This window comes from Bombina bombina, chromosome 3 (genome assembly GCF_027579735.1).
Source record: "Bombina bombina isolate aBomBom1 chromosome 3, aBomBom1.pri, whole genome shotgun sequence".
NCBI classification, from domain to species: Eukaryota; Metazoa; Chordata; class Amphibia; order Anura; family Bombinatoridae; genus Bombina; species Bombina bombina.
In genome coordinates, this window is record NC_069501.1 from 242,230,061 (window position 1) to 242,302,149 (window position 72,089).

Consider the following 72,089-nt stretch of genomic DNA (forward strand, 5'->3'; position numbering starts at 1 on the left):
AGTCTGTGAAATCAGCACTTTATTCTCTCTCAAAACTAGAGAATGTTTGATTATCTGGCCATAGAAAATAATGACGCTCTCTGGGAAACTGAAGCTGGCAGCTTTTCAGTTTTAATTTATATAAAAGACAATGCAAAGTTTTAATGTAATAAAATTTTATCTGAAGTATAAAGTGAAATAAAATAGAAAGCACAGGGGGAGAGTCCGCAGCACACATGAATAGTCGCACATTTATACAGCTCCGGCCGTGATACTTCTATATTTGACTTCAGATGTCACTTATAACAGATTTAAGCCTTTAAAACCTTCTATGAACTTCCTGGACTCCTATTCTGAACTTAGGGACTGCAAACCTTAGCAGATGGTATGGCACCTTCAAGACAAGACCGGAGGCTTGTGAGAATATGCTGTAAACAGCAGACATCTTTTCACCCTTGTGGCTGTGAGATCCTACAGATTCTTCTATATTCCAGCTCAGACTGGAAACAGCTCTCTCCAATTTAACCCCTGGTAGGAAACTCTAGTGGACCTGCTGATATCTAGCATACACAAGGCTAATAGTATTTTTGCAGAGCTATGCTACCTACTTGATGGTTATTATGCCGCCCTTGAGGAAATGCTGCACACGACATTCAACCGCAACGGTACAAACTCTACTCCACAGCTTATCCAACCTGCATCTATCCCAGTAGAGTTTAGGGATGGTGATGCTTTGGGGCCCCAGCGCTCACCACCTACCTCTAGTAGTTTGCTGATAGCTCCTGTGGATCATGTGAGATGGGAGAGCAAGGTTATGACAGAGAGATCAGAGAATTATTTAGAGAGCCACGCGGTTTCAATGTGGAGGGGTTTATATGCTTCCGATGTGAGTCAGACAAACATGGTATTATGCCAGGAGTCTGCAAAATCTGAAGGGAGTTTTACTCATGACTCTGGAGAAACACAACCGCAAACACCATGTTCTCTATCAGCCCCGCTGCCTCTCAACATTTTATACTATGTGGTCTGGCCACAATTAAAATGAGATCCTGGAGGCTTTCTTATGCTCAACTCTACCAATTTTCAAGCTAAACTACTCACGCTACAGCGGATGGACACTACATCCAACAGATCAGGGATTGGATAGGAACTTACTAAGGGTACCATCTTTCCCCTTTTAGGACGAATGCTAGATAATATGACAGATTCATACTGGAAATTTAGTTTAGCTTGAGACGCTCATACTTTCCTACAGAAGACCTTCACTTTACTATTTACTTGTGCCTCTTGGTCAACTTAACATGCAAGTGTGCTTCTACATGTAAAAAAGTCACTGCAGTATAAATACATTATCGTACTGCTCTATATTACTTTAAAGAAGGTTGTGTCTCACCCTTTTGAATTATTTTAGCCTCTATATGGTGTAATATGTTTATTTACTTATTAATGTTCTAGAACATATAGAGGCCTATTTATCATTGTGCGAGCGGACATGATCCGATATTGCGGTTCATGTCTGCTGCACATAAATAAATGCAGACAGCATACGCTCTCAGCATTTATCATTGCACCAGCAGTTCTTGTGAACTGCTGGTGAAATACCGCCCCCTGCAGATTTTCAGCCAATCGGCCCCTTGCAGGGGATGTCAATCAACCCAATCGTATTCGATCGGTTTGATTTCTGGCGATGTCTGTCTGCAGCCTCAGAGCAATAACCAAATAGTGAAGCCAAAGCTTCAAGATAGAGAAAGTGCGCTAACAAGCTGAAAGTATACACACCATATAAGGAATTGAAGTGAAAATTTAATAAACATATAGAATAAGATACACAAATATATACACTAAAAATAGGGACGTCTCCCTGTAATGTAAATAAAACTAGGAAAAAATCCTAATGAAAAAACAGGCTAAAACCTATAAATGATGAATAATGCAGATACTAATTGATAATCTATGACATAAAAAAGATATAGCATAAAAATGATAATTAAAAGATATGGCATAACAGTGATATCATAAAATAAAACTTAAAAGACAAGCACCAAGTTCATATGTATCAACACAGTGCAGGTGGCCGTATGCAAATGAATGCCGATATTGGAACAGTGGAAAGAAAATAACGGCTTGTACCACAAAAAGATACAGTTTACTGTACCGTAAGTCAAGAGAGTGTTCAGAGGGTGTTACCAAGGAGAAGAAATCCTTCGGTCAAGGCTTGGACCGCAGCTGCAGTAACTGCCGTTCCTGGAGATAGAAGTGTGCAAACCTCTGCACATGTGAGTCGGCGTCTGACGTCACAGGCTTCTCATCGGCTCCTCTCAGGGTGTTACTCGCTGCTCCAGCAGCGTAAAGGAAAAGCAGCTGATTGCTGTGTCCTGGTGGGAACTTTCTGTGAAGGCAGACTTGGCTGCTGTAGGTATGTTTAATGATCCAATACAATAGTGGGGCACAAGTTATCCCTCACCTTGGGATATTCAAAGATGCTGGTAACCCGGGTTTAAAGTTGCAGTACAGGCTGTACTGAAATATCCCTTGCTGTTTCAAAGTCACAGTGTCACAGTGTCACAAATGCAAGCGACGTGTTTCGCCCTCCCTTGGGCTTTATCAACAGGACAGGTTATGGAGCAGCTGTCTTTAGACCGCTGCTTCATAGCTGGTGTTTCTGGCGAGCCTGAATAGGCCCCATAGTCTGATCAAGAGTTATTAACTTGCTATCCCATAGGTTCTCTTTTCATTGCACTCAATTCAGGTATATCCTTTAGATATGGTATGGTGTAGAAGAATATTCCTTATTGTAATAGATCATTGTGGTATATGAATATATAGATAACCTGATAGTTATATGCTCACATTAACTGAGGATCTTTAACATCCATAACTTGACTATTACAGTCCTAAGAGTGATTTTGAATGCTGAACCATGCCTCAATACTAGTGGTGTTTTGTCCCACAATGCTTCACCATTCTCCCCTATGCTCAGTACGGATTGCCATATCTAATAGACTTTGGAAGACAGTAAATATGCCAAGAGCTTTAACAATTCTTACCAGATAACCAGAACCATTTGATATTTATTCTGTTTTAAGCGTATTTTATTAATAAGTTTCATTAATAGCTAATGTTTTGGTAGTATTGTCCTGTTCTTGTTGACAGTAGTATATTTTTCTATTTACATATAGTACCTATTACTGAACCTGCTTTAATTTTTAGACTTGCTATAAACGATTTTTTTTTTTATTTCTGGAGTCAATTACTCACTCCAATCATGGTATAGGAAACCATGATTCAAGGAAGCCGGTTTCCTCATTTCTGACGTAAGTAGAGAAGCTGAAGCGGGGGATCAGCGATCTGGCTTTGGAGAAGTAAAAGGTAAGGTTTTTTACAAATACGGTGCAATGTAAACTTTCATCATTGAAAGTGCCCCTGTTTTTAATAGTATTTTTAAAAACCGGGCACTAATTGATGAAACTTTACATTCACTTTAATGTTGTATTTTTTTGAACAACCTCAATAAATAAAAAAAAATAAAAAATTAGAAAGCACAAAGTGTAAATGCAGCAGAACTGTCATATTATGCAGTGCTATACTGCACTGTGCTTGTCTCTCCTTCACATACAGAAATGCAGGGAACGCCCCTTCGAGAAGTTAAGCAAAATCTGGCTTTTGAATATTTCACTATGGACCTAGCAGTGCTGGAGGATCATTTTAGATCATCTCCTGAGCAGAGAGGTTTTAAATATCAGGGCCTAAGAGTTCTCAATTAACTATAGCAAGATGGGAGCCAACATATTACTTTCACTTTGAAATTCCTGTAAAAATAACCTGAGCGCCTCACCTGATTCGGGCTGGGATACAAGGTGTAGTTTGTACGGTAGTGGCTTAAAGATGTAGCAATTTTTTTTGCATATCACTTAAAAATCATATACATATGTGGCACTTAAACTATTTGAACCTTTTAAAATTCCTTAAAGCAGTATAAAAAGCAAGAGTACAATAAAACATGGATCCATGCATAAATTAGCAATAATATGTAATCAAATAGCAAATCATAAGACATAGCAAATAATGATGATAAAAACTTTACACATGATGAATTGAGAAGCTTCTCAAATGTGGAGTAGCACTAGGCCAATTTCGTGGTGCCCACGATAAGTACTTATGCTGCCATATTGAATGTCTTGGTGGTACGTATAGCTGGTCGATTATAGTTGAAACAGAACAGTGTGCTTATGTAAAGATTAAAATTCCAAAGTGGGTGAAACTTCCAAAGTGAACTTCTAATGCTTCCAAATAAATCCAAATAAATTCAAATTATATCCAAATCATTTCCAAGCTAGTGGTGATATACGTGAAATGCTGCTGAAAAGATAGCTGGTGAAAAGATAGCTAGTGAAAAAAATATCTAGTATCAAATGAATGAAATGTGAAAAATGTGAGAAAAAATGAAAAATGAAAAAATGAAATAATATATAATAGATATATAAAAGTGAGAGTCTGCAGAGCTGCTGCTTCAACCTCAAATAGGGCCGCGATCCAATATACGGTGCAGGTTTCGGTGCAAGCGTGGAAACCTGCGCCACCCGTAGTTTCAGTTCGCAACTCAAGCTATCCCATATACGTCGCCGTCAGATGCTAAAGTGCCGTAAGTCTGACAAACCAGCGATGTCCAGAAATCTGCGTAAGTGCAAATTTCTGGAGTCGCCAATGACATACGGCACTTTAGAAACTGCCGCAGCATAAAAAACCTGATTAAGTTATTAAATCACCCGTTACTGTCTAACACGCCTCCTAAACATAGCCTGACACGTATACCCCTCTATCTGCAATCCCCCCTCTCACTATTAAATAATAAATATATTAACTCCTAAACCGCTGCTCCCGGACCCCGCCGCCAGCTACATTATCTATATTACCCCCTAATCTGACCCCCTACACTGCCGCTAGCTATATTAAATGTTTTACCCCCTAATGTGAGCCCCCTACCCCGCCGCCACCTACTTAAACTATATTACCCCTAATGTGAGCCCCCTACCCTGCCGCCACCTATTTAAACTATATTACCCCCTAATGTGAGCCCCCTACCCCGCCACCATCTATTTAAACTATATTACCCCCTAATGTGAGCCCCCTACACCGCCGCCACCTATTTAAACTATATTACCCCCTAATCTAAATCCCCCTACACTGCCGCCATCTATAATAAATGTATTACCCCCTAATCTAATCCCCCTATACCGCCGCTACCTATATTAAATTTATTAACCCCTAATCTAATCCCCCTATACCGCCGCCACCTATATTAAATTAATTAACCCCTAAAATACTAACATTTCCCTACCACTAAACCTAAGTCTAACCCTACAAAAGGTATTTTTGCGTGGCATTACCCCAAAGTAAACAGCTCTATTGCCAGCCCTTAAAAGGGCTTTTGCAGGGCTTTGACCCAAAGTAATCAGCTCTTTTACCAGCCCTTAAAAGGGCTTTTTGCGGGGCATTGTCACAAAGTAATCAGCTATTTTGCCTGTAATCTAAATCTCCCTACACTGCCACCACCTATAATAAATGTATTAACCCCTAATCTAATCTCCCTACACCGCCGCCACCTATATTAAATTTATTAACCCCTAATCTAATCCCCCTATACCGCCGCCACATATATTAACTATATTAACCCTAATTATAGTTATTAATATAGTTAATATAGTTATATTATATATATTAACTATATTAACCCTATCTAACTCTAACACCCCTAACTTAATTATTATTAAAATAAATCTAAATAATATTAATAATATTAACTAAATTATTCCTATTTAAAACTAAATACTTACCTATAAAATAAACCCTAAGATAGCTACAATATAATTAATAATTACATTGTAGCTATTTTAGGGTTTATATTTATTTTACAGGTAACTTGGTATTTATTTTAACTAGGTACAATAGCTATTAAATAGTTAATAACTATTTAATAGCTACCTAGTTAACATAATTACCAATTTACCTGTAAAATAAATCCTAACCTAAGTTACAAATACACTTACACTATCAATAAATTAAATAAACTACAAATATCTAAACTAAAATACAATTAAATAAACTATACTAAATTACTAAAAAAAAACACTAAATTACAAAAAATAAAAAAAGATTACAATAATTTTAAGCTAATTACACCTATTCTAAGCCCCCTAATAAAATAACAAAGCCCCCCAAAATAAAAAAAATTCCCTACCCTAATCTAAATTACAAAAGTAAACAGCTCTATTACCAGCCCTTAAAAGGCTCTTTTGTGGGGCATTTCCCCAAAGTAATCAGCTCTTTTGCCTGTAAAAAAAAACAACAACCCCCCCTTTACAACCCACCACCCACATACCCCTATTCTAACCCACCCAATCCCCCCTTAAAAAAACCTAAGTCTAACCCCCAAGTGCTCCTTACCTGTCCTGAAGACCGGCGGAGAAGGTCCTGTTCCAGGCGGAGACCTCTTCTTCCAGGATCCAGCCGGCGCGGAGCGGAGGAGTTGAAGACCGATGACCGCGGAGCTGAAGATCGTCCATCTGTAACTGAAGACCGGCGATGCTGGAACTGAAGATCGGCGACGCTGGAACTGAAGACCGCTGGAACTGAAGACCGGAGCCGGAACGTGGAGGATCCTCTTCATACGATCGCCGCCGTACACTGAATAGGAATTCAAGGTACGCGATTAAAGATGGCGTCCCTTGAATTCCTGTTGGCTGATTTGAGCCTTCAAATTCAAATCAGCCTATTGGATGCGAGCTACTTTAATTCTATTTGCTGATTTGAATAGCCAATAGAATAAGAGCTACTGTAATTCTATTGGCCGATTGATGCTAAAGTGCCCTGTTTTAAAAATTTGATCAAAAACAGGGGCACTTTAATTCATCAAAATTTACATTTCACTTGTGTTGTGAAAATACTTACCTTTTAATCTTGACAGCCGCTTCAGCTTGCTCCGCCCGTCGCAAAGCCTCTTCCTGGGGGGGAAGCCGTGATTGGAGGATGACCGATCCATCATTTCTGATGTCAGAAATGGCTTTGAGACGACCTGGAGAAGCTGGAGCGGCTGTTAAGTTTAAAAGGTAAGTATTTTTTTACGAGTGAAAAAATGTTGATGAATTAAAGTGCCCCTGTTTTTAATTGAATTTTTAAAACTAGGCACTTTAGCATCAAAATTTACATTCACTTTAACTATAGCAAGATGGGAGCCAACATATTACTTTCACATTGTGTATATGACAGCTAATTTTACTCCTTAGTGAATCTGAAATTCCATATGACAAGTTTATACTATAGATATTGCAACTTGATTCGGACAAATGTAAAAACACAACAAATTTTCCATATTTGTTGCATTCATCTGAGAGCAATAAATCAATGGTTTGTTAAAAAAAAATGTATGAACAAATGCATGTGACAAAAATTGTAGTTGATTCAATCATGTGGTTAAAACCTGTACACTAAAGGCAACAAAATGGTTTTCAGCAGGCAGGAAAGACTTCAAATTTACGGTTTTACACAATTCAATTGAGATCTAGCAATGTCTGTTGATTGATTCTTGTGTCAGTCAATAAGTATATAAACGTTGATGCAGAAAAAGGGCACTATTGTGTTAGCCAGTGTATTCAAAGAAAGTAAAAATCCTTTTGTAAGAAAATAACAAAAGCGATTTACAGGTGATACCTTTAATATCCTGACAAGGGACCTCAGTGTCCTGAAAGCTGACAGTTCTATCCTCTAATAGTTAGCTATTAAAGGTTAGCTATTAAAGGTATCAACAGTACATCACTTTTGTTATTTTTATACAAAATAATTTTTATTTTCATAGTAAATAAATGTGAAATGTTTGGTAAAGTGCGACTGCAATATTAGAAGTAAACCTACACTTAACACATAGGGGGGTAGTTATCAAGCCGTCTACTTTTCTGGCTTCGCCGGCCCAATACGTCCGCCTAAGCTCGCCTACCTTCGCCGCCGCGGACCTTGAACACGTTCGCCTAAGTTATCAAATAAAGCTGTCAAAAAGCCGCGGGGCGATGAGCAGCGGACTGTGACAGTTATCACTCATCCGATCTCGCTGCCCTTCGGCTTTTTCCCAGCTTTATTGCTAGCCTGTCACTAAGCACTCACACTAAACTGCACTGTTCTACCCCCTATACCGGCGCCCCCGGAGCCCCCCGCAACTAAATAAAGTTACTAACCCCTAAACCGCCGCTCCTAGACCCCGCCGCAACTCTTATAAATGTATTAACCCCTAAACCGCCGCTCCCGGACACCGCTGCCACCTACAGTATACCTAGTAACCCCTATCCTGCCCCCCCTACACCGTCGCCCTCTATTATAAAATTATTAACCCCTATCCTGCTGATCCCGCACCTCTCCGCAACTAAATAAATAGTTTAACCCCTAAACCGCCGCTCCATGAACCCGCCGCAACCTATATTAAACCTATTAACCCCTATCCTGCCCCCCCTACACCGTCGCCACCTATAATAAATTTATTAACCCCTATCCTGCCCCCCACTACGCCGCCGCCACTGTAATAAAATTATTAACCCCTAAACCTAAGTCTAACCCTAACCCTAACGCCCCCCTAACTTAAATATTAATTAAATAAATCTAAATAAATTAACTCTTATTAACAAAATGAATCCTATTTAAAACTAAATACTTACCTTTAAAATAAACCCTAATATAGCTACAATATAAATAAGAATTATATTCTAGCTATCTTAGGATTTATATTTATTTGACAGGTAACTTTCAATTTATTTTAACCATGTACAATAACTATTAAATAGTTATTAACTATTTAATAGCTTACCTAGCTAAAATAAAGAGAAATGTACCTGTGAAATAAATCCTAACCTAAGTTACAATTACACCTAACACTACACTATACTTTAATAAATTATTACTATTTAAAACTAAATACTTACCTGTAAAATAAACCCTAAGATAGCTACAATGTAATTAATAATTATATTATAGCTATCTTAGGATTTATATTTATTTTACAGGTAACTTTGTATTTATTTTAGCTAGTTAGAATAGTTATTAAATAGTTATTAACTATTTAATAACTACCTAGCTAAAAGAAATACAAAATTACCTGTAAAATAAATCCTAACCTAAGTTACAATTAAACCTAATACTACACTATCATTAAATTAATTAAATAAACTACCTACAAATAACTAAAATTAAATACAATTACATAAACTAACTAAAGTACAAAAAATAAAAAAAGCTAAGTTACAAAAAATAAAAAATTAAGTTACAAACATGTTAAAAATATTACAACAATTTTAAGCTACTTACACCTAATCTAAGCCCCCTAATAAAATAACAAACCCCCCAAAATAAGAAAAATCCCTACCCTATTCTAAATTAAATAAATTTCAAAGCTCTTTTACCTTACCAGCCCTTAAAAGGGCCATTTGTGGGGGCATGCCCCAAAAAGTTCAGCTCTTTTGCCTGTAAAAGAAAAATACAACCCCCCCCCCAACATTAAAACCCACCACCCACATACCCCTAATCTAACCCAAACCCCCCTTACAAAAACCTAACACTAATCCCCTGAAGATCATCCTACCTTGAGTCGTCTTCACTCAGCCGAGCCACCGATGGAACTGAAGAGGACATCCGGAGCGGAAGAAGTTAATCCTCCAAGCGGCGCTGAAGAAATCTTCCATCCGATGAAGTCATCATCCAGGCGGCGCTGAAGAAGTCTTTGATCCGGCCGATGTCATCTTCCAAGAGGCGCTGAAGAGGTCTTCTATCCGGGTGAAGTCATCTTCCAAGCCGGGTCTTGAATCTTCCTTCCGCCGACGCGGAACCACCTTCTTCACCGACAGACTACGACGAATGACGGCTCCTTTAAGGGACGTCATCCAAGATGGCGTCCCCTCAATTCCGATTGGCTGATAGGATTCTATCAGCCAATCGGAATTAAGGTAGGAAAAATCTGATTGGCTGATGGAATGAAAAACCAGGTACGCTGGGCCGCAAAAGTGCCGGGCGTACCTGCTAGTTTTTTGATAACTAGCAAAAGTAGTGAGAATGTGCGGAACATCTGGAGTGACGTAAGAATCGATCTGTGTCGGACTGAGTCCGGCGGATCGAAGTTTACGTCACAAAATTCTACTTTTGCCGGTCTCGAGCCTTTGATAACTAAGGCGAATCAGCCTCGCCACAAATACGCTGCGGAATTCCAGCGTATTTGAGGTTGACGGCTTGATAACTAGGCCCCTAAGAACTTACAGTTTTGGGCAATGTTAAAAAAAAAACTTCTTTAACCCCTTAATGACCACAGCACTTTTCCATTTTCTGTCCGTTTGGGACCAAGGCTATTTTTACATTTTTGCGGTGTTTGTGTTTAGCTGTAATTTTCCTCTTACTCATTTACTGTACCCACACATATTATATACCGTTTTTCTCGCCATTAAATGGACTTTCTAAAGATACCATTATTTTCATCATATCTTATAATTTACTATAAAAAAATTATAAAATATGAGGAAAAATTGAAAAAAAAAACACTTTTTTTAACTTTGACCCCCAAAATCTGTTACATATCTACAACCACCAAAAAACACCTATGCTAAATAGTTTCTAAATTTTGTCCTGAGTTTAGAAATACCCAATGTTTACATCTTCTTTGCTTTTTTTGTAAGTTATAGGGCCATAAATACAAGTAGCACTTTGCTATTTGCAAACCACTTTTTTTTCAAAATTAGCGCTAGTTACATTGGAACACTGATATCTTTCAGGAATCCCTGAATATCCATTGACATGTATATATTTTTTTTTAGTAGACAACCCAAAGTATTGATCTAGGCCAATTTTGGTATATTTCATGCCACCATTTCACCGCCAAATGCGATCAAATAAAAAAAATCGTTCACTTTTTCACAATTTTTTTCACAAACTTTAGGTTTCTCACTGAAATTATTTACAAATAGTTTGTGCAATTATGGCACAAATGGTTGTAAATTCTTCTCTGTGATCCCCTTTGTTCAGAAATAGCAGACTTATATGGCTTTGGTGTTGCTTTTTGGTAATTAGAATGCCACTAAATGCCACTGCGCACCACACGTGTATTATGCCCAGCAGTGAAGGGGTTAATTAGGGAGCATGTAGGGAGCTTGTAGGGTTAATTTTAGCTTTAGTGTAGTGTAGTAGACAACCCCAAGTATTGATCTAGGCCCATTTTGGTATATTTCATGCCACCATTTCACCGCCAAATGCGATCAAATTAAAAAAAACGTAAAATATTTCACAATTTTAGGTTTCTCACTGAAATCATTTACAAACAGCTTGTGCAGTTATGGCACAAATGGTTGTAAATGCTTCTCTGGGATCCCCTTTGTTCAGAAATAGCAGACATATATGGCTTTGGCGTTGCTTTTTGGTATTTAGAAGGCCGCTAAATGCCGCTGCGCATCACACGTGTATTATGGCTAGCAGTGAAGGGGTTAATTAGGTAGCTTGTAGGGAGCTTGCAGGGTTAATATTAGATTTAGTGTAGAGCTCAGCCTCCCACCTAAAACATCAGACCCCCTGATCCCTCCCAAACAGCTCTCTTCCCTCCCCCACCCCACAATTGTCCCCGCCATCTTAAGTACTGGCAGAAAGTCTGCCAGTACTAAAATAAAAGCTATATATATTTTTTTTTAATGATTTTTTTAAGCATATTTACATATGCTGCTGTGTACTATCCCCCCTTAGCCCCCAACCTCACTGATCCCCCCCCAAACAGCTCTATCCCCTCCCACTCTAACTTAATGGGCGCCATCTTGGGTACTGGCAGCTGTCTGCCAGTACCCAGTTTAGAAGAAAAAAAATGGTTTGTTTTTTTAATTTTTTGAAATTTTCTGTAGTGTAGCTTCCCCACACACAAACCAACCCCCCCACCCCTCCACGATCGTTTTTTGTGCTTTTGCACAAACATGATTAGCCAGGTTTTATTAAACACTTTTCCGTAGTGTAGCGGTTCCCACCCGCTCCCGCCCCGTGCACGCGCCCGCCCGCCACCCTCCGTGCACGCGCGCGCGCCCGTGCGTGCCCCTGGCGGTCACGCCCCCGATCCCGCCCCCCGTGACATCACGCGGCACACCGATGGCCGCCCACCCGCCTCCCAATTCGGCTCCCACCCACCAACGATACCGGCCATCGATGTCCGGTGCAGAGAGGGCCACAGAGTGGCTCTCTCTGCATCGGATGGCCATGTGAGGTTATTGCAGGATGCCTCCATATCGAGGCATCACTGCAATAACCGGAAAGCAGCTGGAAGCGAGCAGGATCGCTTCCAGCTGCTTTCCACACCGAGGACGTGCAGGGTACGTCCTCAGGCGTTAACTGCCTTTTTTTTGAGGACGTACCCTGCACGTCCTCGGTCATTAAGGGGTTAAAAACATGATTTACAAAGTGCAATGTTTAAAAAGCACACTATTGTAAACCCAAAAACTTGCAGTCTTTGGGGTAGATTTATTAAAGGTTGCACTTTCAATGCTGTGGTGAATCATGTACTCTCGACCTCGCTAAATGTCGACAGCATATGCTGTTGGGATTTATCATTGAGAGAACTGAGAGAACACTTCCAAATGACAGATGAAGGGTGAGTGCCAACTTTTGAGCTGGAAACAGAAAGGCAGAAAGTGGGAAAAAAAGAATTATGTTTAAAAGGACCACAAGACTTCCACGTTACCTCCCCAGTTAGGAATTATTCAAAACTACTTATGATCATGGACAGACATTGGAGTCATAAATTAAGTTTATATCAGAAAGCTGTTACAATGGATGTTAGCTAACCACAACTGATGTTACTGGCAATTACTATAATACTGGTGGGACATGGCTGATCTGCTGAATGGCAATTACTGGAATTCAGGTGGAATGGCTTTGTGCGCGGGAAAATTATTAGAATAAAAAATAATTCATATTTAATTAAAAAAAAAGAAGATGGAGGGGAGGAAGACAAACAGTGATGTAAGTCCATCTAAAGGAATTAGGAAAATTACTACAAAGAGACAGGTAAAGGGAAGAAAATAAATGAAATATAAGAGAGAATTTTTTTTTAAGATTTTCTTTTTTATATACTTTAATTCCACTAGTTCAAGCCAAGCCTATACCAACCTCTGATGGCTTTAGAATGGAATCATCTTCCTCTGAGCAGTGTGCCGGGCGGGAGGAGTTAAAAATACAATCTAGCTCCGCAAGCTGCGCAGTACTACGCAACATGCATGGGGAGATTGTAATTTAACTCCTCCTCCGTCGGTTTTCACTGATGTCCAGCCAGGCACTGTAGGGAGTTGCGGCAAGACGTGGGTGACACCATCAGAGGAGATTAATTCCTGCTTGATGGCGTCATGGACCACCAACATCTTCTCGCGGACCACCAATGGTCCACGGACTATTGTGATGTGGATACGATTACAACATAGCGCTACTGTAACAATCCTTTATTCATCTGAAATATCTACCCAGATCATCAAGTTTCAGTGACTGTCTTCTGCCTCTGAAACTTTTGTAGCCTTGGTGGGCTTTTTAATTCTTATTCAAATGCCACATTAATATCCATGTTTTTTATCATCATGGGCCAAAGAGTAGTAAAACTGATATACCATCCATTATTTATAAATCTCTTGCCTCTATACCTTCTTCTCTATAATTTTAAACCATCCTGGAGCTTACAGTTACCTGCTACTCAATTTTATCTAACTAATGGAATGACTTACATTGGTGCTCTCTCTCTCTTTCTCTATAAATATATATATATATATATATATATATTATCATATTAACATCCATCAGTTTACTGCTCAAATGCAATCTATACTATAATCGCGTTTGTAACGCGTCCATCGCCGTCGTCAGTTGCATGGGTAGCCTGCAGCGTGAGACAGCTTCAGAAAGCTCCAGCACTCAGCTGTTATGTTACAGCCAAGAGCTGGAGCTCCTGAAGCTTCAGGCATCTACCGCATATGGAGCAGGAGTGCGATCGGTGCTCTGGCTCCATATGAGGGCAGATACCTGATCATTACAGACGGTGACACTGTGTGTGTCACTGTCTGTAACGATCTTCTGCTGGCGAGAGGTGGGGGCAGGAGATGAGTGGTGGGGCCCTACCCTACAGATATAAAAGGAACAGGTAGGGATGGGGCAGCTACACTACAGAAAAGGGGTTTGGGGGTATGGGGTGGACTAAATAGTAATTGCGGGAGGGGGGGAGGCGGTGGGAACACTACAATACAGAAAAAAGAATTTAAAAAAGGGGGTTATAGGTACTGGCAGACAGCTGCCAGTACCTAAGGTGGCAGCAATAGTTGGGGGGGGGGGGTAGAGAGCTGTTTGAGGGGGGAATCAGGGACAGAGGGATAAGGATAGGGACAGGGATAAAGGGATATGGACAGAGACAGAAGGATAGGGAGAGGGACAGAGAGACTTGTTGACAAGTTCTGTGGACTTCAATCATTCAGATCTTTTGCAGCCTTGTGCTGTTCTCAATAATATCACTATTTAACAAAGTTCTGTCGGACCTGATCCGACAGTGCGGATCAGGTCCGACAGATCTCGCTGAATGCGGAGAGCAATACACTCTCCGCATTCAGCATTGCACCAGCAGTTATTGTGAACTACTGGTGCAACGCCGCCCCCTGCAGATTCGCGGCCAATCGGCCACCAGCAGGGGGGTGTCAATCAACCCGATTGTACTTGATCAGGTTGAATTGCGGTGGTCAGGTTATGGAGCAGTGGTCTTTTGAACCATGGGCTCTCAAGCTCCATCCGGAATCCAAATCTCTGTTTTATTCATTGACCCACACCAGAGGCCCCTGGATTATGTTGTGGCTACAATGTAAAAAAAAAAAAAAAAATGGTACCTGCTTCCCTGAGAACTGCAGATCAGTGGAGTCCTGGGGGGGCACTTGACCCTAGCATATTGGCTGGTCTCCATGTACGTCCCCAACTGTAATTGGCTTTCATTTGCCCACCACCACCTTGCCCAGTTCCCCCACAGCTCTGATTGACCCTGCCCACAGAATGCCTACCCCCATAACATCTCCACGCACAAAAACACTGGTAGCCCTCCAGCAAGTGCAGTGTACCCCTATAAGTAAATCCTGCTCTACTCTGAAAATTATAACTTCATCCATGCATTTCTAAATAAGGTCTGCAACAATAGCTTCTAGAAGATGTTCAGAGCAGACAGACATTTTTATGCAGCAACAATAAACATATAGGGCCAGTTTACAAGCAGAGCGCTATTGAGTGTTTGCGCGCAAGGAGGTCTAACACGGTGTCAGGTTAGCACCCCAAAAAATTAGTTATCTTAATGCACGTTACGTAACTTTTAAACATAAAATATTGAAAAAAATATTAGTAATGATTATTATTAATTATAGTTACTGTAATATACAGTATATATATATTCTATATTTTTTTTAGAATAGTTTAGTACATCTATAATAATTATTTACATTAATTAGTAAAAAAAAAATTAATATGTAATATTTTTATATTTAATAAATACATAACACACATTAATATAATCCCTACAGGAGTTCACTAATTCTTATATTAAATGGACATTCCAGACAAAATTGTAATCTACATGGGTGACTTTCAGTAGTGAATAGAAGCAATGTTTTTCTCGCCATTAAATGGACTTTCAAAGGATCCCATTATTTTCATCATATCTTATAATTTGCTATAAAAAAAATATATAAAATATGAGGAAAAAATGGAAAAAACACACATTTTCTAACTTTGACCCCCAAAATCTGTTACACATCTACAAGCACCAAAAAACACCCATGCTAAATAGTTTCTAAATTTTGTCCGGGGTTTAGAAATACCCAATGTTTACATGTTCTTTGCTTTTTTTTTGCAAGTTATAGGGCAATAAATACAAGTAGCACTTTGCTATTTCCAAACCACTTTTTTTCCAAATTAGCGCTAGTTACATTGGAACACTATCTGTCAGAAATCCCTGAATATCCTTTGACATGTATATAAATATATATATATATATATATATATATATATATATATATATATATATATATATATATATATATATATATATATATATATATATATATTTTAGAATACAACCCAAAGTATTGATCTAGGCCCATTTTGGTATATTTCATGCCACCATTTCACCGCCAATTGCGATCAAATACAAAAATTCACACTGTGTGTATGTATGTATATATATATATGTATGTATGTGTGTATATATATATATATATATATATATATATATATACACACACACAAAAGGTATATCTCAGTAAATGAAAGCACTCTCAGGGCTTCTCAATATTGGGAAAAAAACAGTGTTTATTAACGTTTCGGGGTTCACACAGACCCCTTCTTTTTTAGAAGGGGTCTGTGTGAACCCTGAAACATTAATAAACACTGTTTTTTTTTGACCCACTATTGAGAAGTCCTGAGAGTGCTTTCATTTATTAAGATATAAATTTTCATGCTAGCACCCAGGCTGTTGACCCAGGAGGATGGATTTACTTACAGGAGGAGTATATATATATATATATATATATATATATATATATATATATATATACACACACACACACACATATATAATATATATATATATATATATATATATATATATATATATACTGTAGATATATATATACACATAAACAATATATATATATATATATATATATATACACACAGTGTGTGTATTGTGTGTATGTATGTATGTATGTATGTATGTATGTATATGTGTGTGTATATATATATATATATATATATATATATATATATATATATATATATATATATACAAATAGGAGATGTTTTGAAACATGTAAATAATAAACATAAGGTTATTTCACTCATTGTCCCACAGCTACATTTGAAGTGTGTGTATGTGAGCACCTATAATCTGACACACATTTTACACTGATCACTGCAGATAAAGCAGGCACAATGCACACTTGTTTTGTGTGACCTGCAGTGGGGAAACCAAGGAATTCCCAATTTGCTTATTTATCTGTGGCTGCCAGGATATAAAGCACAATAGGGAAGGGAAACTACTCTCACACACACATTGGTTATACGGCTGTGTTTTCACAAAATTACTTCTGCCTTCCCTCTCACTGACTGTTAGCTTCTCCCAGCACTTCCTGCAGAGGTCTGATGATGTAATCATCTCACTTCAGCTCCGTAGTAAGTGGGCTAGCAGGAGGAGGGGCATTGCAAGCCCTAGGTTAACTGTGAGAGCACCAGCAGGGAAATGCAACTTTATTTGTTATCTGGTTGTAAATAGAGGAGAGTAAAGAGATTAGCTGGGCCCTCCTAAGTGGCGGATCTCCAGAGTCCAGTGGCCACAAATGGTTTATGCGACATTTGGGACCCTGGGGGACCCATCACTATTAAAATGTTAAAAAAAATTAAAAAAAAAAATTTAAATCACTTTTTTTTTGCCCTGGGGGGCACAGCATACCATTTGGGTGGGCATTGCCCCCCAATGCCCCCCCTTGGAGCCAACCCTGCTCTCTCTGCATCAGATGGCTATGCAGGGTTATTGCAGTATGCCTCGATATTGAGGCATCACTGCAATAACTGGAAAGCATCTGGAAGTGAGCAGGATCGCTTCCAGCTGCTTTCCAGACCGAGGACGTGCAGGGTACGTCCTCAGGCATTAACTGTCTTTTTTTAGAGGACGTACCCTGCACGTCCTCGGTCATTAAGGGGTTAAGGTGCAGTATGTATTTATTAAATATATAGGGCAAGATTACAAGTGAGACGCAAATGATTTCACAAGGGTTTTCATGATCGTTTGCGCTCCATTTTAATTGTGCTCATATTACATGATTTACGTTAGAATCCTTATCGCAATCTCTGAGCTCTGGTTAACTGTTTTCTGAAACTAAAAAGTGTCACAAAACACATCAAAAAAACATTACAAAGTACAGTTACGCTCATAATAACACTGTCTAATAAAAAATATTTTAAAAAAATCTTGCTTTAAAAAGTTATAAGGGCTCAAAGATATGAGATCTTTGGTGTTAAGAAAAAGCAGGCAAAGGGCTTTAACATTGAGATACATACATATACATATCCAATGATGTTTATTTATGTATATACTGTATATATATATATATATATATATATATATATATATATATATATATGTGTGTGTGTGTGTGTGTATGAGTACCTATGAATTAATGTATTTATATGTGTATATATGTATTTACACACATATATCCTATATTATAAAAGACAAGAGTTTGTCTGAAGCCGTCATGCGCAGTTCAGACAAACACTTGCAGCTGATCGCACGCGCACCCACCCGACAGCAGCGCGAGGACCGGGCAGCACAGCTGATCGCAGAGAGAGAGAGAGAGAGAGAGAGAGAGAGAGAGAGAGAGAGAGAGAGAATTACATATAAGACAACACGGCCCGTGTGAACGGGCTTTAGGACTAGTACATATATAAAACATTAATACATATGTACACATATATAGACATATACAGTATCTAAGTGCATTGGAGCCTTTTCCCTTAAGTAGATGAAAACATGTAAAAGCATATTTATGCAATATTCATATTTAATAAAGATGTTAAAGTATTTACTGTGAATACTTCCCATTCCAATGTTCTGCACATAGCATAATATGTTCTATGTATTTATAAATAGATATTCCTATATATATATCTGTATATATCTATACATATATAATCATCTATATATATATATATATATAGGTATAAATATATATATACATCAGATATATGTAAAAATATTTATTTATGAAGAAATTAGAACATATTCCGTTACGTAAAGAACATTGGACTATGAATTAAACATATTTTCATGTGGGGTTTGCGCTAATGAGAATATGTCATGGTGTTGGCACGAGAGAGTGGGTGGGTTTTTTTCAACTTTTTTTCCTCCATTGACTCCTATAGGGGAATGCGAAATGCTAAACGTGATTTTCGAATTTAGACTTTAATCGCTGGAGAAAAAACAGTTTGCTTTCAACTTGTAATACGAGCGCAATCCTACTAGCGCAGAAATGAAAATCCTAGCGGAGTTTACCCTATAGCGAAAACATAAATACTGATCCACTTGTAATCTAGCCCCAAATATTGAAAAATATGAATAACTCATATAAATAATTATTTTAGATGTACTAAAATATTCTTAAAAACAAAATCAATAAAATATATATATTTACATATATTTATTTTTATTTTTTTACAGTAACTATAATTATTAATTATTTTTCAATATTTTATATTTAATATTTACACTATTTTAACTAATTCATCATGTGCACTAACACATCACTGCATTAGACCTATAGCACGTTAACGGAAGCGCGTTTCACATATTTTACATTCATTGGTTTGTCACATAGAAAAAAAATATTTTTCTTTTTTAAATATATATTTTTATATATATCTGATGTTAATGTAGAATATATCTCTATACCTATATCTATATGAATAAATACAACTATTAATATACATATATATATATATATAGGAATATCAATTTAAAAATACAAAGAACATGTTTTCCAATATAAAGAACATTGGAATGTTATATATTTACAGTAAATACACAGTAAAACACATAATGAAATCTTATAGAATTATTATTTAGACACACACATATATAGTGTAGCTCTTTGCAGTCAAATATATGGCCTTATATCATATTCCTTTGAATCCTTATAATATTTTTTATTAATATTTTTATGAATAATTTTGACCATATAGTGCATAATTGATTGTAACAATTTATTTAAATGCATTTATGTTGTGTTTGGTGCAACTTTTGTTTTAGCCCTAACCCTTTACGCAAGATCTTGAGTCACATCAACCCGATGCGTGATAAATTCAATTGCACTCGGGCAAAACGCGTTTAATTTCATCTTATAGTACGAGCACAAATTAATGCACCTGCGATATTGCTATATTGCCCACGCAATAAATTTAGCGTGTTACTTGTAATCTAGCCCATAATACATTCTGAAGTGCCTCTGTTTTTATACCTATGCTACCTTTCAAGCTTTTTGTGTTTATTATAATTTTATATTTTTGTAATAACTTATTATTAGTAACCCTCCATATTCTGCACAACTACTTATGTAATAGGTGTATATAATTTATTAAAAAAAAAGCTTTTCCAATTTCATTGTGGAGTACCTGCCAAATGCTCAATAAATTAACGATGCTTTTTTGGAGATGTGTTATTTTACCTTGTTATACTGAAATTATTCAATATCTAATTCTTGGCTGCAGACCAAGCAGGTGAACAGCAGTGAGCTCAGAGGTGCTAAGACCACTTCAATAAAGAACGTTGAGAGGGATATCCAAAGCCATGTGTCTAAGTGCTCTGTTTTGTAGTTTGGCTAAGTATTAGATGAACAAACGTCTATTATCTTCCTCCAGCAGAGCACTTAGTATAAAAAGGAAACATCAAAATAAAAAATGAACAGTATAATAACATTGTATGTCAAGCAGACAGACAGCAGTGGGTAAGGAGTATAATGGTAATATATATTTCTTGATCTCAAATACTTAAGACTTTACCATGTAAGATCGGCTGAGCTGAATGTTCTAAGGCAAAAAATAAACAGGTAGAGCCTTAGACAAGAATTATAATTGTCTAGCCTACCAAAAATATCCAGAGTATTTTTTGTTTTTCTGCACGTTGATTGTAGTAAATCTGGCTTTTTTTTTTCCTCTTGTAGCAGTTGAAGGCTTTTTTGGCTCCCTTTAAAGCCCACAGGAGTCAATAAATGATAATTTGTACATAGTTCACATTGAGCCTATTAATGGCTTTTCAGCTTGTCGCATGCTGCCGTTAATGAACGCAACTTTACATGTCACCTTCTTAAGTGTGAAGTATTAAAATATCATTTACAACTGGTATTTGAAACTGTGAAATACATTTAAAACATTTAAAACACACATATCATCACTATAATTGTATGGATATTTTATTTATTTATTTAAATATAAAAGACCCCTATAAATATGACTATTTAGTACATTAAATAATGAAATAGTATATATTAAAAGTATTAATTCATAATTATATAAATTGACTGTTGAAAACCATAACAAAAAATTCTATACGCAAAGACAAATGTTAACAACACAAAGTTATTAAAAAGCATTCCCTTTCTGTCATGTTTTGCAATGGTGATACTCTACATTATTCTTCAATTCACTATGCAAATATTTTTAAATAGAGGATAGAAAGAGAATGAAAACATTGGCATGCAAAATATATTGAAATGATTTTAAAATGGCATTCAACTTCACACAAAGGATAGCAAGAGAACGAAAACAGTGGCATGCAAAATACATTGAAATGATTTTAAAATGGCATTCGATTCTGTGCAGGTTCACCAGCTATAATAAATGGCGCAAGATTGATCCGGTCTAATAAATGCAGGTGTATTGTTTGTGCAAATCAATAAATTACTTATGCACAACACATGAGTATTTAGAAATCTGAACTCTGAATTAATGTGTAGTGGAGGCTTAAAAGGTCAGTAATTATATTTTTTGAAAAATAACATATTAGCACTGTTTTCATTCTCTTGCTATCCTTTGTTGGAAGTAGAATGCCATTTTAAAGTCATTTCTATGTATTGTGCATGACACTGTTTTCCTTTGTGTATGCTAAATACATTAAAATTACTTTAAAATGACATTATCAATCCCACAAAAGATAGCAAGACATTTTAAACGGTTTCAAAAATTATTTAATTTTGTAATGTTCTACATTGATTCTATTTCTAAGTTATGTTTGGCAATGTTAATACACCACATTGTTCTTTAATATGGTATTTCAAAAACACAGTAATCACTGACGTTTTAAGCCTCCTCAATGCTGCCATCCAAACACAAAAAATCAGACTTATGATTCCAACCAGAGCTAAATACTCATGTGTTGTGCATAAGTAATTTAGTTAATTGCACAAAGAATACACCTGCATTTATTACAGCTGGTGAACTCACCTGGATGATCTAATTCTATACATATTAATTTATACGCAACATTCTGCTTGTCACATGACGCAATAATACAGAAATTCTGTCAATCATGGTGCATAAATTATTCAATCAATCAAATGACGCAATAATACCGAAATTAGTTAATCGTGGTGCATAAATTATTCAATCAATTTGCTCATTTGTTATGTAATGTGTTGCACATCTTTCATTCAATTGCTGAAATCATTCACAGCTGTAGAACTTGGCATTATAAAAAGGGCTATCAATCACTTCATGTCATTATAATTTGATCATGGGCATACTAAATGCCTTACAGTTTGTCCTGTTCTTAAGGAGACGCAGGGAAAGACGGGTGTTGATGGCTGTGGTTGTGCGACAACGAAGACGCCAGCGGGTGCCGAGGGTGTTCCTGCCTAGGGTTGGTCTCTATGCCCTCAGTGACCGAGAGGTGATCCATAGATTTCGACTAAATAGGGCCTCTATTGAGAGGCTCTATGTTGAAATCAAGGACTCTCTCGAGCCACTCACTGCAAGGACTAGGGCAATCCCTGAGGTGGTGAAATTACTATTGGTCCTCTATTTTTTGGCAACTGGATCATTCCAGGCTGTGGAAGGTCTACGCGTAGGTATGAGCCAGGCAACCTTCTCACGTCATCTGAAGGTTGTCCTGAATACCTTGCACCAACGTCTAGTCCATCATGTCCACTTCCCCAATACACCTGAGTGGCATGCTGTGAAGCTCCAGTTCAATCATCTGGCTGGATTGCCAAGAGTATGGGGGCCATAGATTGTACACATGTATTGGTGCAGTCTCCCAGGGGTATAGAGGAGCCATACCGGGACAGGAAGCACAGCTACTCACTGAATATACAGGTCATCTGTGACAACAGGTTGAGGATCATGAGCGTACACTCTGAACTCCCTGGCTGCAACCACGATTCCTTCATCCTCCGGAATTCTGCCATCTACCATCACTTCCAGGAGGGACAAATGCCAGAAGGAATCCTGATATGTATATATCTATTATATACTCAAACATATGTATATTATATGTTATATTAATTCTGATTGCTAATATCAATGCTCTATTTCTTTTACTCAGGTGATTCTGGATATTTGTGTCTTCTGTGGCTGTTCACACCCGTCCACAACCCCAATGGAGGGGAAGAGGTGCACTACAATGAGGCACACATCGCCACCAGATCGGTGATTGAGCACACCTTTGGCCTATTGAAGAGCCGTTTCCGCTGCTTGGACATCTCCAGTGGGGTTCTTTAGTACGCCCCACTCCAAAGTCTCCTTAAGTTTTATGATTTGCTGTATGTTGCACAACATTGCCCTAACAATCCCTGATATATATCTGAAAAGCTTGGATGTCCACGAGTATGGTGAAAATCTGCCTTCATTACAGGAGGATGATGCTGGCGGAGTCCAAGCTTGAGCAGAATATATTCAGGTGGTTTTTGGGCAATAATGTTGACAGTGCAACATACAGTATTTTTATTTATTCATATTTACTTTACAATATACTTTTAATCCAAAATATGCTATATTTTGGATTATGTTTTAGCAAGAATTGTCATTTAAATATCTACAAAATTATATTGTATATCACCATCTTGCCATTGATTGAAAGTGGTTAATTTTGTCGCTCTTGCAATTGTTCAATGTAAAGTTTTTGAAAAACAGATGTTTATTAAAATATCTTCAAATAAAAAAATTGTTGGTGTACACTTGACTCTGTTTTTATTTTTAAAGTTAAAGCAATACCAGTTTTAACTCTGTGTTTACCTTCTAGCTAGGCTTTTGCAAACTGCCCCCTTATTTCAGTTCTTTAGACAGACTTGCATTTTAGCCAATCAATGTTAACTTCAGGGTAACTTAACTTGCATAAGCTCAATGTTATCTATACGAAACACATTAACTAATGACCTCTAGTGGTCTAAATGATTTCAGAATAGAGGCAGTCTTCAAGGTCTAAGAAATTAGCATATGAACCTCCTAGGCTTAGCTTTCAACTAAGAATACAAAAAGAACAAATAACAATTGGTGATAAAAGTACATTTTAATTTTTAATAAAATTCGATTTTCTATTAAAATCTTTAAATATTTGTTTGTTACTTCACTGTCCCTTTAAATAACTTAACAGTTCACCCATAACCAAAAATTGTATTCATTTGATTGCTATCAATTGTTGAAGGAGCAGCAATGCACTACAGGTTTAAAAATGAATACATGTGTAATCTGATTACTCTCTCTCTCTCTCTCTCTCACTATATATATATATATATATATATATATATATATATATATATATATATATATATATATATATAAAATCCAATCAGCCAATAGGATTGAGCTCGCATTCGCATCAGCCAATAGGATTTTTCCTACCTTAATTCCAATTGGCTGATAGACTTCTATCAGCCAATCGGAATTGAAGGGACGCCATCTTGGATGACGTCATTTAAAGGAATATTCATTCAGCAAGAAGACGTCGAAAGAAGAGGATGCTCCGCGTCGGATGTCTTGAAGATGGAGCCGCTCCGCGCCGGATGGATGAAGATAGAAGATGCCGTCTGGATGAAGACTTCTGCCCGTCTGGAGGACCACTTCTGCCCATCTGGAGGACCACTTCTGACAGCTTCGTGGAGGACTTCGGCCCGGTTGGGTGAAGACTTCTCAAGGTAGGGTGATCTTCAAGGGGTTAGTGTTAGGTTTTTTTTAAGGGGGGATTGGGTGGGTTTTAGAGTAGGGTTGGTTGTGTGGGTGGTGGGTTTTAATGTTGGGGGGTTGTATTTCTTTTTTTACAGGTAAAAGAGCTGATTACTTTGGGGCAATGCCCCGCAAAAGGCCCTTTTAAGGGCTATTTGTGATTTAGTGCAGGGTAGGGCTTTTTTTTTATTTTGGGTGGCTTTTTTATTTTGTTAGGGGGATTAGATTAGGTGTAATTAGTTTAAAAATCTTGTAATTATTTTATTATTTTCTGTAATTTAGTGTTTTGTTTTTTTTGTACTTTAGATAATTTTTTGTAATTGTATTTAATTGTATTTAATTTAGTTAATTAATTTAATTATAGTGTAGTGTTAGGTGTAATTGTAACTTAGATTAGGTTTTATTTTACAGGTAAATTTGTCTTTATTTTAACTAGGAAGTTATTAAATAGTTAATAACTATTTAATAACTGTTGTATCTAGTTAAAATAAATACAAACTTGCCTGTAAAATAAATATAAACCCTAAGATAGCTACAATGTAACTATTAGTTATATTGTAGCTATCTTAGGGTTTATTTTACAGGTAAGTATTTAGTTTTAAATAGGAATAATTTATTTAATGATAGTAATTTTATTTAGATTTATTTTAATTATATTTAAGTTAGGGGGTGTTAGGGTTAGGGTTAGACTTAGGTTTAGTGGTTAATAAATGTAATATAGTGGCGGCGATGTTGGGGACGGCAGATTAGGGGTTAATAATTGTAGGTAGGTTGCGGCGGTGTAGGGGGCGGCAGATTAGGGGTTAATAATTGTAGGTAGGTGGCGGTGGTGTAGGGGGGGCAGATTAGGGGTTAATAAATATAATGTAGGGGGCGGCGGTGTAGGGGGCAGAAGATTCGGGGTTAATAAGTATAATGTAGGTGGCGCTGGGCTCCAGGAGCAGCGGTTTAGGGGTTAATAGGTTTATTTAGTTGCGACGGGGTCCGTGAGCGGGGCGGGATAGGGGTTAATAACTTTTATTTAGGTGGCGGCGGTGGCGGGATGGCAGATTAGGGGTTAATAAGTATAAAGTATGTGGCGGTGGTGTAGGGGGGCAGATTAGGGGTGTTTAGACTCGGGGTACATGTTAGGGTGTTAGGTGTAAACATTCCCATAGGAATTAATGGGATATCGGGCAGCAGCGAACATAAGCTTTCGCTGCTTTCCGACTCCCATTGATTCCTATGGCATCCGCCGCCTCCAGAGCGGCGGATTGAAAACCAGGTACGCTGGGCCGGAATTGTGCCGAGCGTACCTGGTAGATATTTGATAACTTCCAAAAGTAGTCAGATTGTGCCGAACTTGCGTTCGGAACATCTGTAGTGATGTAAGCATCGATCTGTGTCAGACTGAGTCCGGCGGATCGTATGTTACATCACCAAATTCTACTTTTGCCAGTTTGTAGGGTTTGATAACTAAGGCAAATCAGGCTCACCACAAATACGCTGCGGAATTCCAGCGTATTTGCGGTTGACGGCTTGATAAATAGATGCCTATGTATTTACTGTAAATATTTCATATTCCAATGTTCTGCACATAGCAGAATATTGTCTATGTATTTATAAATATATATTCCTATATATATATATATATATATATATATATATATATATATATATATATATTTATATATATGTATATACCTATATGTAATCATGTATATATATATATATATATATATATATATGTGTGTGTGTGTGTGTGTGTGTTTGCAAAATACCATCATTTATTTATAAAGATATGTATTTCTGAATAAATAGAACTTATTCTACTATGTGACGAACATTGGAATGTGAAATATTCATATTTTCATGTCGAGTTAGCGCACATGAAAATATGAGATCATCTTTGCGTGCGAGTAGCGTGTCCGTTTTTTTTCAATTTTTTTTGCTATGGGCGAATACATGACTTCTATGGGGGAATACATGAATGCGCATGTGTTATTCTAACTTCAGGTTTTTGCGAACTGGTGAGCGCAAAAAGCTTACTTCTAGCACAGTTAACACCCGAGCGGAAGCGTTAAATAGTGCTCCACTTGCAATCTGGCCCAATAACATTATCCTTATAGCTGAAGGACAGCGGTCCTCACTTCGGTGTGTAGAGGTGTAATGCCAAACACTTGGTGACATCGTGGAAGGCAACCACTGTCTTGTAGGGCTTATATGGGACAGAGGACAATTTCCAATTCAGTTTTCAAAACTTTATTGTATTATACACAGAGATGACTTTGACAACAGCATACAGTTTGTTCACAAAACAGGGTAAAAACAAGTTCATTTCTGTTAGCTTCTTAAACAGAAAATCTCTATCTGCAACAAAAATTCCATTATTTGCATAATAGCTTGTAAAAATTAAGCAAAACTTTCTAGTGATTTAATTTTTGGCACACACACACCTCTACTGCACAAAAATATTGGCTATCCAGCTAATAACCATGGGGGAGGGGAGTGCATGGTAGGTGTATAAAACATTCAAACATATATATAAAACACACCAAAAAAAATCCAGTCCAGAAATGTATGGCCACATTCTGACGTTCTCAGCCAGCCACCTTCAAATGGTGCTCAATAAACAGCATGTGCATAGTGCCCAGCTGACTTCACTGTGAATTTACTGTACACATGGTGCTACTATGGCTCCTGCAGATATCGCTCAGCTTATGCTGGCAGATGCAGATTAGCAAGGGTCAATGCTGCTACACTGATTAACCAGTACCTGTGCCATCGCTGCTGCTGTAGACTGCTGGCAAAATACCTCAGTGTCCCTGTAGGCTGGTCTAGCCCATACAACAGAAGTGAGTATACCCCTGTGCAATATCACTTAAATGTCAAATGATTCAAACAAAATGTTTTATTATTATTTCTAAAATGCAAGAAAAGTCAATACCACTTTCATTACTGTTATTCAAATATTTTATATTTTTTTAATTCTTTGTATGGCCACCTTTAGCAGACACAATCCTCTTCAGCATCAAGTATACCCATTGTTGTACAAATGTCTGGAGAGAGGTTTTGCTCTGCCATTATTAAGAGACATTTTTTTTCAGCTGCAATTTGCTTAAGGGGTGGTGTTGCTCTTCCTTTCTGTTTAAAATACCCCAAAGGTGTTTTATTGGATTCATGATTCACTTCAGGCAACATACTTGGCCAAGTAATAGTTCTATTTTTTTTTCTTCAGAAACTCTTTGGTGATTTTGGCAGTATGCTTTGGATAGTTATCATGCTGGAATATTCCTGCATTCATGATACTATCTATAAATGTTATCTTCCAAACTCTTTTTGCACTCATAGAACCCCTTATCATCACACTCTCACTTCCGTGCTTCACTGTTGCCATTATGGGCTCGATTTATCAAAGCTGAGGCGGACAGGGGCGTATATACAGGCCCTGTCTGTCTCAGCTCGCCTCTGGTGGGCGAATTTCCCCGGAGGAAATTACCATTGCACACAAGCACTATTTTGCAATTGTGTGCAATCCCGCCCCCTGTCACTCACGGGCAGGAGCTGTAAATCTCCTCAGTCGGACTAGACCATGGAGATTGTATCTTGCCATCTTAGAGGTGGCGAAGAGGTTAGGAAAGCAGCGGTCTGATGTCTGATGTCTTGTAAGAACTTGCAGCCGTAGGGGCTTTGATAAATTGAGCCCTATACATTCACTGAGGTAGTCCTGGCCATTTTCACTTAAGATGCTGGACCCATCTGACCTAAACAAATGTAGTATCTTGGTCTTATCTGACTAAGGAATGTGATCCAAATAGAAAATTACACTGTTGGAATTAGCTATTAACAGCTTAAACTACGCATGCGCACATGGACATTGCTGCTTTAAGATTGAATAGGAGACTCATTTTCATCTCTGTCGAGATTAGCTACCAGAGGATGTGCGCATGCTTATAATTACATAATTGCATTCCAAAGATTTTTTTTAAACATCTGTGGTATGCAATTACGTAATTTTGAACATGTACATGTCAAGGTATCTAATATCAACAAGGTAGCTTCAATCAACCACTGTACAGTTAGCTTATATTCTCTTTTCCAAAACACTGCCACTTTCAAATTGAAATTGAAAATTAGAACATTAAATTATTTATTGATATATATATAAAACTATAAAAAAATTACTCTTCCCTTCCATTAGCAGTATTCAAACTCTATGAGCTCTATAAAACCCCTCTCACCTCACTGGCAACTCAATCGTAAGTATAGCCAAGCAAAATAGAGAATATAAAGAAATAAAGATGAGCAAATAAATAGGAGCAAGGAAAAAATATGTGCGCAAAAATAAATTAACACCAAAAATAAACATGGTGAGGTCTTATAGGCTCTCACCACCATGAAAGAAATTAATTTATCAGGTAAGCATAAATTATTTTTTCTTTCAAACAGGTGGTGAGAGTCCGCAATCCATTACTCCTGGGAACTAATCAAAAAAGGATATTCCCCTTAGGGAGGCCCTGTATGCACTGCAGCCCTTTACACTTATGAATTGATAAAGTTCATAACACAACCCTCAATAGGGATACAATAATTACTTCCGTGGAATGCTCAAACAATGTGTAGGTGAATAGTAGTGCAATACATCCGTGCTTGCCCTCACTCATGGCCTGGCCTTCATGACACCTCCCGATACTATGTTAGAGGACTCTGGATTCTCCAATGTGTGAGCTGAACTTGAGGTACACTCTCTTATGGTGGCTAAAGGCTGGAGCCTTATCCGCTCAAAAACTTTTCCTTCACAGTGGCCAAACTTGGAGCCTCTGTTCTCTCTGCTCACATCTAGCGCGTCCCCGCTTGGAATTATGAGGTCAACAACGTCGGCGGCATCAGGGTTTTTGCGTTCCAACAACAGGGCTTGGCAAGCGCACTCACTCACTGCAAAAAATCACCGGAACAACGGGAGCCTCTGTCATTGCATCAACTCTTCCCTTGCTAATGCTCAACTCTCAAAAGGCCAACAGGTCCACGAAAAATGAAAAACGAGAGGAGTAATTTTGGATAATAAAAGTAAAACTTGACTTTTAATGTAGTATTTTAAAAGCTATATCCATAGCAGCATTCAGATAGTGAACCAAAACAACAAAGAACAGCTTACGCTTTTTGGCTACATGCCGTACGTGTAAGCTATGAGCACGGCATGTAGCCGAAAACGCAAAAGCTGTTCTTTGTTGTTTTGGTTCACTATCTGAATGCTGCTATGATTATAGCTTTTAAAATACTACATTAAAAGTCAAGTTTTACTTTTATTATCCTGGGAACTAATGCACAAAATGTGAAGCCTAAAAGTAAAGAGAAATTAGAATGGGGTAAAAAAACATCTTTTTTCACAATAAAACAAAATCCACAACCCAATTAGTACGCAAAGAATAAACTGGGTAATCAGTGGTCAAGGCGAGCGGGAACGCATCGTTCCTGCACTTTTTTTGCAGGAGGAACTCAGTTCCCTCTGGACAGAGAACTGACATGCTACAGTAAACACTGCTGCTGCTGGTGGGAGAAGCTGGAGCACAGTCTGGTTAGAGGGATAGTGAGATCCTCTAGTAATGGGTAGCAACACTTCCTACAATACACTAAATGCAAGCCTGTCAGTGGTCCTGCTGTGTGATCACCCAGCACTGTGTTGAACACATGTTTCTTACATTTCTGTGTGGCTTGCTCTGGGGTTATTTCAGCAGAAATAAGACTATTGCACCTTAAAGGGACAGTAAAGTCAACATTAAACTTTCATGATTCTGATAGAGCATGCAATTTTTTTTTTTTTAGGAAAAATTGTATAAGTGCATAAATGGGAAGAGGAAGGTGGGGATAAGGAGTGAGGGGAAATGTGCCAGGGAGTGAAGGGAGGGTGTGCGTCTCTTATCTTCCCCTCTCTATTCCAAAAAAATCAAAATAGTGTGTTTAAACTCGTTCACCAAGTCATGTATATAGGTTAAATAACAGTAGAGAAAAAGGCTACTAAATTAAACAAGTTACCTGTTCAATAGTGTTACCTAATAACGTTAATTCTGTTAGTTATAATGGTGCCCTCAGGCCCGAGGTACTCTAAGTATAGATTATCAGATAACAAGATCTAACAAATTTTAAATCTAAATTCAGCCAAAAAAGAAAAAAGTCCTTGTTAAGTAGTACTAATATTACACATCCTTAGATAGTTTTCAATATAAAACAGTGTTCAAAACAACATAATAAAAAGGCAAAAGTCAGTTATTACTTTCTGCTAGTATTACCTTCTTATCTCTACACCTTCAGAGCATGCAATTTTAAACAACTTTCCAATTTACTTATCTTATCAAATTTGCTTTGTTATCTTGGTATCTTTTATTGAAGATTAAAACTAGATAGGGTCATAAAAGCTCAGGAGTGTATATGTGTCTATAGTACTTTATAGCAGCAGTGTTTTGCAACATTGTATAACAAAGATACACATAATATTGCAAAACACTGCTGCCATAGAATACTAAAGACACGTGCACACTCCTGAACTGTTATGAGCCTACCTAGTTTTACTCTTCAATAAAAGATACCAAGAGGACAAAGCAAATTTGATAACAGAAGTAAATAGGAAAGTTATTTAAAATGACATGCTCTGTGGTTCCGGAGGAGGAGCACAGGTGTGAGGTCATGTGAGACACCTGCTCTGACTTACCTACCTGCAAGCTTGCTGGCGGGAACTCTGCGCCCCAACCCTTTGACCTTGGGCGGCTTGCATAGCTCACAGTATATCGCTACTGGAACCCGAATTAGTGCCACTACAAAGCACTAAAGCTGCAGACGGCAGCATTACCACAAAGACACAACTCGGAACAAAATATTAATACGGACACTTGTATAATATTATTTAATATGGCTGAAATCTGAACGCAAAGGGAAAAGGAACAGACTCTTTCTCTCCTGGTGTTATCTGTACACACTTAAGCTATCAACCAGCTCCTATACTCCTTTCTGTTATAAGCACTATGAGGAAGCATATATCGCTCTTGGACGTAGAAGAGCTTGGTGCCGATTGAGAGGAGGGGAGGAGAAAGTTTTTACCTGGGTCTCCTATGAATTGTGATCATCCTACGGTCTGAGCTCCGTCAAGTAGCCCTGAGGCTGAGGTGCCTGTCAGTCAGATTCCATCCAGCTGGGCAACACCTGTCATCAGAGGAGTCACAGAATTTTTGGCGGAGAGAGAGAGTGACAGACTTGCGAGCATCGTCTTCCACTGATCCGGTTGTTCCCCTCCCACCGGTGTTGCGAGAGGGGCACGGATCAACTTTGTCTGTTATGCTACTCGTCTAACCAGGAGGGCGGCTCTCCTTACCCCATTACCCGCCGGGTCTGCTTTTCTGGCTGGAGACACTCCGGGACTTTCGACTCTACCTGTCAGTTCTGCGCTCCCCCTCCCACCGGTGCTGCGTGAGGGGGGGCTAACTTCCATAGATGGGATTGTCGGCAATGGGTAAAGTAAAAATTACTCATCTGATATGTAACTGAACTGTGAGCATTCTCTGGTCTGCCTTTAAGGTTACAGTGTCGTTTAATGTGGGCCGTACAGCGTAGAGCTGAACCTTTGACATAACTTTGTCACAGTTTAATTAGTGTTGCAGTCCTCATTATAGAGTATACTTGAACTTTTACTGACGGCTGTTAAATCAAGAAACGGACATTAAGTCTGGACTAAAAGAAAAAATTGGGCAATAAAAGGAGGAGAAAGTAATAATAATTGTGTTATTTGAACTTTGGAAAACAAGCCCTCCTACTCTCATTATAACATTATGACATGGTGGCATGTATATCTGTTTCTTTTAGAAATTGGTCTATAAGGTTAAAAATATAAAACAACAACCCAGAGTTCTTGGTTGCCCTGATAAGCTGGTATTTGGTTACCTCTGTAGTAGCAACTTAATTAATTTCTGTGTTGTTTTCTATGTTTGATTCTACTTCTTTGAAACTCGTATGTAACCAATAGAGATTATTACTAACATCATGTAGAGTTAATTACAGATATTTACTCTGTCTAATCATATCTTGAATTAACTTATATTTTGGGGGGAAACATTATACCTTGTTGTCTTTGCAAATTAATACTTCCCCTTGCTTAAAAGGGGAGAGAGGGAGGAGAGGAGAGGAGAGGGAAGGGAAAGAGAAAATATCTTAGATAAACTTAAGGATACAAAATACCAAACATAGAGGGACACAAATAAGTCACTTTGCGATTTAAATATACAGTGTATAGTTTATTTAGAAGCATACAACTATACAAGAAATATTAAGCACTAGAACCCAAAATTCTCTTTATTAACCTGTGAGGGGAAATCTAAATATAGAAATTATCTGATTTATTGACATAAAGACTAGTAATAAGAGGCAGAACAATCTAAAAGGAACCTGCTATAAATGCAGATAAGTAACCCTCTAAAATCATTCAGAATTCATATAGCAGTTAGAGTCTATTGTTAATCAATAATTCTGTATTGGGGAATTCCACCTACCTGTTACAATCTGATATCTACAACCCAGAAAACTCCTGTACTATCCCGCCTCGTCTAAACTAAGTATAATAAGGTGACTTTTATAATATTGGTACTTAGAAATTAAAGTTAAACTTATCTTTCTTGATAAAAATTAGTTTTTCTTAAGGTGTGAATAATAACTATATAACCTTATCATAAAGGTTCTCCCGCAGGCTTCTTAGTAGATAAATTAAAGTTGAATTAGGTTTCTCCTTCCTCTGCCTACCCCCATAATAATCACCGCCTCTATCTGATTATAGTATTTCACGATACTTGCACTGCCTCACTTTTCACCTCCCCCCATCACGTTTTTTATAGAGCTTAACTCCCATATATCACACCTTTATTAAATCCAGATTTTTTTCCTCTTTTTTTCCCCTTTCACTGCATCAATTCACCTTTTCACTGGTCACAATTCGTATGGTTATAACCATATGGATAAATTTTTACATCTCCACCTCAAAACACCACCTCCCCCTATGGCGGCTAAACAGAGAGATAGGCGAAATAAAAGCACTCTTGATCCTCCTGCTGAAACACAGTCACCTAACATCAACATTCAAACACTAGCAGAAAATATGGACACCCAAGCATTAGTTTCTAAAATATCGGAAGCCCTCACACCTAAATTTGAAACCTTGAAAAACGAGATCAGAGTAGATATTGCGCAACTAGCATTGGAAGTTAAACAATTTGCCACTAGGCTCACAGAAGTAGAGCAAAGGGTTTCAGATCTTGAAGACGCCACAATAGAGAATAACATCAGATCTGAAACATCCTCCAACATCATATCTAAATTACAGAATAAAATTGAGGATCTAGAGAACCGCACACGTAGAAATAATTTAAGAATAATTGGAGTTCCAGAAGATAAACAATATGACGATTTATTTAAATTACTCACACTAACAATTCCCCAGCTCTTAAAGATCACTGAAGGATTCCCCAAAACTTTCAGAGAAAGAGTGCACAGAATAGGTACCATTTCTTCTACTAAAAATAATACAAAACCTAGGCCAATTATTGTTAAATTTCTTAACTATCAGGACAAGGTTACATTTATGCAATCATTTCGTAAGCATCAACCTATATTTTTAGGGGACAATAAAATCCTCCTGTCTCAAGATTACTCACTTGAGACAGCCACAAAGAGAAGGGAAATATCCCCAATATGCACAAAGTTTATTCAAAAGGGAACACGAGCAACCATTTTACACCCAGCTAGGCTTAAAATATACTCAGATAATCAGACATATTTTTTTGATTCCGCCACAGAGGCAGGAAGGTTTTATGCCAAAAAGTTCCCTGCGGACTAAGAAATTGTCTATTTAATATCAGAAATGTAAATGATTTAATGTCTAATAGAATTAAATTTAAGGGGAAGCTTTGCTCATATTGGGTACCAGAGAGCCAGGATGGCACGAGGTTCCTGAATTTTTTTTTTTTTTCTTCTCCATTCCTCTCTCCCCCTCCCTCTCCCTTGCTCTTGTATGCTAAAACAGTAAACCTTGTATAGTCAATAGTTATGTTTAATAAACTTAAATTTACATCGTGGAACATTGGAAGCCTAACATCCCCCATTAAAAGAAAACAATAATAGCATATTTAAAGAAAATTAACACTTCCCTGGCATTTCTGCAAGAAACTCACTTAAAACCTGAAGAAATTCTCAAACTCAAGTCTTCCTGGGTTGGAGAAGTTCTCTTCTCCACAGGTATCAATAGAAAGGGGGGAGTAGCTATTTTAATAGGTAAAAATGTTAAATATGAAATAATCCAGGTAGATCCCGACTCTGAAGGGAGATTCTTAATTGTAAAAATAAAAATTGATAACATTTTATACACACTTTGCAATCTATATGCCCCAAACGTCTTTGATTTGCTGTTTTGGGAAAATTTACAAGCTAAGCTTATGACATGTGTTGAGGGTTATCTCATTATGGGAGGGGATTTCAACATGGCACCTAAATGCCCGCTTGATAGGCTTAGAAAAGATACTGTTCTAAAGAAGACAAAAAGGGACAAACTAGAATCAAAGCTTTTTTCTAGATTATTCACTAACCTGAAAGTTAGGGATGTATGGAGGTTGCAAAATCCTGACACTTGTAATTATACCTGCCTCTCAAAAGCGCATAAATCGCTGTCAAGGATAGACATATTCTTACTTGATGAAAGGTTATGTAAAAAACAAGTTCACCCACAGATATTGTCGATTGCTATATCAGATCATGCCCCCATTTGTTTGGACTTTAGCGCTAGTGACTCAGTGGGAGGTCCCAGGCGATTTTCATTCCCTACTTTTCTTGTGAAAGATCTCAAATTTAAGAACTGGCTGGAATCCAAATTTAAAGATTATACCCAATTTAACCAGGAATTTATTTCTCGCCCAATGTTATTTTGGGAAACGGCCAAGGCAGTATTAAGGGGAGAAATCCTAGCCTACTGCGTCAAAAGATCTAGAAAAATTAAGCAAAGAGAGGGGGAGTTAGTACGAGCAGTCTCAAATGCCTATAATTCACATTTAATTGAAAATTCTTCTCGAAGCTGGGTTAAGTATAATACAGCCCTACAAAACAGAGATTCCTTTTTACTCTATAAAACAACTCAAAAAGACACAAGGGTTCAATCTAAATTGTACCGGTACGGTAATAAGACAGGGAAATTACTAGCAAACCTTCTAAAAATTGAGAAAGGTTCCCAACTGATAGACTCTATAAATATAGAAGGTCAGATTTTTAAAACATCCGAAGAACTTTTACAAGTATTCCATGAGTACTATAGCGATCTCTATTATTCACAAACCTCGGTAGTGTCAAACCGAGAGGAATTTTGGAGTAAAATTACTCCTCCTTCAATAGACTCAGAGACTTTAAAAGACTTATATGCCCCCATAACTGAAATAGAAGTGAAAAAGGCAATTCAAAACCTTCCGCACAATAAAGCACCAGGTCCAGATGCATTACCTAATGAATTCTATCAAATATTGCACCCTTCTATCATACCATATTTAACCAGGCTATTTAATGACATATATATAGAAGGAAAAGAACCCTCAGCTAATTTTACAGCATCTCACACCTCTTTAATATTAAAACCAGGAAAGGATTCAACAAAAAAAGAATCCTACAGACCTATTGCACTGCTCAACACAGATTATAAGATTTTAACATCTATACTAGCACATAGATTACAAACCATCTTGCCGTTTATCATTAATACTGATCAAGTAGGCTTCATAAAGAACAGAAATTCAGCTGCTAAAATACGGGAACTATTTCTTGTTATTGATTATTTTGAATCCTTAAAGACTCAGGGGATGATGGTGGGAGAGGGTATCCCTGACAGGGTAGTAATATCTATTGATGCAGAAAAAGCATTCGATTCAATACACCACGATCATCTTCTGTTCACGTTAGATAAATTTGGTATAAGGGAAAATTTTGCTAGGTTTATAACTAATTTATATCAAAACGCTTCTACGAAATTAGTAGTTAATGGGTATTTATCTCCAGACATAAAGCTACAGCGAGGTACTAGGCAGGGATGCCCTCTCTCACCGTTATTGTTTGATATATCTATTGAGCCCCTTGCCATTTCAATAAGACAACAACTTGAAGGCATAAAGATAGGCAAAAAGGAGTTAAAGATTGCTTTATATGCGGATGATGTCCTTATATATATGTCCAATACAAAAACAAATATACCTAAGTTAGAATCTATAATACAACAGTTTGGATCTTTTTCAGGCTATAAAGTAAATAATACAAAATCGGAATTATTCTGGATTAACCGCGCAATAGATTCTCTGGCAAATATACCGTTTTCCATAGCCCAGACCTCCTTCTGTTACTTAGGTATCAACATCTCGTCTACTCCAGATACTTGGTATACTCTCAATATTACTCATCTATTAAATAAAATTAAGGATACACTTAAAAACTGGCAGAATCTTCCTCTCTTTTTATCTGGACGGATAGCAGCTTACAAAATGATGATCCTCCCTAAACTGCTTTACATTTTACAAAACATCCCTCTATTTCTTAAGAAAAAAGATGTTGATCATCTGAATTCTATCTTGAGATTATTTATATGGCAGAGCAGAAAACTCAGAATATCCCTTATTAAACTTTCACTGCCTGTGAAATTTGGTGGCCTTGCACTGCCAGATATACGGGCTTATAACCAGGCCTTCTTGTCACGAACAGTTATAGATTGGATATTATCGCGGAATTATGTAACAGACAATGACCTTGAGAAAAGTATAACATATCCCTTTCAACCATTGGCACTCATACACTGCGATACCAATACGATATCACCTGAAATAAAGAAACTAAAGTCGATATATAATCCAATTCTTGCCTGGAAGAGAACCTGCAAGATATTGGAAGTAGATCACCATGTTTCCAGGTATATTCCATTTATGGGTAATCCCCAATTCCAAGCAGGACTTCAAACAAGAGTTTATTTAGAATGGGAAGCATTAGGACTTAGTTATGTACATCAGATCTTAGACTTTGAGAGACGATGTATCAAACCATTTGATTCCCTAAGAATAGAATTTAATTTACCTCAGAAGAATTTCTTTGCATATTTACAGGCACGACATTATGCCTTAAAGCTTACTCAGGATCATAAATGGGATTGGTCCCTGAGAAGGGTTGGCGACTGGCTTACCATCGCCAAAACTGGAAATATGTCGATTACCCCAGGATATTCAATCATGGTATCAGTCAAGGGCTTAAATAATTTAGAGGGAATCCACAATAAGTGGGCTATATTGATCAATCAAACACTTGATCCCCGTTTACCTTATAATTCAATACAAGAGGCTGCTCGTGTAACTCTCTCCTCGACATGGAGGGAATCACATCTAAAATTAATATATATGTCATATTTTACTCCAGAGAAGGGATCCAAATATAAGAACTCTAGTTTCGATCGTTGTCCAAAATGCTCTCTCCCAGCAGCAGATCTTCGACATATGTTATGGGCTTGTCCAAAAATTAGGAACTTTTGGTTGAAACTTCAATATTGGTTAAACAAGATATTGAACCCCACTACGGTGATTTTTTCATTTAAAACTGTAATTTTGTTTTATTTCATACAGGGGACAATTTAGGTATCAACAAAAAAATTGTTAACATGACCATATTAGCTGGAAGGTACCTTATTTTCAGAAAATGGAAGTTAAGATCTATTCCTAGCATAACTGAAACTAAAAATTATTTAAAGAAACAGTATATTCTTGAACAAATAGATACTAATCCAGATGAAGAACAAGAAATCAGGAATCTTTTCATAAAATGGTCCCCTTTCATTAAAGATATGACACCCAGTGAAATTGACTATTTGATATATCCCTTTAGAAATACAGAGTTAATTGAGCTCGGTATATGGTAGTGTTGACCGGGCGAGGGTCAGGGGGGGGAGAGAGGGGGATTCCCTCCAACACTCCTTTTTTTTTTTTTTTCCCTCCTCTTTTCTTTCTTTTTTTCTCTCCTAGGTTTTTGTCTATTGTGGTATAGAAGTATGGTCGGGGGCCATACAGGGTACAGACTATAAAATATGGGAAAAAAATCCAATTTAGATACAGCAAAATATGTATTATTGGTACTTGCCTTGTCATTTAATTATTGTATTGCAATGTTTTTTTTTCTTTCTTTTTTTTCTTACAAGAAGTATTGTTAAAAATGTATTATTGTTTTGGAAAAAGCTGTAATCTTGAATTGGAATAAAATAAAATAAAAAAAAATAAAAAATGACATGCTCTATCTAAATCATTAAAGTTAAAATTTTATTTTACTGTCCCTTTAAGCGGCGAGACTCTGTGACAGAGGATAAGTCTCAGGCCCAAAGGCAACCATTCAACCCTTCATTGAAGGGCATGTCATTTTAAACAACTTTCCATTTTACTTTTATCATCAAATTTGCTTTGTTCTCTTGGTATTCTTAGTTGAAAGCTAAACCTAGGTAGGCTCATATGCTAATTTCTAAGCCTTTTAAGGCCGCCTCTTATCTGAATGCATTTGACAGTTTTTCACAGCTAGAGGGTGTTAGTTCACGTGTGCCATATTAGATAACATTGTGCTCAAGATCGTGGAGTTACTTATGAGAGGGCACTGAGTTACTTATGAGAGGGTTACTTATGAGAGGGCGTGCTGGGAAAGTAAGACAATAGGTATCGGGATCCTCCCACGGCTATGCCCTAGTGCTCACTGTGTTGCCACTGTGTGTAGCAGTGTGACTTGCCCGATTATCAGGTACTGGTTTCTCATAGAGTAACGGGCAAGTCACACTGCTACACACAGCGGCAACACAGTGAGCACTACGACATAGCCGTGGGAGGATCCCGTTACCTATTGTCTTACTTTCCCAGCACGCCTCACGATACCAGTGGTGGATCTCGGCACGCAGAACCTTGGCTGGTACCCAGGCTACCTCCAGAGGACTGGTAGTGAGAAAGATGAGGCGCTGGAGAATTGACCCTGCTAGACTAATGTATTCCCCTCTAAGAAAACAGTGGTTGATATGTAGTGAATGTAGTCCAGCGCTAGATTAGCACGGGTAGAGTATTTAGTTAAATTCTATAATTCGAATATATTGTATTTTGTGATTGGATAAATGTTTAATGTATGTACTGCAATGTTGTTATTATATATTTATTGTAGGTAATCCTAAGTATTTATCAAATTCAGTTAATAAAAAGATATAAACAGGTATATACAACTGATATATATAAACTTGTTGTCTAATGTGAACTTCTTATCTATATATATAAAAACTAATAAAACATTTGTATAATTAGACAGAAATTTAATAACTTGTTAAAAGCATACATAAAATAAAAAGGGACGTCTCCCTTATAACATCGATTTCATCAGAGAAAACAATTGAATAACTGTAGTATATATTTCCGCTATTTGATAATCAGGTACCTGTTATATAGTGTAACAAATGATAATGTCCAGAAATTGGATTAAAAAAACTTAAAGATCCAAACGAGATGACCTCCCCGCTATTGTGGCAGGTGTGTGTTACCGGTCCGTTAGTGAGAGACTGGTATTTAAAAATATGTCATGTGACTTTTCCTACATCACACTTGTGATCGTAGCTATTTCAATATAGTTGTAATGTAACCAGTGATCCTTGATATTCTGTCAAGTGCTTATTATGTTGCAATTTTTTTAAACTTTAATCTGTATGTGTATCAGAAGGTGTATTCCCCTATTCCGTGTGTAATTAGGGAGTCTTGGGGGAGATTGCAACTTACGCTGGTCTCTTGGCACACCTGATTTCTCTTTTAGTGTGGTCTTTGCGGTCACATTCAGTGACTTGGATGTTAAACTTTGCGGTCACGTGCAGTGACTATAATGCAATCCTCGCAGTGTGGACTTGGCGGTCACTTGTAGTGGTGGGAATTGAACTCGTGACCTTTAGGGTAAGAAAGGGAGATCTTAACCATTAGGCTATGTGTATCTCACTTTCTGTGTTAGCTTAGTGGACTTGGCGGTCACTTGTAGTGACTGTAATGAGGTCTTTGCGGTCACGGAGGTGACTAGTGGTGGGGTCTTTGCGGTCACAAGTGGTGACTAGGAGTAGAATCTTTAGCGGACATCAGTGATGTTATACAGCAAGGTCTTTGCAGTCACAGATTGTGACTTGCATGTATTAACTTGCGGTTGTATCTTTGCGGTCACAGATTGTGACTTAAAAGTGGTCTTTGCGGTCACTAACAGTGGTGACTTAGAGGAAATCTTTGTGGTCACTAGTAGTGACTAACAGAATGATCTGTATCGTTGGAGATCAAAGTAAAACTTGGCAATCTCTCTGTGCAACTTAGTAGAGCTGATTAGAAACAAATGCAGGTTGTAACAACGTCCAGCTGCAATGTTGCAGGAGGTAATCAGCAAAGGAAGTCTTGTAGTAGTTTTCTTTCCTTTCTTGGCAATTATAACAGCAATCAAAATAAAAACATAAAGTGCAGAGTGACAACAGTGTCAAGGTCAACGCGTTTCGCCCTTAGGCTTTATCAAGACAAAGGGCGAAACGCGTTGACCTTGACACTGTTGTCACTCTGCACTTTATGTTTTTATTTTGATTGCTGTTATAATTGCCAAGAAAGGAAAGAAAACTACTACAAGACTTCCTTTGCTGATTACCTCCTGCAACATTGCAGCTGGACGTTGTTACAACCTGCATTTGTTTCTAATCAGCTCTACTAAGTTGCACAGAGAGATTGCCAAGTTTTACTTTGATCTCCAACGATACAGATCATTCTGTTAGTCACTACTAGTGACCACAAAGATTTCCTCTAAGTCACCACTGTTAGTGACCGCAAAGACCACTTTTAAGTCACAATCTGTGACCGCAAAGATACAACCGCAAGTTAATACATGCAAGTCACAATCTGTGACTGCAAAGACCTTGCTGTATAACATCACTGATGTCCGCTAAAGATTCTACTCCTAGTCACCACTTGTGACCGCAAAGACCCCACCACTAGTCACCTCCGTGACCGCAAAGACCTCATTACAGTCACTACAAGTGACCGCCAAGTCCACTAAGCTAACACAGAAAGTGATATACACATAGCCTAATGGTTAAGATCTCCCTTTCTTACCCTAAAGGTCACGAGTTCAATTCCCACCACTACAAGTGACCGCCAAGTCCACACTGCGAGGATTGCATTATAGTCACTGCACGTGACCGCAAAGTTTAACATCCAAGTCACTGAATGTGACCGCAAAGACCACACTAAAAGAGAAATCAGGTGTGCCAAGAGACCAGCGTAAGTTGCAATCTCCCCCAAGACTCCCTAATTACACACGGAATAGGGGAATACACCTTCTGATACACATACAGATTAAAGTTTAAAAAAATTGCAACATAATAAGCACTTGACAGAATATCAAGGATCACTGGTTACATTACAACTATATTGAAATAGCTACGATCACAAGTGTGATGTAGGAAAAGTCACATGACATATTTTTAAATACCAGTCTCTCACTAACGGACCGGTAACACACACCTGCCACAATAGCGGGGAGGTCATCTCGTTTGGATCTTTAAGTTTTTTTAATCCAATTTCTGGACATTATCATTTGTTACACTATATAACAGGTACCTGATTATCAAATAGCGGAAATATATACTACAGTTATTCAATTGTTTTCTCTGATGAAATCGATGTTATAAGGGAGACGTCCCTTTTTATTTTATGTATGCTTTTAACAAGTTATTAAATTTCTGTCTAATTATACAAATGTTTTATTAGTTTTTATATATATAGATAAGAAGTTCACATTAGACAACAAGTTTATATATATCAGTTGTATATACCTGTTTATATCTTTTTATTAACTGAATTTGATAAATACTTAGGATTACCTACAATAAATATATAATAACAACATTGCAGTACATACATTAAACATTTATCCAATCACAAAATACAATATATTCGAATTATAGAATTTAACTAAATACTCTACCCGTGCTAATCTAGCGCTGGACTACATTCACTACATACCTCCAGAGGACAACACGCCAGTACATGCTGTACAGACCTCCCGTATACAGACATACAGGTACTTTGTTTCAATTTGCTTACTTGTTACATACAGCAGAGAAGACAGTGAGCACTACGATACACCCGTGGGAGGATCAGGTTACCCATTGCCTTACCTTCCGAGCACGTCTGATGACATCAGGGGTGGATCCCAGCACACAGTACTTTGGTTGGCACCTAGGCTACCTCCAGCGCACAATACACCAATACACGCTGCATAGACCACCCGTACTCAGACATACAGGTACTTTGTTTCAACTTGTTTACTTACTAATTGACTGCTAGTATTCGAAATAAACAGGCATAGCTCATACTCTATAAAATAGTGAGAAGGTGTGCCATAACTTTACTACAATTCAGTGACACTACCTTTCTCTGTAGAGTCCGCATATACCCCTGATATCACGCCAAAGCAGTACACTCGTTACTTTGCACTTACACTTTGCAGGAACATAAAAGTAACAGGAGGGACTGATTTTTTCCTTGTTTTCCCTCATAACATTGTTAGCTCTATTATCAGCCCTCCTCTGCACATTCACATTAACATTCAAACGCCATGGCTGACTTGCTAGAACCTGCAGTCACTAATCCCACAGGGGTAATAAACAATGACAAATGCAGGCTCATTTTAGCCACCGCACTGCAAGGTGGTAATCCCTCTTCAACTGTACCTAAGGAAGACAATTTGCCTATATTGTTCTCAGGTTTGGAAAAACTCCGGTGCAAAGAGACAAACCTTTGGTGGGATATTGAGTTCTTGGACTTATACATAAAAGAGGGGAAAGTACCTCGAAGCCTAAGGATGAAAAAATTCTCCTCTTTTGCCCAACATATACCTGAGTTTATGGAGCAGTGGAACAACACCCTTACTAGATGTTCCACGACTCTGATGAATCAACTTTTGAGACACAAAAGACAAGAAAGAGACACTATTCTAACAGAAATAAATACCCTTGTGGACACGATTAAACCATTTGAGTCCACTAACCAATACAAAGACTATACTACACAACTGGAAGAAACTATTAATAAATTAGATATGGACTTATCCAGCAGAAAACTGTCTAAATACAATCGAGACACTAAGGACTATGACCTTAATATTGTATATTCTTGGCAACAACATAGACCCATTAGGGGTAATAGGAATTCTAACACTACCAAGTTTAAAAATAACAAACGTCGTAATTATTCCAACAAAAAAGTTACTTTTTCTAGTATAGATACAGAAGCTGGCGATTCAGAATCGTCCCTCCCACAATCTTTGGGGTCCCCTGTATCAGAGCCCCAAGAGCCTACAGTAACATCAGAATTGGGAGCGAGTGCTCCATTAAGAGTCACTTTGGCCACTTTGGTAAAACCCCCTAACCAAACTAGCACCCCAAAAGGCAACAACCAAGCACACAGATACCCCAGCAGGGCAGCCTCAAAAAACAAAAAGAAATAAATAATGTAATTAATCTTTCAGACACTCAACTCACACCTGCACAGATTTCTATATTGAATAAAGGCCTTACCTTTGCACCTAGCACCAATTTTGATGTTTTTTCCACCATGGTAGATGTAAACAGATTAGTACATAAGTTCACTTTAAAAAAACACTTTTCTGATATTAATACAAGTGAACCCTCTTTGGGCCCACAGCACATTACACAACCAGAGAACACTAATGCAGGCTTACTTTTTAAGGACCTGTGTGATTTTAATGCACTTTTATCTCTACAACACACTACAGGTAGCCCCATAATCCCCACACACCAGTTCACTCACACAGATCGATCTTATTTTTACCCAATTCAGGCTCGAAGCCCTAGTATTGAGTTATATCAGGAAACAGTACTAAGAGACATTATATTATTGAATGACACCTTGAAGGACACAAACCCCAATAGACAACACAATGTCACTTACACAAAAAGATTAGCTCTAAAAGAATTATAGGATAACCCTAATATAGTGGTTACCCAAGCAGATAATGGAGGGGCAGTAGTAGTACTTAAGATCACTGACTACATAGAAGAGGTTAATTCCTAACTCAGTAATTCCAACATTTATACTAGACTTGGTTTTGACCCAACATCTAATTTTAGTCAGGAATTATTCTCTTTTTTGGACACCGCACTGGAGGGACTATGAATTATCTCTTTATAAACAATCAACTTACACCCACCTTCAGAGTCATGCCAAAGATCCATAAAACTTTCCAAAAACCACCAGGGAGATCCATAGTGGCGAGCATTGGGTGACTCTGTGAGAGATGGGGAGCCTGGTTAGATTCCGTGCTTCAACCAATAGTTGTGTCACTTCCAGGATACTTAGGGATAGTGCCCATCTTTTACAGCAGTTAGAAAAAATCAAGTGGCAGCCTGGTTTCCAATGGCTCACTATAGGCGTCACTGTCCTTTATTCAAGTATCCCACACCAAAAAGGGCTTGAAGCTATGGGCCACATGGTCAGGAGATACACTCACTTTTCAGATGACTACATAGACTTTTTAGACTCCACAGCCAAATTTCTACTTACACACAACTACTTTGTTTTTGGGGGGGATTTCTACCTCCAGAGATGCGGCACAGCCATGGGGGCGAAATTCGCCCCGGCATATGCCAATTTATATATGGGCTGGCTGGAATTCAACAGCATCTTTGCAGATGATTTCCCCCTCAGAGACAATGTGGTTGTGTATGGTCGCTATATAGATGACCTGTTGGTCATCTGGGACTCAAGTAACCAAAGGGAAGCAAGCTCTCTGGTAGATATGCTGAATAATAATGATTTCAATTTAGAATTCACTTATAATGTTGCACTGAATACCATACCTTACCTCGATTTACAACTTTCAATAGATGATAATAATATTATTTCAACGATATACAGGAAGACTCTTGCACGAAACACTATCCTTAGAGCAGACTCTTGCCATGGTAGGCACATTACTAGAGGTATACCCAAAGGACAGTATATTAGAGCACATAGGAACTTCTCAGATTTACACCAGTATCGTGAACAGGCTGATTTAATTACCTTACACCTACAAGAAAGGGGATACAAGAATACCTTAATAAAAACAGCAAATGAAGTCAGTAAAACTAACAGACATTCTTTATTTTCAAACAGTAGTAAAAATAATAAATTTAGAAGTGTCAATGAAGGTGTACCCCTCAACTATATAGTATTCTCTACCCAATATAGTAGACAATTTAAGGACATATATAAAATAGTACTCAAATAACTCCCTATTCTACAGAGCGATAACAAACTAAACAACATATCTAAAAAACAAATCAAATATGTAGCCAAAAAAGCTCACAACAACCAAAGGTTTCTTCAGATGTGGCCATAGATGTAAAAGTTGCACTTATACAAAGAAAACAGACCATTTTACATCTTCTACAACTGGTGGTGTTTTTCCCATTAGACAGAGAATAGACTGCACCAGCCAATTTGTAGTGTATCTTGTGACATGTCACCAGTGCTCCCAGCAATATGTGGGACTTACCACACGACCCCTAAAAGATCGCATTAGGGAACACTTACTATCACTAGATGAAGACACCCCCAGAACTCCTGTGGTCAAACACTTCCGTTCTCATGGAAGATACATCAAGCATCTCTTTCACTTTGTAGGCATTGACCACATAAGTAGAGACATCAGAGGAGGGGACAGAATAGGAAAATTACTGAGGAAGGAAGCATATTGGATTTTTATCTTACAGACCAAATTTCCAAAGGGAATAAATATGAAATATGAGACATGATTTGGATCTGTATATAGACTAGCCCACATTTTCTCATTTCATTCTACTTTTGCCTCAGTTACTCTAGCCTCAGTTTTTTGCTGTCCTCTATTTTAGTCTTCCCCATTTAGGTACACTAGATCATCTCATTTTTCTTAGTGTTTCCCATTTTTAGCTGGTTATTAGTTCATCCCCTTTTTTTAATCCCAATATTTTTTTTCTGTGATATATATTATTAATTTCCTTCTTTATTATTAACATTTTTTCATTAAAACGTATTTTCTCACATATAGATCTTAACTATGCTATAGGATAATTTGTATTATTATTTTCAACTTGCTTTTTTACCTTTTGCTTTTTTATTATACATATTCTTTTTACATATATTTTTTTTTTTTGTTTTTCAACCAAGCATACAACAGTTCTCTATTAGGACCAGAAGCCTCTGTGGCTTTACAATACTTACATACATAGGTATTTCTTTTCCTTTTTCTTTTTCGAGCAAGCACACAATGGACCTTTAGACTTTGACTATGTATTTATTATGTATACGTTTTTCACATTCTTCATGTCAGTTTCTTCTGTCCAATATGTAATATAAGATTGCCTGCTTCTTCTTTATCTGCATTCCATACTTGCATTTCTCATTCTCACTTGTATCTTTGTTGCTTTTCACTTATGACCTTTTTACCTATTATTTTCACCCTGTTAGTATTATACGCATGTAGATGCTGATGTTGAATGTATGTATAGTTAGTCGCGATTATTGATTAGTTATAACTAATGAGATATTTCTTTCACAGTGTGGAATATCCCACTCTCCTTTATTTATTTGGAGATTGAATAGCTTTAACATAGATATAGTTTTAGATTTAGTAGTATATTACCCCTAATATGGGGGCTTAGAGATGACACCTATTAGTTATACATAGTAGTAGTAATATCAAATGGTGAATGTGTTGTTATACATGTTTTTTATGTCTTTATGTCACTACTGTCACTTCTCACATTTTTCATGTTTGAGACTAGTAGATTGTAGTACTCATGTGAATTGTTTTTGCCAATTAGCATCCCTATTGGCTGCTATATTGTACTTAACCACTTACCTGGTGAACACCTGTAGATCTCTGTTGAAGCGCATGTGAGCATGCGCGAAACGCGTCAGATCTTGCTTACCTTGCACACTGTTTAGTGCTCCACCTGTTCATTTGAATAAACCACTTTGGTTGTAAGTTCCTGAGTATCCTCGTTGTTTTTTCTATTCACACACATATATATATATATATATATATATATATATATATATATATATATATATATATATATATATATATATATGTATATAAAGTTAGAAAAAGGCATGCACTCTCTGGATTTGTGCAAAAAAAGTGCTTTAATTGCACATCAAACAGGTAACATTTCGGTGATCAATCACCCCTTCATCAGATCAAGTGAGCAAATGAACAAACACAAGTGATTATAACAGGTGTAAACCCCACCCCCAATCAAAGAAGAACAGCCCATCTTGTAACAGGAAGTAACATAGAAATATACAAAACATCAGAATAAGATGCTATGTCAAATATAAGTGATCAGAAATAACATAATATGGGGATGTATACATAATATTTACATGCAGGGGCATATCTATCAAGCTCCAAACGAAGCTTGAAGGCCTGTGTTTCTGGCAAGTCTTCAGACTCGCCAGAAACACAAGTTATGGAGCAGCGGTCTAAAGACCGCTGCTCCATAACCCTGTCCGCCTGCTCTGAGCAGGCGGACAGACATCGCCGTAAATCAACCCGATTGAGTATGATCGGGTTTATTGACACCTCCCTGCTGGCGGCCGATTGACCGCGAGTCTGCAGGGGGCGGCATTGCACCAGCAGCTCTTGTGAGCAAGTATATATGTATTTAAAAAGTTTTTAATAGGAATAATTTAGTTAATTATAGTAATTTTCTTTAGATTTATTTAAATTATATTTAAGTTAGGGGGTGTTAGGGTTAGACTTAGATTTAGGGCTTAATACATTTAATATAGTGGCGGCGACGTTGGGGACAGCAGATTAGGGGTTAATAAGTATAATGTAGGTGGCGGCGATGTTAGGGGCGGCAGATTAGGGGTTAATAATATTTAACTAGTGTTTGCGAGGCGGGAGTACGGCGGTTTAGGGGTTAATATGTTTATTCTAGTGGCGGCGATATCCGTAGCGGCAGATTAGGGGTTAAAAATTTTATTATAATGTTTGCGATGCGGGAGGGCCTCAGTTTAGGGGTAAATAGGTAGCTTATGGGTGTTAGTGTACTTTTTAGCACTTTAGTTATGAGTTTTATGCTACGGCGTTGTAGTGTAAAACTCATAACTACTGACTTTAGAATGCATTACGGATCTTGGAGGTAGAGGGTGTACCACTCACTTTTTAGCCTCCCAGGACAGACTCATAATACCGGCGCTATGGAAGTCCCATAGAAAAAAGGGTTTACGAAGTTTATGTAAGTCGTTTTGCGGTAAGGCCAAAGAAGTGTACAGTGCCCCTAAACCTGCAAGACTCGTAAAAGCAGTGTTAGGACCTGTTAACGCTGCTTTTTCAGCTTAACGCACAACTCGTAATCTAGTCGAATGTTTTTTCCCAAATATATTGATATTATCTAAAAATATCTTTATATCTTTTACTAATTGCCATTATATTTATACTTTTCTTATAGCTATGCATATTTATTTGTTTATTTGTTTAATGCATATCAATCCCTTTAAATTCTTATCCAAAATGTATCTACAAAACTTCCAATAGACTTTAAAGTTGAACTTTGCAAAAAAGTCATCAGGTAAGATTTTCTAAAGGATTGCAATATGTCACTGGGTATATTTGTAACATATTTAGGGGTCTATTACAATTATTTATAAAACTTATAAAAAAAAAAATTCAATATTCACTATTAAAGTCTATCGGCTAGATTACGAGTTTTTGTCTGTAAGGCTGTGCGGGGCTAACAAGCCTTTTTTCTTACCGCTCACTTAAAGGGACACTGTACCCAAAAAAATTCTTTCATGATTCAGATTGAGCATGAAATTTTAAGCAACTTTCTAATTTACTCGTATTATCAAATTTTCTTCATTCTCTTGGTATCTTTATTTAAAATGCAAGAATGTAAGTTTAGATGCCGGCCCATTTTTGGTGAACAACCTGCGTTGTCTTTGCTGATTGGTGGATAAATTCATCCACCAATAAAAAAATTGCTGTCCAGAGTACTGAACCCAAAAAAAGCATAGATGCCTTCTTTTTCAAATAAAGATAGCAAGAGAACAAAGAAAAATTGATAATAGGAGTAAATTAGAAAGTTGCTTAAAATTGCATGCTCTTTCTGAATTAAAAAACACATTTTTTTGGGTTCAGTGTCCCTTTAAGCCAACGCTGGTATTACGAGTTTTCTGCAAGCCGGCGTTAGCCTCCGAAAAGTAAGCGTTGAGCAAAATTTAGCTCCACATCTCACCTCAATACCAGTGTTGCTTACGGTAGCGGTAAGCTGGCAAAACGTGTTCATGCACAATTTCCCCATAGGAAACAATGGGGCTGAGCTGGCTGAAAAAAACCTAACACCTGCAAAAAAGCAGCGTTCAGCTCCTAACGCAGCCCCATTGTTTCCTATGGGGAAATAAAAGTCTGCACCTAACACCCTAACATGAACCCCAAGACTAAACACCCCTAATCTTACACTTATTAACCCCTAATCTGCCGCCCCCGCTATCGCTGACACCTACATTATATTATTAACCCCTAATCTGCCGCTCCGGACACCGCCGCCACCTACATTATACTTATGAACCCCTAATCTACTGCCCCCAACATCGCCGACACCTACATTATATTTATTAACCCCTAATCTGCCCCCCCCAATGTCGTCGCTACTATATTAAATTTATTAACCCCTAAACCTAAGTCTAACCCTAAGTCTAACCCCCCTAACTTAAATATAATTTAAATTAAACTAAATAAATTTAACATAATTAAATATGGGGTCAATAAATTTAATATAGTAGCGGTGACGTTGGGGTCGGAAGATTAGGGGTTAATAAATGTAGGTAGGTGTCAGCGATGTTAGGCATGGTAGATTAGAGGTTAATAAAATGTAACTAGTGTTTGCAAGGCGGGAGTGCAGCGGTTTAGGGGTTAATATATTTATTAAAGTGGCGGCGATATCCGGTCGGCAGATTAGGGGTTAAAAATTTTAGTTAAGTGTTTCAGATGTGGGGGGGGCTCGGTTTAGGGGTTAATAGGTAGTTTATGGGTGTTAGTGTACTTTTAGCACTTTAGTTAAGAGTTTTATGTTCCGGCTTTAGCCCATAAAACTTTTAACTACTGACTTTTAAATGCGCTAGGAGTCTGGACAGGAGAGGGTCTACCGCTCACTTGTTCAGGCGATTGTAATACCGGAGTTAGGAAAATCCCATTAAAAGATAGGATACGCAATTGACGTAAGGGGATTTCCTTCTTTCTTTCTTTTTCTCTCTATCTCTATCCCCTCTCTTTCATTCTCTCTCTCCCTCCCTCTTTCTCTCTTTCCCTCCCTCCATCTCTCTCTCTCCCCGTATGTCTTTCTCTGTCTCCCTCTTTCTCTCTCTCCCCCCTCTTTCTCTCTCTCCCCTCTTTCTCTCTCTTTCTATCTCTCTCTCACCCTATTCTCTCTTACTCTTTCTCTCTCTATCCCTCTCTCTCCCTCTCTTTCTTTCTCTCTTCCCTTTTTCTTCCTCCCCCTTTTTCTCTCTTCCCTCTGTCTTTCTCTCTCCCCCCTCTTTCTATCTCTCCCCTCTTTCTCTTTCTTTCTTTCTTTCTTTCTTTCTTTCTTTCTTTCTTTCTTTCTTTCTTTCTTTCTTTCTTTCTTTCTTTCTTTCTTTCTTTCTTTCTTTCTTTCTCTCTCACCCTATTCTCTCTTACCCTTTCTCTCTCTTCCCCTCTATCTCTCTCTCCCTCTCTTTCTTTCTCTCGTTCCTCTTTCTCTCTCCCCCTCTTTCTCTCTTCCCTCGGACTTTCTCTCTCTCCCCTCTTTTTCTCACCCCCTTCTCTCTTCCCCTCTTTCTCTCTCTTCCCCTCTTTCTCTATCCTCCCCTCTTTCTTTTTCTCTCTCTCCCATTTCTTTCTCTATCTCTCTCTCCTGTCTATTTATTTCTCTCTCTCTCCCTCTTTCTCTCTCTCCCCCTCTTTCTCTCTCTCTCCCCCTCTTTCTCTCTCTCTCTATCTCCCTCACCCCCTTTTCTCTTCCCCTTTCTCTCTCTCCACCTCTTTCTATCTCTCCCCCTCTTTATCTCTCTCTTTCTTTCTCCCTCTTTCTCTCTCCCCCTCTCTTCCCCTTTCTGTCTTCCCCTCTTTTGCTTGCTCCCTCCTCCTTTTACCCCTTTCTCTTTCCCTCTTTTTTCTGTTGTTTCTCTTTAACTCTCTCCTCTTTTTCTCTTTCTAACTCTCTCTCTCTCCCCTCTTTCACTTTCTCCACATCTTGCTCTTACCCTCTTTCCCCTCTTTCTTTCTTCCCAGTCTCCCCTTTTCACTCCCTCTCCTTTCTTTCTTTCCTTCTCGCTCTTTCTTTACTCTACCTCTATTTGTTCTTTCTCATTTTCCCTTTTCTCTCTTCACTTTTCTCTTCCTCTCTCTGACTCTCTCTTCCTTTTATTCACTATTAAAAAAAAATGAGTGTGGGGGGGCAGCAGTTGTGCTCTATTTGCAGAGGAGAAAAGTGTCCCACTTTGGCACTTTTAAATGTTGGGAGGTATGGTATTGCATATACATTGCAGTGTTCTATTAGCCAGCTGTGGGGTTGGTTTATAGGACCTCTGCACTGTGTTTGAATGTAGAGGTGAGGAGGATTTGAGTCGCATAAGTGAGGAAGTGCCATGCCACTCAGAAATTCGACCCTGGGGAGAACACATTATTTTTCTACCACTCCAATGACCACTACTTCTGAGAATGTTTTAACTGCACTTACCAGAGCCAAAAATTCCATTCTCTCTCTGACGAAGGTACATCTGTAGAGATTGGTGTCTGCAGGAAAACAACATCAACCTGCTGTACAGCCACCATGCTCCGCCCCTCCTATGCTTTCCTACCTTTAAAGTTTACAGAAGCCTGCATGCAGACTATAACCAAGTATTGTGCATGGGATTTTAAATAAACTTCTTTAAATTAAAACAAAAACAAGAAAACAAAAAACTTTGCTGCCACTTTTACTAAGTTTCCCCAGCAATGTTTTAAAGAGAATAATATTAAACTGCTGAAACTTTGATTTTCTTTTACGCTAACCAGTCAGCCCAGCTAACTGGTCGGCCTACCAGAAATTTGCCCACTGTGCCCGATGGCTTGGCTGGGCCTGCTGCCCTATCACAAGAGGCATATCACAGGGTCAATTCCATCATACATAAAACTAGCCTTCGGGTTCAAAATTTGCTAAATCATCCTGAATTGCCCATGAAATTTCTTGGGGACAACACCCAAAGGAGAAACCCTCAAACTCGGAAAAGGAGGAGAATCAAAAGCGCCTGCCATGCGCCCTACCTAATCCTGATTTGTTCCCGAACCACTTATGGAAAAAATCCATAGCTGATTGCAAGTTGTCAGACATTGAATCACTACCCTGCTCCTCAAACAAAATAACAAACCTTGAGCTAAAGCCTGTGAGAAGCAATTCCGCATCCCCTGCTTTCACTCTCAACCTACCATACTGTCTAACCATGGTGCCATCTCTTTTACCCTCATTAGGATCGACGCCCTGAGCAACTGCCTTCCCTGCATTTCCAACGACTTTTCCCCCTTTAAACAATTTGACATGGAGTGTGCTCCCCTCAACCTGAACATTAGTGTTTGTACTTGCATGATGTCCTGAATTTTCATTGTCCTTCATTAAACTGGAAATACAGCCCCTTCCTGATGGCCACTGCTGTGCTACCCAATACACTGCTGCAACAAAAGAACTGATCCGACATCAATGGTGTCATTATCTCCAGTCATATCCCATGTCCCTATCATCCCATCTCATCTTTGGGAAGATGACAATATGCTGATGAAATTATCATGACACCACCAGGCCATACCACTGTACATCCTATAAGCCCCAGCAATCTCCTCAAGTAGCAAAATAACAAGGCCCCTTGTTTCGGGAACTTCTCACAAATCACACTGGCCAAAATGCAAAACACCTTTGGCCAGTTGCCAAATATCTTAGGGAGCTTCTGTTAACACTTCTTTGTTTGATCACCCTTAGCATATTCCTTCACCTCCCATACCTGATAAAGAGGCAGTAAAGAAAAAAAATCTCCAAATACTCATGCTTCCAAATGCGTTCCTTCACGTCCGCTGCCAGCTGAATACCCAAAGGCCTGATTGAGCACAAGCACAGGCATGTTCAGACACCTTAAGGCTACCCCTTGCCTGGCTTGCCCCTGGTTTATCCACTTACCCACTCCTGTACCTACAAGCTGCAATGCACCTGCTGACCCAGGCACCTCCCCTGTAACCGCCATTGGAACCCATGCCTTCTCCACCACACCACCTGCATCCCCTCTCCCTGACCCAGGTAATTGTAAAGGTTGCTTAGATAATAGCCCCTTTACCACACACTCTTCCAGGTACTCTGCAATCACCCACAGAGCAAGCCACCTCATCTGATCCAGAAGAAACCATAGCCATTCCCATCTGTGAATTCTCCTGGCCAGCAGCCAGCCCACTAGGTGATGATAACACTGTGTCTTCCATTCTATGGGTTGCATGACCTGGCCTTGTGTTGTCTTGCCTTGATGTTCTCCTAGAAGGTGGAGACCTTAACCTCTCATGCCTGCTCCAGTGACTGGCTGACCCTTCTAGTCTTCCCCTAATGGGGGTGTCTGGCTAATCCCACAGATGCCTCCTGTGAACCAGTGACCTAGAATTGTCCCTAGACCATTCCTATCCAGCTGGCCCTTGGGCCTGGCCACTCTGCGTTTGTGAAGTTCTGCCTGAGATAAAGTCTGGAGCCGCTTTGCCAAGGCAGTGAGATCTCTTAATTAGCTTGCTTTGAAGGGTCCTGTTGAAGGTCCTTCTCCTGGGTCCTCTTCTTCCAGATCACTGTAGGCAAGCCAATGGAACAGCATCACTAGCCCTCACTAAACTATTGTCCTCTACTTGCCTCCTGCTCACCTGCCCAAGTACCCCCCTTGTCCCCAATGTATAAACTGACCCACCCTTACCAATCAGACTCCCCCTGAGTTTTCTATACCCTCCCTAACTCTTCAGCTGCCCCACTCGCTGCACCCTCATCATTCCCTCTCTGGACCCTTTCACCCTCATCTGAGCAACCCTACTCTCTATTGTCCCAAACCCGTCCTGCACCTACTCCTTTTCCTGAACCGAGGCTCACAAGGCCACCTCTGCATGCCCAAGCCCACCCTCAGCAGAGGGGTGGAATCACTCATCTGCCCATTTCCTCTGCCATTGCTACCACCATGAGATTATCTCACAGCCAGGGGCCCTGCATCTATGGGACCCCCAGTGTAACCACTCCTGTCTTCCACCATTTCAGTGGCACCACTAGCTTCTGATGTTCCCTGCATCCAATCAGGCGTATTCCTCCTGCCCCCCATAGCCAGTCCCGTGCCACCAATGATGACATCATCAGCTTGTGACTTACTGCGCATGTTCTGTCCACAGCTCTGTGCAACCACTCCGGAACTACTCCTGCCAGCCGCATCTGGAGGTCCACAGATTCCACTTCTGCTCCTGCTGATGGCCTGGACAGGCCTACTCTCTGCTAACACAGGGATGAGCCTTTCTGGAAGATGGGACCTGCTCTATCAGAACCTTTCTTCTCGCCCTGGCTCTATTCCTCACCAGAGAACAGCCTTTCAATGATCCATTGTGCTCCCCTGCTCTTCACCCACTCTGAAACTCTCTTCAGAAGCTCCCAGACTCCCTCTATTCTGGTGATTACAGACCCTTTCCAGAACAGCTTTATTTTCAAACTACTGCCCACTTCCTCCTTAGACCCCTTTATAAAAAAACTACTCCTACTCTCCACCCACCTCACATCCACTTGACCCTATATTTTCATGGGTCCACAGTAGGGGTCACCCACCCCCTTCAACCATTTTCTCATGCAGGATGTATATCAGTCTATAGAACAGTGAGAAAGCAGAAATATTTGGAAAGTCCAAGAAAAATTCTGGGTTTTAATTTACAGTACATGGTTAGCAGTAGATAACAAGCATTCAGATATACTTCAATAATACTTGTTTCCACCTTTCTCTTACTACCCATTATTATTCAAATATATCTAAGATTATCTTATAACATTTTTTTTTTTTAACAATCTTAATGGAACTTTCCTGCTTCTTATCCCTCAGCACCATTCATTGAAGGGGTTGGCAATATATGTGTGTACAGACAGACAGGCTTATACAGTAAATAAATAGACAGACAGACAAGATTAATTTAGATTACAAAATAGATAGATAGATGATAGATAGATAGATAGATAGATAGATAGATAGATAGATAGATAGATAGATAGATAGATGATAGATAGATGATAGATAGATGATAGATAGATAGATAGATAGATAGATAGATAGATAGATAGATAGATAGATAGATAGATAGATAGATAGATAGATAGATAGATAGATAGATAGATAGATAGATAGAGAAGCAGTTACCAGGATAGTAATTCAGATGCTGAAAAAAACATAAATACAGACATCCACGCACATGTTATGCATTTATACACATGTGCATGCAGAAAAAGCATAGCAAGGTATTTTAGCAACCAATAGGTTAACTTACATCAGTATTATTTTTTAAAGCTTATATCAAACTTTACTCAAACTACATAACCTACAAAACCTGCCATTATTGTTGGAAATATGCACTCCCCCACCAAGCAGATCTATGTGGATTAACCTCAGAAGAGCAGCCCAGGATTCTAAAATTCTCAGTTTGTAGATTCAACTTCAGCGATTAGGAGTCAAGAGGATACATTAGCATTAAAGTTAGCAAATCCTTTCAAAGCAACTGACAGCAGCAGCAGCTTTCTACATGTTTCCTCATTGCAAGGCAATCTCAAGGAGAGAAAAAATGCAGTTATACAAGATGTATATTTGACATGGCAGCTGGTTTAGAAGATAAACATTATGGGGTGCATTCAATGACTGTGCTTCATTCTGACATTAAAATGTGGCACATGCAGTATGTACATAGTCTGAGTTACCAATGTTTGCTTAAAGAGACAGCTGAGATTCAAACTAAGATACTTATACAGTCCATTGTGTTCAAATATATTTGGAATCTAATTGAATCCCTTCAGCGAGAATAAAAAAGCACCATTCACTGCACTTCAGACAATCAGCAATTCAAACTAAACTGTAGAGCACTCTCTGGATTTCTTCAACAAAGTTGATTATATATATATACTCTAAAGAAATAACTTGCACCCGCTTTCTTCAATAAGGATGTTACCACTTTATTAACATATTGTGGTACACTTCACACCCAAAAACATCCAACGTTTCGGTCCTCCACCTGGGTCCTTTATCAAGGATACAACACAAACTTAAACACTCACCTAAAATAGTATTCCACTCTATACACACTTCTCATCTGAAAATCACCAAGTGATCAGCAGGTGATTTTCAGATGAGATGTGTGTATAGATCCCTATGTGGAATACTATTTAAGGGGGGTGTTTAAGTTTATGTTGTATCCTTGATAAAGGTCCCAGGTGGAGGACCGAAACGTTGGATGTTTTTGGGTGTGAAGTGTACCACAATATGTAAATAAAGTGGTAACATCCTTATTGAAGAAACCGGGTGCAAGTTATTTCTTTGGAGTGTGTTTGGAGGCTCTGCACTGGCCATTGTTACCTTACAGGAAGTGTTAAGGTTGTGCAAGATATATATATATATATATATATATATATATATATATATATATATATATATATATATATATATCATAAAATATCACTATAGTTTACTAGCCACGGGTGAAAACCTATTACTTCAGAGGGAAGAAATTACTAGTCCACTGATTAGTAAAAATATCGAAGAAAGGGAGGCGGAGCCTATAGCTGTTGTGGTAGGACATGTGTGTGAAGAGCTCCTGGACTTAATCTGTTATTTTTGAGTTATTTCTTAACTTTCACTTAACTTTCCGTTTGGAAAACATAAGCCACATAACTTTGTGTTATTCAAGAGGAGTCTGGAGACATCTAACACAAAGCGGACCTATCTATGTTCCTCAGCTGACTGCACTACGACTAGCCACGAGGTTGCGAGGCCTTTATGGACTGACTGTTAGTGTCGATAAAGCTACGGCATATATATTTCCCCCGGGTCCCTGGGTTATCAAACCAGTTCAGTTGCAACTGGACAGATCATTCTCACTTACAAATGGAGATGCAGATATTGGAAGAAACTCTGCTACGCATGCTAGATGAACACTTTCAGAACCTCCACCTGTTAATTGATAAGTACTTTGGTGGAATCACTAACCTACCCAGTCAAGAACATGCAAGAACACTCGTTCCCCAGTTGACTGCTCGTGGAACTATCCCGGGAGAAACCCCTTGTGTAGCGTTTTCGACATGTGCTGATGGGGCTGAAAATCTGAGGTCTGACGCTGATCTAGGGAAGTCAGATACTCTGGATGCTAAAAACAAGGCCTACCTCACAACAGTTAATAGTGAGATTGTCTCCCTTTATACTACACAGTCGGCAAACAGCGTTGTCCTGAAAGAGCAGAGAGAGACATTTACCAGCTTTACAACCCCAGATTCTGCTCTACAGCAGGGCGTGATCGATGTTAACTATCCCCTCTTAACTATACCTAGTATCAGAGGTTCCGTAACTGGAGATCTAAGTTCCGCCTCTACACTCACAAATTTTGTGAATTCAAGCCATCTACTGGAATTCAACTACTGGCAATGGCACTTATCTTACTTGGGGTCCCATATCTTAGAGAGTACCCTGCTATATATGAAACATGGCACTGTGATTACATTTCCAACCTGTATGCAGAGCGCCATGACCCCTCATTTGACAATGATGGACTACTTTCACAAGACACTGAAGATTTGGGGATACTGAACTTTCCTGCATGGTGGTCTGAGCTGCTGCAGATCCCACCACTGTCCTGCTGGGATCCCAGTGGTCTGTGCCTGCTGAACTTTCTAGAACACTGCATTCCCCCTCTGAGTACCTCCGGTGCGGTTGTTACCAGCTGTAAATCATGGGCCATGCTTGATTTGGATCCAGATTGCCAGCAAACTCTGTCTAGGGAGTTAAGCGGAGCAGAGGTGACATGGGAAGCTTATGCCACCACATACGTACTACCCGGCGGTAGTTTGACCTGCTGGAAATCCGGTATAGAATTAACTGGCACTGACAACATTATAGAGGATAAGAATATGCCCACCCGGGACATTTTCATACAGAACTGCTGTCGGTAAAGCTTTATTCCAGAATAACATCCTCTGTATCGTGCTATTTAGTGTCCAACTACTACCCTTCAGATTACGACCTTTGGGTCTGATTTGTGAACAATAGCTTAGCTCCCAAATAATATGGCTTATACTACCACATTCATCTATAAGAACTGGAGTAGGGTAATGGACAGGCATTTAGGTGAGGGGAAGTTATGTGTGTTTTTACTCCACCGTTTGGAAGACTGACAATTTGTATACAGGTCAAAGTGTCTACTGCTCTTTTTTTATTGTATACTTGTATGTGATAACTGTCACCAGATATAATTCACTACTTTAACAGTAAGGATATGACATACAGCTAGATAAAAGTAAATAGCTTTTCCTCCCATAGCTCTCCTTTCTCGATAGTCGCAATTGAGCTTGTTTTAGATATAGCCATGTGGTTTATATAACTACCAATAATATCTTCACTAATTCCCAAGGAACGGCTACACGTTCTTTGTAGTATCCCTGTGTTGTGGTCTAACTCTCCCATTCCCCTTGCACTATTGGTTATATGGAAGTGGAGCATATCATGTTTTAAACAAAGTTGTTTTAGTTTATTACTATCAGGTATAGCTTTCCTTAACACCGATAATGAAACCCTACTGGACTAATATCTGTCACTAAGGAAACCTCTCAACTGTTATTTCACACCTTGTTTAACCATTAGTGATTTGAATCTCAAGCTAAAGGGTTCTGGTTGTAACTACTTATTGCTATCCATGTTATCTTTATGATGTAAAAAAGTATATCAAACTCTGAAACCTGACCAACTAGGGATTGCTCCCAATATACCCTTTAAGATTAACTATACATTTAATCATTGTGCCCTTATATCCATATGTACCTTTACCTGCTTGAGCTTCTTAATATTACTGCAGGTTAACTTTTTTGATGTTGCCATAGAGGTACCCTTCTATAATGTTTTCTTATTTCCATACGGCTAGATTACGAGTTGTGCGTTAGGGTAAAAAAGCAGCGTTAAGAGGTCTTAACGCTGCTTTTTACGCCCGCTGGTATTACGAGTCTTGAAGGTTTAGGGTCATCGCACACTTCTTTGACCTTACAGCAAAACAACTTACGTAAACTTCGTAAAGTCTTTTTTTCTATGGGACTTCCATAGCGCCGGTATTACGAGTCTGTCCTGGGAGGCCAAAAAGTGAGCGGTACACCCTACCCTGTCAAGAGTCCTAACGCATTTAAAAGTCAGTAGTTATGAGTTTTATGGTACAACGCCGTAACATAAAACTCATAACTTAAGTGCTAAAAAGTACACTAATACCCATAAACTACCTATTAACCCCTAAACCGAGGCCCTCCTGCATCGCAAACACTATAATACAATTTTTAACCAGTAATCTGCCACTATGGACACCGCCGCCACCTATATTATATGTATTAACCCCTAATCTGCTGCCCCCAACATCGCCGACACCTAAATTATATTTATTAACCCCTAATCTGCCGCCCCCAATGTCGCCGAAACCTACCTACATTTATTAACCCCTAATCTGCCGCACCCCCCAATGTCGCTGCCACTATATTAAAGTTATTAACCCCTAAACCTAAGTCTAACCCTAACCCTAACACCCCCTAACTTAAATATAATTACAATAAATCTAAATAAATATTACTATCATTAACTAAATTATTCCTATTTAAAACTAAATACTTACCTATAAAATAAACCCTAAGCTAGCTACAATATAACTAATAGCTACATTGTAGGTATCTTAGGGTTTATTTTTATTTTACAGGCAAGTTTGTATTTATTTCAACTAGGTAGAATAGTTATTAAATAGTTAACTATTTACTAACTACCTAGCTAAAATAAATACAAATTTACCTGTAAAATAAAACTTAACCTAAGTTACACTAACACCTAACACTACACTATAATTAAATAAATTAACTAAATTAAATTCAATTACCTAAATTAAATTAAATTAGCTGAAGAACAAACCCCCCCCCCACTAAATTACAGAAAATAATAAACAAATTACAGATATTTAAACTAATTACACCTAATCTAATAGCCCTATTAAAATAAACCCTAGCCTAAACTAAACTACCAATAGCCCTTAAAAGGGGCTTTTGCAGGGCATTGCCCCAAAGTAATAATCTCTTTTACCTGTAAAAAAAAATACAAACATCCCCCCAACAGTAAAACCCACCACCCACACAACCAACCCCCCAAATAAAATACTATCTAAAAAAAACTAAGCTCCCCATTGCCCTGAAAAGGGCATTTGGATGGGCATTGCCCTTAAAAGAGCAGTTAGCTCTTTTTCCGCCCAAACCCTAACCTAAGAAAAAAACCCACCCAAAACACCCTTAAAAAAACCTAACACTAACCCCCTGAAGATCGACTTACCGGTAGAAGCCTTCATCCAAGCCAGGCCGAAGTCCTCAACGAAGCCGGGAGAAGTCTTCATCCAAGCGGGGCGAAGTGGTCATCCAGACGGCATCTTCTATCTTCATCCATCCAGCGCAGAGCGGATCCATCTTCAAGAAATCCGACGCGGAGCATCCTCTTCATCCGACGAATAAAGCTGAATGAAGGTACCTTTAAGTGACCTCATCCAAGATGGCATCCCGTAGATTCCAATTGGCTGATAATAGGATTGAGCTTGCATAGGATTGAGCTTGCATTCTATTGGCTGTTCCTAAATGGAACAGCCAATAGAATGCAAGCTCAATCCTATTGGCTGATTGGATCAGCCAATAGGATTGAACTTCAATCCTATTGGCTGATTGCATCAGCCAATAGGATTTTTTCTACCTTAATTCTGATTGGATTACCTTTATTCAGCTTTATTCGTCGGATGAAGAGGATGCTCCGCGTCGGATGTCTTGAAGATAGATCCGCTCTGCGCTGGATGGATGAAGATAGAAGATGCCATCTGGATGACCACTTCGCCCCGCTTGGATGAAGACTTCTCCCGGCTTCGTTGAGGACTTCGGCCTGGCTTGGATGAAGGCTTCTACCGGTAAGTCGATCTTCAGGGGGTTAGTGTTAGGTTTTTTTAAGGGTGTTTTGGGTGGGTTTTTTTCTTAGGTTAGGGTTTGGGCGGAAAAAGAGCTAACTGCTCTTTTAAGGGCAATGCCCATCCAAATGCCCTTTTCAGGGCAATGGGGAGCTTAGTTTTTTTTAGATAGTATTTTATTTGGGGGGTTGGTTGTGTGGGTGGTGGGTTTTACTGTTGGGGGGATGTTTGTATTTTTTTTTACAGGTAAAAGAGATTAATTGGATGTGTTGTTTATATTGATTTCTATCTCCATAGATGTGGGACTGCTCCCACCACCCCATATAGAGGTTGGCGTAGGAGGGGGCAAACTTGGCCAGGAAGACCCTAACTCGGTCCAAGTAATTGATTGTATTAGGATTGGTTTCAAAAGTGAAACTTAGGCCTATGATATTGTCATTTAGCTCATCAATAAATCTCATGACCGAGTTAGGGTCTTCCTGGCCAAGTTTGCCCCTTCCTACGCCAACCTCTATATGGGGTGGTGGGAGCAGTCCCACATCTATGGAGATAGAAATCAATATAAACAACACATCCAATTCTATAAGAGATTTATAGACGATCTCATAGTGATCTGGCAGGGAGACCCTAACTCGGTCGTGAGATTTATTGATGAGCTAAATGACAATAACATAGGCCTAAGTTTCACTTTTGAAACCAATCCTAATACAATCAATTACTTGGATGTGTCTTTAATAGGAGTAGCATCAGGACAAAAAGGCTATATATCCATGAGTGTATTTCGCAAACCCACAGCCAAAAACACAATATTACACGCCAAGAGCAATCATCCAAGCAGAGTCTTTAAAGCGATTGCCAAGGGACAATATGTCAGGACACTAAGGAATTGCTCTGATGAATCTACATTTGAGACACAAGCTAATGAGTTGACAGATAGGCTAGTCTCTAGAAATTACCCTAAGAAAATGGTACTAGGTATCAAGAAAGAGATTAGCAAAAGAAACAGGGACTCCCTATTGGTGTCAAATAAAAATGGAAACAAAAAGAATGACCGGACTAAGGGCTATACACAAAATACAACAACATTTTTGACATCTTACAGTGACCAGTATGGGGAGATTTGTAACATAGTGTCCAAGCATTTTCCCTTACTCTTAGCAGACGAAGGACTAGCTGATGTAGCCAGGAAAGGTTGCCACTTTGCATTTAGAAGAGGTACCACAATAGGAAATAAAGTAGCACCTACTATGCTTAGAACTAGGAATAGGGATACTCCAAGCTCTTGATTGAGTATAAAGGGGGTCTTCAGATGTCACTATACTGACTGCATAGCATGTAATCATCTATCTGTGGGAAATGGCTTTGCCAGTACTATGACTGGAGAGACCTTTGAACATGACAAATGTTTCAATTGTAGGGCTACCTAGGTGATCTACCTTTTAACATGCACATAATGCAATTTGCAATATGTAGGAATGACCTCACGAGAAGTTAGATCTAGAGTACGTGAACATGTTAACAACATCAAAGTAGGTACCCTAACTACCCCCTTGATAAACCACTTTTCATATGTTCATAACAAAAGCTCTGCCTCTCTAAATTGGACCATTGTAAAACATGTCCCACCTCCTCAGAGAGGAGGGGACAGGGATTTACTATTAGCCAGGGAAGAGGTCTTTTGGATACTAAAACTCAAGACAAGGAGACCTTTTAGGCTAAATAGCGAATTTGATCTCATTAATTTTTGGCATTAGAACTGTCTTGGTTCACATCTGGTTGTGAAACATGCAGCATACAATATAGATAAATAATTTTCATTGTAGTCTGCAAACAATTTATAATGTGAGATATAAGTCACTTTAAATTGATATAATTCTGTTCTCTCCATAACGTGTGTGCAATCAATATGTGTTTTGATTTAGAGACAAAAAATATCTAAAATTAACACCAAAAATATCATGAAACTAATATTTATGCTTGTTTGTAAATTGTTATGAATAAATTTCATTATACTACCACTTAAAATAACTAATCATTGACTCTGTTACAGATCTGACATAACTTATATATTACATGTATATTGAATTGACTTAAGTTTTACCTATATTGATACTATATATATTTATTGCCTGGAAAAGCTGATGTACGAAGGTATACAAATATGAACACACTAATCTTTCAAGAGCTAACAGTCATGTTATTTAGCCATAGATAGAGGCATTATTGCAAAGATATAACCTATAGCCTTTAATCATTATGACACAGGAGGTGTGTTTTATATTTTAATCCAATGGGGTGAAAGCAACACCTTTTTAAGTTGTGGATGATGGTCACTAACTATGCTATGACTACGGCGTGGGAAGCCGAAACGCGTCAGCATTAGTGACAACCATCCTGTGCTGTTGTCTGCTGTAAAGTAGTGATTTGTTGGAGCTGTTGTTTTAACCTGCAAATAAAGCCGTGTTTTTTAAAAAGTGCACCAAGAAGTACCGGATCTCCTTCATTTTCCTTGTCTGCATTTACTCTGAGCCAACGGGGGGAGACTGGTCACATTGCTCCAGGTCGAGCCCCCTCGGCCACCCAATAGGAAATGGAGGCAGGATCACATTGTGACGTCAGATGCCGAACCGAACTTGGCCGCATGAACTCACACGGCATTGAGTATCCCAGGTAGCTCGAGCAGGGGAGCGGACAGCAGAGCCGGAGACACAGCATCCAGCGGGTGAGTGCGTGCCCCCCCAGGACCGAGTACTGAAGTATCGATCTGTGAGTAGTAGTATGTGTGGGCCTATCTACCTAATCTTATTTGAGTGACTTACCTATTGGGGCAGGGGCGAGGAGGGGTGCTGTATCCGAGGAACATACGAATAGGAGAAATTTCTTTGCTTTCTACATATGTTTTCCTTTAAGACTAATAAGCGTTTTGTATATTTTGACACAATCTCAACACTTTTTAGTCTGCAAGAAAAAAAAAATAGCAAATTTTGCGGGGGTAATATTTACAGAATACTCCAGACCTGGAGAAGAAATTTCAGCTATACCCATGGAACACCCCTGTTCAACCCACTAGCAGAGGCAGGGAAACTGATTTTACAATAAGGGAAATAATTTCATATTAAAAACACGAATTTCACAGTGTTTTTTAAATGGCTTATTTTCTGCACAATTTCAATATAAATTTTAATTATTTTTTTTTATAAAATACCATTTTTGCAGAACAATTTAATTAATTTTTTAATGCAATCAAACAATACATTTTTTACTGCATAATTTTAATTTAATGCTTCATTTACTTGTTGTCTACGATTTTTAAATTATGATTTTTTTGTCAGCTTCATTGTAATGCATGCATTGCCCTCTGTTATGTCTGGAGAATAGGGGTGCACACTCTCACTAGTACTAACAAAACGGAAGCTGACACACAAGAATGCAGTATAACAATAGCAGTGTTTATTATAAAATTATATAAATCTAAGGTGTTAAGATCAGTGTACAAGAGTGGGCAAAAGAATGGCCACGGCCAGGTATAGCATCACCACACAGGAGATGTGACAGGTATTTGTTTTCTTAGATGTTGCCCAGAAACATCTCTCGATCTCTCCTGCCCCCTTGTTACAATTCTAACAATTAAAACAGTTAGTGTAGCATGCCTGTATATGTTTTATGTCAATCACATTTCATAGCAATTGTGTTTCTTAACTGAAGAGCTTTTTAAAAAAAAAAAAAAAATTAAAAAATTCTTCTCAGATACACAGATTCCAACACTCCTCATTGGAATGTGATCCCCCTTCTCCTTCCAGATAAGCACACTGTCTGCTATGAGAACAGACAGCAGAGCAGAACAGAGACATACATGTGTGATTTTCCTTAAAATCAATTCTCTTAAAGGCAAATATGCTTTAAATATGTATATATACTAAATATATGTATGCATACTCTTAATATATGTTCTCTAATAAGAAAAGTTGTAATATAATGTAATATAAAATGCTAATACATTGACTAGTGATTCTTTATTTGTGTATGGAATCATAAAAAGTATTCCTTTGATTTGCCTCTGTGTTACTCTGAATTCATATATTTTCCTGTGCTTTTATATTGTTGTACCTGGATCCTTGTCATTTCACTAATTGCCTGCACTTATATATGACCATGGGACAAGTTTGGACCTATAGGAATCAATTTCCAACAAACACTCATAGGGGCCGAATTATCAATCTTCGAATGGAGCTTGATGCCCCTGTTTCTGCGCGAGCCTTCAGGCTGGCCGGAAACAACATTTATGAAGCAGTGGTCTAAAGACCGCTGCACCATAACTGGTCCGCTGCCTCTGAGGCTGCGAACATCAATCTGCCTGATCCTATACAATTGGGCTGATGGACACCCCCTGCTAGCGGCCGATTGGCCGCGAATCTGCAGGGGGCGACATTGCACAAGCAGTTCTGGTGTCAGCATTCATCAATGTCTGTCGGATATGATCCACTGAGCAGATCATGTCGGACACACCGATGATAAATTGGCCCCATAGCCTGGTTATTCTGGCTGTTTGTAGCAGTAATCCGGCATTGTCTTCATAGTTTTGTCTCCTGTTTATGTCTTGCTTGACTTTCTTCTCTAACTCCAACCCTTGATTACGGTTTGTTTAATTATTCTTACTTCCTCCAATCTTTGACTTCAGCTTGGCATGACTACGCTATTGTCTCTAATTTGAATGCACTATTGCAGCTTATTCTACACCTGCCTGTCTGAATACGTTATTGTATTCCAACCCAGCTGTGCACCAGTAACGTTGCAGTATGTTTTGGTCATTTCGGTATGCATGCTAATAAATCACTATAAAAAATATAATCTTTGTGATGTATTTTGAATGTGTGAACTTTAACATTGCTGAAAGCTATACTGATTTATTTAAAGAGTTATCTAGACTCTTGATAAACCCTTAAGTAGTTTTACATAATGACATCCCATGGGAGAAGTACACAGTGTGACTCATGAATATTCAAGTTATAAAACTGAAACATGATGTAGGCAAAGTACCCATTCTTGGCAATTTGTTAGAAACCAAGGTAGGAAAACTCTATGCTCTAACCCTAGCGAGCTAGCTTGTGATTGGAGAACACACAGTTGTCTTATCAAATGTTTGCAAATAGCTTCCACCAGTGCATCGTAGCTACCTTTAATTATCTGTTTAACCCCTTAGTGACCGAGGACGTGCAGGGTAGGTCTGAAAAAAAAAGGCAGTTAACGCCTGACGACGTACCCTGCACGTCCTCGGCTAAAGTGAGTGCTGGAAGCGATCAAGATCGCTTCCAGGCACTATTACAGTACTGCAGGGATGCCTCGATGTCTGGGCATCCCTGCAGTGCTGTTACGGAGTGCCGGGACCGGAGCGATCACTCCCCCTTGAGTGATCACTTCCGGTTTTGCTCCACGTGGAGCCCGGCAGTGCAGCAGAGCATCGGAAGCGATCGGACACGCTTCCGATGCTCTGCTAGTGTGCTAAGTGCCTCGGTGGGTCGAGGCACTTAGTTAGTATATAAATAAAATAAAAAATGGGAAAAATAAAATAAAATATAAAATAAAAAAGCCCCACATATAGCGCCCCCCCCCCCTCCCCCATGAGGCTTCCAAAATGGCGATGCCCGGTGCATCATGGGGCATCTGGGGGTGTCCCTAGCCTGTCTCACCATAGGGGCAAGCTAGGGTCACCCAATCTGAGCCTTCTTAGAAAAAAAAAATAATAATAATAAAATACCCCATTTGTCTGATCATGTCAATATTTGTAAATATTGACTCTGATCAGTGTGGATCTCCCTCCCTCTCCTCACTTGCCATTTTGTTGGAGAAAGAGAGAGACCTGTATTTAGCAGAGAGAGAGATTTATTTCTTTTATTTGTTGCCAGTGATCACTATAAATCACTGGCAGTAGCACAGCTGCACTTTTTTTTGCTGTCTGTGCATTTTTTTAGGGGTTAATTTTTGTTGTTGTATTTTTTTTTTAAAACTCAAAGGCTCCTTTCAGAGCCATTTAGCTAATTTAATTTAATTTAAAGACTATTTAACCCCTAGCTTGCCAGTGATCGCTATACATCACTGGCATTAGCATAGCTGTACTTTTTTGCTGTCTGTGAATTTTTTAGGGGTTAATTTTTGTTGTTGTAATTTTTTAAAAACCTAAACGCTCCTTTCAGAGCCATTTAGCTAATTTAATTTAATTTAAATAGTATTTAACCCCTAGCTTGCCAGTGATCGCTATACATCACTGGCATTAGCATAGCTGTACTTTTTTGCTGTCTGTGCATTTTTTTAGGGGTTAATTTTTGTTGTTGTAATTTTTTAAAAACCCAAAGGCTCCTTTCAGAGCCATTTAGCTAATTTAATTTAATTTAAAAACTATTTAACCCCTAGCTTGCCAGTGATCGCTATAAATCACTGGCATTAGCATAGCTGTACATTTTTGCTGTCTGTGCATTTTTTTAGGGGTTAATTTTTGTTGTTGTCATTTTTTAAAAACCCAAAGGCTCCTTTCAGAGCCATTTAGCTAATTTAATTTAAAGAGTATTTAACCCCTAGCTTGCCAGTGATCGCTATAAATCACTGGCATTAGCATAGCTGTACTTTTTTAAAAAAAAACCCAAAGGCCATTTAGTTAATTTAATTTAAAGAGTATTTAACCCCTAGCTTGCCAGTGATCGCTATAAATCACTGGCATTAGCATAGCTGTACTTTTTTTTAAAAAAAACCAAAGGCCATTTAGTTAATTTAATTTAAAGAGTATTTAACCCCTAGCTTGCCAGTGATCGCTATAAATCACTGGCATTAGCATAGCTGTACTTTTTTAAAAAAAAACCCAAAGGCCATTTAGTTAATTAATTAATTTTGGTTTTCTGTGACAGATACAAAAATGTCACAGAAAAGATATAGTGTTGAGGAGGCGTATGCCATCCTTGCGTCAGAGTCAGATGCCTCTATGTCTGACTCAGACCCCAATTTTGACCCTGCCATATGCTCAGATACATCATTAGATGCAGTCTCAACTGATAGTGATGTATCTGTGGCTGCTAGCCCCCCTGCCAGCCCCCCTGCTAGCCCCCCTGCCAGCCCCCCTGCTAGAAGGAGGCGTGTTGCTGCCATTGCCGCTGAAGAGTGGGTAACGCCTCATCTCCAGAGGCCAGATATCCCACCCTTCACAGCAAATGCTGGCATAAATATAGATGTGGCAGGTTTTAGCCCCCAACAGTTTCTGGAGGTGTTTCTGGGTGATGATGTATTGGGGAACATTGTCGCCCAAACTAATTTATATGCCCATCAGTACCGTGCTGCAAAGCCTGAAACATATTTGGCAAAGCAGCAATGGGCCCCCATCAATGTGCCAGAATTTAAAAAATTCTGGGCATTGACTATGCTGATGGGCATCATAAAGAAACCCTCCGTTCGCTCCTACTGGAGCAGTAGCCCCATCTGCTCTACCCCCATTTTCTCCCAGAGTATGTCGAGGCAGAGATATGAAATGATTCTTCATTTCATGCACTTCAGCGACAACAGCCTGTGCCCCCCTAGGGAGCATCCCCAATTTGACAGGCTGTATAAAATCCGCCCCCTGATTACCCACTTTTCTGCCAGGTTTGCAGAGGCTTATACACCTGGAAGGAATATATGCGTTGATGAATCCCTGATGAAGTATAAGGGAAGGCTGGGATTCAAGCAGTATATTCCTTCCAAGCGCTCCAGGTATGGGGTAAAGGTGTATAAGCTCTGTGAGAGCGAGACTGGGTATACTCAGGCCTTCCGGGTGTATGAGGGAAAGGATAGCCACCTTGACCCTCCAGGTTGCCCAGAACATATGGGAACCACTGGCAAGATTGTCTGGGACCTGATATTACCCCTAATGAACAAAGGGTATCACTTGTACTTAGAAAATTTTTATACAAGTGTCCTTTTGTTCAAGCTACTGTATTGCTTTGATACAGTAGCTTGCGGTACTATTAAAAAGAACCGCAAAGGTTTCCCAGGACAACTTGTACGCACCCGGCTACGAAGGGGGGAGACCTCTGCTCTGCGCCAAGAGGAGCTGTTGGCACTGAAGTACAGAGACAAGAAGGATGTATACCTTCTTACCACCATCCACACAGAGAGGACGGTGGCGGTCTCTGTACGTGGCAGAGCTGAGATCATAAGGAAGCCAGTGTGCATCAAGTCTTATAACAGACATATGGGTGGGGTTGATCTGGCAGATCAGCTGCTGCAGCCCTACCTAATTATGCAGAAGACAAGGGCCTGGTACAAAAAGGTTGCAATTTACCTAATGCAGATTGCAACCCACAACGCTTTTTTGTTGTTCAAAAAAGCAAACCCCGGAATGAAACTGACTTTTTTACAATTTCAGCTCCAGATCATTTCGGGGATTTTGTACCATGATGCACCTGCTCCCCGGGCGGTGATGGGAGAGAGCAGAGTTGGGGCTACTCATTTTATTTTTAAAATCCCCCCTACTGCTGCAAAGCAGAGACCACAAAAAAAATGCAGAGTCTGTACCAAGAGGGGGCAGAGAAGGGACACTGTATATCACTGTCCTGATTGCCCTGGACAGCCTGGACTCTGCATTGGGGACTGCTTCAAGCGGTACCATACAATGGTCAATTTTTAAAAAATAAATAAATTTGCTGTTATTTTTTTTTTGTTATGTTTACTGTTAAATTTTTTGTTATTTTTTTACTTTTAATGTGCCAGATTTTTACATTTCACTAATATATTTTTTTTTCTAAAATGGGGCTGTTCTTTTTTTTTTTTTTACAAAAACCCCTGTCAAACCTATGCATGGGGACATAGGTGTACTCAGGGTGCCTAGCAGAAAACAACCTGTAGTATTTTTTTTGCACTAACTTACAACAGTCTCTCCTAAATCATAGTCAAAAAGCAATGTGTGTGTAAAAATGAAAATTGAAAAAATGCCACCATACACTTTCTCCAATTTTTTTAGCTAAAACAGTTACTTCAAATGCATCAAAGCACACCATATACAATACCTTGGGGTGTCAACATTTCAAAAATATGCACATTCATGGCAATAAATAAAAGTGGGGTTTACAATAGGCCCCAAACTAAAGATAGGCCTATCAGAAGAAATACTCTCACTTAATAACTAAAATCACAAGTCATAAAATTGTAACATAACCTTCCCAAAATCCTGGCAAACCTATGCATGGGGGGCATAGGTGTACTCAGGGTGCCTAGCAGAAAACAACCTGAAGTATTTTTTTGCACTAACTTACAACAGTCTCTCCTAAATCATAGTCAAAAAGCAATGTGTGTGTAAAAATGAAAATTGAAAAAATGCCACCATACACTTTCTCCAATTTTTTTAGCTAAAAGAGTTACTTCAAATGCATCAAAGCACACCATATACAATACCTTGGGGTGTCAACATTTCAAAAATATGCACATTCATGGAAACAAATAAATTGGGGTATGTTAAAATACCCCCAAAAGACAATAGGCAAAGAAAATATGTTAAATGTGAAAAAAAAATCACAAACGCATGTTGGACATTTGGCATTACACCCCCCGAACAAGCCAAGAAACTTATGCATAGGTGGTATCACTGTACTCAGGAGATGTTGGTGAACACATATTGGGGTCTTCTTTGGCAGTAACACATAACAGGAGCTGAGAATTCATGTCTAAAGTACAATGTGTGTGAAAAATAACACACAAAAAATGACTGCCTAATAGTTTGACAAAGAATTAGTGCATGGAAAGTGTTAAAATACCAGCATTTGAAATACCCTAGGGTGTCTACTTTTCAAAAATATATGGTTTGATGGGGGTAAATTACATTGGCCGGCTTCAGAAATGTCCTACATAGGACATGGGTGCATGGGATGTGAAAATTCCAAGTTGAAAAACTGGAATGCGCCCCCTAAAAATAAGGCCTTTTAGCCCCCAGAGAACCCGACACACCTATACATGGGGGGTATCACTGTACTCAGGAGATGTTGTTGAATACATATTGAGGGTTTTTTTGGCAGTAA